This window comes from Pongo abelii, chromosome 8, assembly GCF_028885655.2.
Source record: "Pongo abelii isolate AG06213 chromosome 8, NHGRI_mPonAbe1-v2.0_pri, whole genome shotgun sequence".
Classification (NCBI taxonomy): Eukaryota; Metazoa; Chordata; class Mammalia; order Primates; family Hominidae; genus Pongo; species Pongo abelii.
The window spans coordinates 64,106,896-64,176,899 of NC_071993.2; the positions used below are offsets into that span (position 1 = coordinate 64,106,896).

Sequence of the window (70,004 nt, forward strand, 5' to 3'; positions counted from 1 at the left end):
CTTGCTAGTTTTCAGGAGTACTGGTCATGTATATGGCAAGGGCCTCAATTGATTTGTGATGTTTTTCTCACGATTACAGTGGGATTAGGTGTTCTTGGGAGGAAGACCACAAGCGGTGCATGCAATCAGTATGATTTACCCCTGTCGAGGTCACCTTGACGGCTGCGTGGTTTGTCAGGTTTCTTCACGATAGTCACTGACCGCTCCCTTCCTCACATACAGTGCGTGACCTTCCCCCCTCCACCACCACCGAGTGTTGCTATAAAGGAAATGCGTTTGACCTTTTCAGTGTAACAAGTTTTCTCTACCTTAAAGAGAGTCACTAACCGACGCACACGGGGCTGGAGAGGACTTCGGAAATGCTCACCCCTGCAGGAGGACGAATGCGGCTCTGCGCGGCACTAGGCGCCGCATGGGTTAGGGGCGGCAAAGAGACCTCCGGAGCCCAAGACTTCCTGGAGCAGCTCCGCAGCCGGAAGGCAGCTGCTCCTCACGGGCCCGCCCTGCCCAGTCCTCATCCCGGGGGCGGGGCCGGGGCCGCGCTCAGGCCCCGCCCCTCCCCTGCCGTGCCTCCGGCGCTTGGGGCAGCCGCGCCCGCGGAGTTTTCCCTCCGGCGCTGACGGCTGGGGCGCCCGCGACTCCCCAGTGCCCCGAGTGCCCCGCGTGCCCCGCGAGCGGGAGTGGGACCCAGCCCCAGGCAGAACCCAGGCGCCGCGCCCGAGACGCCCGCGGTGAGAGCCACTCCCGCCCACGTCCCATTTCGCCCCTCGCGTCCCGAGTCCCCGTGGCCAGGTGAGTGAGAGTCCCGGGCCGGCTGGGGGCCTGGGACCAGGCGGCGGCAGTGCACCGCGGCGACGCGGCTGAGGCCCGGGGCTGCCTCGCGCCCAGCCCAGCGCGGCCCTGCGGCTTCCTGGTTGCACTACAGGCGTGGGGGTGGGGGGCAGAGGAGGGCGTCGGCGGGTCGCGGGCGGGCCGTGTCGGCCTGGCAGCCCCCTCGATCAGCCTCCGCGTCTGGGGCTGCTCGCTCCCGTGTGGTCGGGGTGCACTCGCCGGCCCCCCCGGGCGCAGGGGTCAGGATCTCAGTCTGGGCCTGGGTAGGGCCAGGGGCCGTGACCCTGGGCGCAGGAGGCAACGGGTGGCGGGAGGGGTGCCAGAGACCCGGCCCCGCAGCCCTGCGGAGCCCTCCGGGGTGCGCGCGCCCTTCTAGGCGAGGCTTGGGGAGACTAAGCAGAGAAGGCTATCTTCGGGAACTTTCCTCCGAAACTGGGAGCTCGCACATTCCTGGGAGCTGCTACCATTGCAGTTTATTTGTAAGGAACTCTCCCCAGTGTTTGAGAGAATGCGGGAGCCATCCCAGGTGCTGTGCCTGCCTTCGCCCCTTCCCCAACCTTGATCCCCAGTTTCAGGAAGGGATTCCTGGACTTGTAACTCCCATGGGTGCAGGCCAGGCCCTTAAGACTTAGAAAGGTAAAACGGTCTGTTGGTTTAAAGGAGACACGCGAAGTTTGTTACCTAGAGACTTTGGAGGGGAAAAGTTAAGCCAGCTTGCGCTAGCCCAAGCTGGAAACAGTCGGCCCGGGGCATTTCTGTCTCTGCCCTCCAATCCGTGACCTCTCTGTAGAGATTGGGCGTTTGTGGTAGCTCTCCCCTCTGTTCTCTGCGCTGGGCATGGAATGGAACTGTGAGGCCGAGCCCCTGCCCTGCCCTGCCCACGCAACAGGGACTAGGTTTGCAGGGCAGGGCCTGGTATGCTCACCTTTCACTGGCTCTCATTGCTTTCCTCATTCCTTTTATGCGGCAGTCAATTGTTGGGGATTCCAGGAGGATTAACAGGGCCTCTTTCCTCAAGGCATTCTTTGTGCTGCAAGGTGTTCCCTGAGGAGAGGCCAGGTGAGGTGCCGGGGCAGTTTGTTGCCCTGGCATTGGGTGCCCACTACTTCAGGCTCCTGCATACCTTGCTATCTTGTCTCTGACTACTGTCTGTGCTTTGGTTTCCTCATCTGTAAAATGGGGATAATAGTAATCCCTGCCTCACAGGCTTGTTGTGAGATTCAGTGCATTCATTTATTTAATAACAATACAGAGCTCAGGTAGGGACCAGTCAGAACAGGTGGTGACTGCTGCACCACACTTGTGTATCCCAGATGGGTGTCACTCACATTAGCCATAAAGTGTGTGAGGCAGGCCTGGGTCATAAATAATCAGGTGTAAGCGTCAATAAATAGTAGCAGTGGAAGGTTCAGCTAACGTTGAAATGCGCTTCTCCTGAACCATCTTTCTGGCTTAGCTCTTGCTAAGCTCATGCTCTCTGTCTTACTGGAATGCCCTCCCTCCCCCGTCTGGCCTAGCATTCTCCACCCTCCTGGGAGCCATCCGGGTGCCTGCTCCCAGCAGGAGGGACGGGATATACTCTGAGCTCACTCAGCCCTTCTGGCACTGACTCGGTTCTCATCTCTCGCCTTGCATAGTATTTGCGTGGCCGTGTGGCTTATCGCTGCCCTGTCCTCTGACTCTGAAGGGTGCGGGCTGTTTCTGACTTACCTCTTGGTGGCAGCACTTAGGATGGGCCTTGCCTAATGTAGGTGCTCAGAAAATTAGTTGTCGTTAGTTGAACAACAGAGACAGCACAGGGAAGTGGTTTCCCTGTGGTTAAAATATAGGACCTTGAAGGCAGGGTTTGGATAGGCAGAGAAACGTGGGGAGGGTGAGATGGAGATGAATTGGGACTAAGAGGTGGGAGTGGAAGCCCCATCTGATGCCTTTATGCATGATATTATAGAAAGGGCCCACCCTGGGTGGATGTGTCTAGAAGGCCAGGATCGATTAGTGATGCCTAGTTCACGTGCTTGGGGAGGTGATATGTGGCTTGGGATGACAGGAGTGGGAGTTGAGACAGAATAGGTTAGTGTGGGTTCTTCTTGGAAATTGTAGAATAGAGAAAAGAAACTGGTGTGGGCAGGAGCTGAGTGTGGAACCAAAATGCATGCTGAATGCTGGAACGTCAGAGGTCCTGGGACCTTTCTGGTGCACCCCCTCCTTCCTCCTGGATTCACCCCTCTTCTTCGGCTGTCTTTTTTTTTTTTTTTTTTTTTTTTGAGACAGATTTCGCCCTGTCACCCAGGCTGGAGTGCAGTGATGCAATCTTGGCTCACTGCAACCTCTCCGTTCCCTGGGTTTAAATGATTCTCCTCCCTCCGCCTCCCGAGTAGTTGGGATTACAGGCATGCGCCACCATGCCCGGCTAATTTTTGTATTTTTAGTAGAGACGGGGCTTCACCATGTTGGCCAGGCTGATCTTGAACTCCTGACCTCAGGTGATCTGCCCGCCTCAGCCTCCCAAAGTGCTGGGATTACAGGCGTGAGTCACCGTGCCGGGCCTCCTCTCTCTTCTTAGCCACCGTTTTCCCCCATAAGCCTGAAGCAGTTCCTGGCACTTGTTCCCACGGGGAAGCATCTGTGTAAGGGTGTGCTTCACCAGCACTGCCAAGGAAGCTGACTTTTCACGTTCTCTGGATTTTTCTCTGCAACACCCTCTGATCCCATTACCCCCAGAATAGTAGGAATTTTGAGTGATACCTAGATAGGAAAGCTCTTAGGATTGATGAAGAAACTGAGGTTTTCTTGGTGGGAGTTTGTGCTTTTAAAGGGAGTTGTTGCAATTCAATGGAACTCTGTAATAACCACTGAAACTGTTACACATTAGGCTTACTGACCCTATCTCCTATAACCCATGAAATAAAGACCTGATAGTCACATAGTTGTTTGTTATTTGGGAGGATCCTAAAAGTACAGCCTGAACAGTGACCCAAACCACAGCTGGCCTTGCCCATGCTGATGTGAGGAAGGAATGGGTGGGGGCAACCAAGAAATTGGGGGACAGAGTTCTTTGTGCTGGGTATCCTAGGACAAGCCACCCAGCCACACAGAGCCCCCCCCCCCCCCCACAGAACAGTTCTGGATGATGAAATGCCTGCCTGGAATGGAGAATCAGATGAGAAGATGTTTGCAAAGGGGTTTGAGATCAGTTAGGGGGTGGTGATGACAATGTTGATATCGTGGGTGTGTGACTGCCAGGAGCTGTGAAGCAGGGGGTGGAGTATTTGGTGGTCAAAGCCTGGTTCTGCGCGCTCTAGTTTTCCAGGGGCTTAGGCTCCGCCTTAGCAGAAAAGAAGGAAAGGAAATTGAGAAGGAAGTCAGGTGTCCCCTGCCCCTCACACTTGGGAGTGGCTGACTTGGAGGACATGAGATGGGAGAAATCCGAGTGAGGGCAGAGAGGAGAAATGTGGAGGCTGCTCACAGGGAGGCTAGGGAGCATATGGCATATCCAGCCTGGGGAGTGGCACCGCTGGGGGAAAGGGTGCGTGTGTCGGTGGGGAAGGAGTGGTGATAGCAGATGTGAGCTTGCTGTGTCCACTAAAAAGGTCACGGCTATTTTTAGGAAGTAGGTGACAAGGCATGTTCCTCTAGAACTGCTTATTACTGAGAACCCACTGTTGGCCTCGCCCTGTGTGGTGTGCTTAAAAGGAGAGACTGCCCCCACTCACCCTAGAGTCATCCACCTGGTGTCCCTGAGACATGGGACACTGGATGAGGACCAGGTTTGGAGGATGAAGATCATCATGTATTTGGTTTTGGACATGTTGTGTTTGAGGTGTCTTTGAGGTACCAAATAAGCTGGTGGATCTGGGGCTCAGGAGGCATCTTGGCTAGACAGACATTTGTCTAGGTTGTTTTTGTATTTGAAGTCATGGGCACAGCGAGATTGAAGAACTCACCTCAAACAGCTGAATAAAGGAAGATGAGCCTATAAAGGACCCAGAAAAAGAGCGACCTGAGAGGGGCCCAGAAAGCCAGGACAGAGTTGTATCCCAGGAGCCAGGGTGAGTCTGCTTCGTGGGATGGAGTGGTCAGCTTGGCATCGCGGCTGTGGTGAGTGATATGGAGGAGACGTGGCTGCCTTCACTGCTTTGGTGGGATGATGTGAGCAGAAGCGAGTTTGGAATGAATGGGTGAGGAGTAGCAGGACGTGAGGATCTGATGATAGTAAGTTTAGACAGGCTCTGAAATGTTGGCTTTGAAGGCGAGGAGGATGTCGTTGAGGGAGTGTTTGATTCTGTTGTCTCGATTTACCCTCCTGATGCCTTTCCAATCCCAGAAGGGAACATGTGGATGGCCTGCCACTGACATCCCTCCCCACGGCGCTAAGTGCTCAGGCAGACCTAGGTACCTGCAAGGGTTTGCTCCTTTCACAAAGTGGATTCATTCTCATGAATGAATGAATGAGTGAATGAAGCACGTTGCCCAGGTTGGTCTCAAAGCCCTGGCCTCAAGCAATCCCCCCGCCCCACCTCAGCCTCCCAAAGTGCTGAGATTACAGGAGTGAACCACTGCACCTGGCTGGTATTAAATTTTGTTTGTGGCCAACTGCATGATAAATATTAACATGTTTCATGGGCGTGAAAGGAGAAAATAGGTACTCTGCGGGACGCTGACTTTAGATAGATCTCTTAACTTCAATTGCCGTTATATCCCTGCTTGCCTGGCTGTCAGATTCTGAGAGGTATAATAAAAACTCTCACTGTAGTTTTTTAAAGTCCAGCTCTACTTATATTTGTGGGAGTTCTAGCCTTTTGAATTTGGCTTTCATGTTTCATGTATATAGGCTTATCAAGCTGATCTTCCTACCTGTCATTTGCTGGTTATTTAATGCCTTTGGTCTTTGGCCTTAAATTCCATATTGTCTGTGTTTTAGGAGAATACATGGCCAAGGATCTGGGAGAATCTCTTTTCTTTACAGTCTTAAAATTAATAAATAAGTGCATTTTATAGTATAATAAGTGAAAGGCTCAGAAATTTAAATGCAGGCATCAGAGGACATTCAAGCCATGCCCCTTTAGTTTCTGTTCAGGCTCACATGGAGCGGTTAGTAATCAGGTCTCACTGATGACCATGAGCTCCCTGTCCTTGGCTGTCCTGATGGTCCCCATGATAGCCAGATTTTTAGGAGGGGTGGGTGAAATGAGATTTGCGTACAAACTCCTGGGACGTTGCCTGGGAATCTCTTCTCTCACTTTGCAATTCCTGCCCCCTTCCTGTAGGTCCAAGGAGCGGACTGCTCTGCCTCTCATTTACACATTTCCTTCCTCATTCCGGACAGCAAGATGAGCTTTTGACAGAGTAGCCAGTACAAACACTTCCCAGGGCCAGAGGTCAGAAAGACGCGGGCCCCAAGTCATAAGCTCGTCTCTGTGCTTGTGTTTTAAGCCACATAAACTGTCTCAGCGGGCTGGACTAGCCTACGCCTTGTTGTACCCTGAGATCCTAGTGAGTAGTTCTCCAAGTACTATGTTTACAGATAAAGGCAAATGCCAGAGAGAAATGGCTGGAAAAACCCCTTGGCCTGCTGAGGCAGGATTATTGAAAAGTCTTCAATGTATATGTTTTTAAATTTTATATATTTTTTCATTTTTATTTATTTTGAGACCAGACTAATTTTGTATTTTTGGTAGAGATGGGGTTTTGCCATGTTGCCCAGGCTGGTCTCAAACTCCTGGGCTCAAGTAATCTGCCCACCTCAGCTTCCCAAAGTGCTGGGATTACGGACATGAGCCACTGCACCCGGCCAACCACTGTGCCCAGCCTATTTTTAATATTAATATTTCCACCTCTGTTTTTCTTTGCATTTATTTGGTATGTCTTTGCCCAACCCTTAGTTTTAAATATTTCTTTCTCACTTAAAAAAGTTTATCTTGGCTGGGTGCGGTGGCTCACGCCTGTAATCCCAGCACTTTAGGAGGCCAAGGTGGGCAGATCACGAGGTCAGGAGGTAGAGACCATCCTGGCTAACACGGTGAAACCCCGCCTCTACTAAAAATATAAAAAATTAGCCAGGCGTGGTGGCGGGCGCCTACAGTCCCAGCTACTCGGGAGGCCGAGGCAGGAGAATGGCATGAACCCGGGAGGCGGAGCTTGCAGTGGAGCCGAGATCGTGCCACTGCACTCCAGCCTGGACGACAGAGCAAGACTCGGTCTCAAAAAAAAAAAAAAAAAAGGTTTATCTTGAAGATGGAATCTTCGTAAATAAAATTTGTTTCTCTTATAATCAGAACGTGGTTCAGGGTAGTTGGAGGTTGACAGAAGGCAATGATAACAGCAACAAACCTAATTGCATGGTTTCTGTCTTTGGTAGAGGAATTCTGACTGTTGACATACCAGATATACTTGATTTTATTCTTTGCATCTTGCTTATCACTTATTATACTTGCATGTGTTCCTTCCCTGATTTTTGCTGTTTGGGTTAAGTTTCTCATTGTCATCTTCCCCATGCCACCTGTATTATGTTTCAGGTTTGATTGTGAATGAAGAGAGGAGCCCCGTCTCTCTCTCTCTCACTCACTCACTCACTGTCTTACTCTGTCACTCTTTCTTGAAAAATCAGGGTCGAGGTTAAGTGTGTGTTCCATGAGATTGTCTTGGCACCAGGCTCCTTATGGACTGTTGTCCCTAGCATTCTCGAGGGCTGTGGTTTTCAAACTTGAGCATGTATAAGAACAATCTGGAAGGCTTGTTAAAGCATAGATTCTTGGACTGCACCCTGAATCATTCTGATTTAGGAGGTCTGTGATGGGACCTGAGCATTTTAATTGCTTACGGGCTCCCATATTGTATAATGCCGCCGGGCCACATGTTGGGTAGCACCGTCTAGGTGCCTCACTTACCTGCATGGCCCAAGACAGCTCACTTTCTCATCCCCATGGCAGGCCCTCCTAGCTGCTAGGGGTCTGGGAAGCAGTCCTTAGTTGGGGCTGCTGTGTGCCAGGCTATGGTGAGTGTTGTGTTACTAAAACAAGAGAAAACAGATGGTTGAGGAGGACAACCAGAAGTTTCTGGAACACCACCCACTACTCTCCTGAATTTGAAACTACTACTATGCTTATCAGTCTTGCTGTTGGCTAAGCCTGTGTTCCTCAGGTTAGGACGTGGGGATGGTTTCTCATGACAGTGGCAAGCCCGCAGGCAGTGCAAGCAAAGCAGCCTCTGTTCTGTGGGCTGGTGCACAGGCTGGCAAGCTGCTGTGGCTTTGCCGATGCCCTGAGAGTCATCTGCTGCTCCCAGCCGTCAGGTCTGGCATCCACATACTCCATTGCTGCAGCCACCACCAGATCTTCCAGACCATGGGATCGAGGGGCCCCCTCCAAGACCCAGTGGGATAGGGGTTATTTTTTTTTTTGAGACGGAGTCTCGCTCTGTTGCCCAGGCTGGAGTGCAGTGGCATGATCGCAGCTCTCTGCAAGCTCTGCCTCCCGGGTTCACGTCATTCTCCTGCCTCAGCCTCCCAAGTAGCTGGGACTACAGGTGCCCACCACTGCGCTTGGCTAATTTTTTTTGTATTTTTAGTAGAGACGGGGTTTCACCATGTTAGCCAGGATGGTCTCGATCTCCTGACCTTGTGATCCTCCCGCCTCGGCTTCCCAAAATGCTGGGATTACAGGTGTGAGCCACCGCGCCTGGCCAGGGGTTATTTTTTTGTGCTACCTCCTCCCAACTTCCCTTCTTCAACCCCAAATATGACACCTAGGTGACTGTTTCTAGGAGAGTTTGAGGATAGAGGCTATTTGAACCCTGAACTGAGGTGGGGGTGATGTTCGGTCTTTGTGGCTGGTAATATCCTTGAGAGATCAGAGCAGTGGTTGCCAACCCCCATTCTCTGTTGTCATCAACACATAGGGAGGGGATCTGGAGAGAAACAGGGTCATAAGGCTCCTATGGAGTGGCTGGTACTTTTCTGAGTGGCTTGATTATATGGGACATTATTTGGGAGACAGTAGTAACTTTCTTCTCTTTCCGGGGTTTAACCTTTGTATTTCTCAAGTCCATTCTCCAGCCTGAGAAGGTGTGATGGAGCCCAGAAATACGTTGAGTGGTCGGGGACCAGCCTGGTTCATAATGCACTGGCCTGGAAATCCAGAGATGTGGTTCTAGTCATTGTCCTGCCCCCAGCCAGCTCTGAGACCTCAGGCAGAGTCCTTCTGCTCTCTGGGTCTCAGCTCCCACCTCAAATAAAAAGGTTGAATGAAATGATTTCATGAAGGCCCCTTCCAGCTCCAGTATTTTAGGATTCTTATGTAATCCAAATGCTAGTGCACTGGGAATTGACTTTATCTTGAAGAAGTGTCTTTCAGAACCTGCTTGCTCAAGTTCAGCCCCTTGGTGAGGCTCCAGACACTGCCACTCTCCCAGCCTGCCTTGCCTGGAGTTTCTCCAGGCTGAGCTGCCCCAGGTGCCAGCCCTCAGAGGGGAGGGTCTGAGGCACAGCCTGGCTAATGATTAACATAGGCTACAGCTATTTTAGTTCCTGGCATGTGGGTGGGGAGTTGAATGCTTAACAGCACCTGTGTAGGCTTTTTGTTTAGTGCCTGGGAAAATATGGTCAGGGTTGGTGGAGTGCTGCCCTGAGGCTGGCTGGCTGGCTTTGGTGACTTAATGGCACCTGTGACCAGCAAGGGCAGGACGCTGGGGCTCTGGAGTGCCCGCCCAGGGCCCCCACCCCCTTCTCAGTAGAGCTGGAGATGTTCATATGCCCACTCACATCACTTAAGGTCCTGCCTTGGGGTGGGGGAGAGAAGGGAATGTCCTAGATGTGTCCTCCCTGCCCCCAGAATTCCTGGGGCCTACGTAATAGAGGCTACCAAAACAGGTGCCACCCAGAGAGTGGAAGAAATGAGTCAGGGTCCACTGGGGTTCCTGCCAGTATTCAGTATGTGTCAGGGGCCTCACAGTGCCAGCCCTGTGGCAGGTGGTGGTGGGAGACAGGAAGAGAGGCCTGTCCTACAGCCTGTAGCACTGATGCTCTCATGGGGAGGCCTAGAAAAAAAGCGTCTGGCTCTGGCACTTGGGTGTGTGACCTTTCCATGTCAAGAGTCAGCTCAGCTTTCGTTCCCTTGCTTATAAAATCAGGATGATAATACCTATCCAATAGGAGCATTGTGGAGGTTAATGAGGTAATATATAGGGAGGTAATATATGTATCTATCCTGGGAGTTAGAAAAAGGGGAGCTTATTAGAACATTAGAGAACATGGAAAATATTTTAGGACAAGTGCTGTGAGAGTTCCAAGAAGAGCGAACATTGTGGGTAGGAGATCAGGGTGGGCTTCCTGAAAGAGATATGGTATGGTTTGGCTGTGTCCCCACCCAAATCTCGAATTCCCTCGTGTTGTAGAAGGGACTTGGTGGGAGATAACTGAATGGGGCAGGTCTTTCCCGTGCTATTCTCGTGATAGTGAATAAGTCTCACAAGATCTGATGCTTTTATAAAGGGAAATTTCCCTGCACAAACTCTCTTCTCTTGTCTGCTGCCATGTGAGATGTGCCTTTCACCTTTGGCCATGATTGTGAGGCCTCCCCAGCCACGTGAAACTGTGAGTTCATTAAACCTCTTTCTTTTGTAAATTGCCCAGTCTCAGTTATGTCTTTATCAGCAGTGTGAAAATGGACTAATACAAGGTGGAACTTCATCTGGACTCAGGGAAGGCCAGGAGACAGGAGGTCAGACCAGCTAGAGGGACCACCTAAGCAGAGGTGTCCTGAAAAGGGAAAGTGCTGAGCTGGGCTGGGCTAAGGACATGCATTTTTTGTGCTTCTCTCCATCATGCATGTCCCTGAAGTACCTTCTGTTTTCTTGCTGTTCCTCAGTGGCCCAGTGTGAGTGACTCTTGGCTCCAGACTGCTTGACACAGCTTAGGATGCCAGCTGCAGAAGGGTCAGCCCATTCCCAAGTGAAGGTGTTTTGTCCTTCAGAGTGAGCTGCAGGTCCTTGAACTTCCAGTTGCATGCGGCTGACTGGGGACATTGTCACCATCTGAAGAGCAGCCCTTGATAAGGGATATTTGGAAAGGTTTCCTGAGGCTTCTAGGCAGAGTGGGGGTGCTCAGCCATTTGGAGCTGGAATATACACTCTGTTAAGTCTCCCAGGCTTGAAGGGGCTGGGCTTCCAGAGTGGTTTGAACAGGCCCCGAGGACTGGCTGATGGGCATCAGGGCCTTTCCAGGAGATGCCAGGGGACACCCTGCTGCCATCACACTCTTCAGTCTTCTTCGCCTGTCTTCCTCAGCCTGTGGTGAGAGAAGGGTCTGTGCCGGCCATTCATAAGGAGATGAGATGGCTCATCACACACCAACTGGAAGGGCCCTGGTAAACCTCTACTCCTGTAATCACAAATGCAGATTCCTGCAAGGACAGCCCCGGCAGCTGAAGGAGGGAGGGAGGGAGGTGCGCAGCTATTGCCAGCCCTAGCCGAGTGTCACCATGCAGAAATGTGGGGCCCTTGTTGCCAGAGCTCCTGTTTTAATATTTTGAAAGGTTTATGCCAGAGTCTCCCTTTTGCAGCCCTTTCCTCCCTCCAATGAAATAATGCTATTGAGCTCCAAAACCTTCAGGAGCCCCAGGTTCTGGGAGGCAGCATGCAGACCACTGAGGCCCTCCAGGCGCACTCATTGAAAATAGGTGAGGTAGACGAGGCTGGGAGGGCTTAGATTTGCCAAGGCCCCTCAGAGAGAAGCCAGTTTCTCAGATGCCCCTATGCTCCACTGCCAGGGAACACATTTTCTGAATTCTTTGTCTTCCCCCCCCCCCCCCGGCCCCGACTCTTCCTGGGAGTGGCTCTTAAATATTGTAGTGTGTGTTTCCCTGGAAGTGCGCTATTGTGTTTATCTCCCTAGCTAGAGGGAAAGCGTGATGCAGGCCAGGACTTTATTTTTTTCTTCCTTGTCCTTGGGAGTGTAGCCCAGCCCCTGGTGCCTCCATAAACCCAGGTGGGATTGCTGTGAAGCTAATGAAATGGAAGCTTCAGGTCCCCGGACTTGTAGCACCCTAGTGAGGGGCCGTGGGAGGGGCACTAGCAGTGAGTTCATGGAGTCATATGGTTGATAACATTTGCAAAAAACTAAGATGTTTTGTATTCTTTGTCCTGAAGAGGGTTCCTAAAATTATATAAGCTTCAGGCCCCACAAAACCTGGACCTACTGCAGATGCTGGTACCAGTCTCACAGACTGGCTGCTAGTGTTTTAACTTTCCCCTAAAAAATATAAGCCTGTTTTTTCAGAAAGCAGTTGAAGAATATAGTTCACCAGGCTGGTCAACATGGCGAAACCCTATCTCTACTAAAAATACAGAAATTAGCCCGGCGTGGTGGCGCATGCCTATAATCCCAGCTACTTGGGAGGCTGAGGCTGCAGTGAGCCGAGATTGCACCACTGCATTCCAGCCTGGGTGACAGAGCAACAGACTTCTTCAAAAAAATAAAAAAGAAGAAGAATGTAGTAATATTCTCTCTTTTTTTTTTTGAGACAGAGTCTCCCTCTGTTGCCCAAGCTGGAGTGCAGTGGCACGATCTTGGCTCACTGCAGCCCCAGCCTCCCGAGTAGCTGGGAGTATAGGCATGCGCCACCACGCCAGACTAATTTCTGTATTTTTAGTAGAGACGGGGTTTTGACATGTTTGCCAGGCTGATCTCGAACTCCTGGCCTCAAGTGATCTGCCAGCCTCAGCCTCCCAAAGTGCTGGGATTACAGATGTGAGCCACTGCGCCTGGCAGAAGTAATGTTCTCTTTCTAAAGTTAGATGATAAAGGATGCTTATTTTATTATGCTTTATAATTCATATATGTTGTATTTATTGCTATATTGTAAAAATATTTTATAATAATAAATGAAAAAAGCCAAATATGTTGATCCAAAAGGCCTATAATGAAGCCAGCAGTCCCCTGACACATCCTTCCTCTTTCCCTCTTTCTCCAGAGTTAACCATTTTTAACTATTTTTAATTAATAGGCTTATATGACTGTTTCTTAATTTATCAGTTTTGAAATATGTTGACTTCCTGCTTGATAGATTAGGAACCAATACATACATCAATATTTAATGTCTGCATTATTGTGACCATAAATTGTATTGTTCGATGCTGTGCCAGTAATGTGCTGTGGTCACACATTAGGAGTACAATCCTTCCTGTCCCAGTATTCCTCAGGTGGATGCTTTCCCTCCTTGGGGGCCTGATTTTCTGTGTATCTGTTGTTCCAAACTGGTCTAGTTGCTCCGCAGGCCTGCTGCTCAGCTGTTGTCCCGGGACTTCTTTTTACAGTCTTCTGTGTTAGATTCTCCTATTCCTAGATCCTATATATTTTATTTTCTTTATTTTCCTTATTTATGTCTCATTTTGCTGAAATCATCCAGAAGTTCCTAAGAAAAGTGCATGGGAGGTAGATTTTGTTTTGTTTTGTTTTTGTTTTTGAAGCTTGTGTGCCTGCAAATATCTGTCTCCATTCCTCCCTAATGGATAGAAATATCCATTCCAAATATCTCTATCCAGTAGTGGATAATTTAGCTGGCTATAGAATTATAAGCTGCAAATAATTTCCTTTCTGAACACTGAACACATTATTCTGTTATCTTCTAGTTTCCAGTGTGACTGTTGAAGTCCAGTGTCCTTCCAGTTCCCCTGAAAAGGACCCTTGTTCTTTCTTTTATAAAGTTTTAGTATCTTTCTTTTGCCTCTTCTGTTCTCAGATTTCACAGTGATTGCTTTGCTGATCTTTTTGCTTTGTGGATATAATATTTTCTCTTCCGTCTCTGAGGATATTATTGATTGTATTTTTGTCCTCTATTTCTCACCATTGTCTGTTTCTTTGGTTCTCTTCCATCTCTGAGGATATTATTGATTATATTTTTGTCCTCTACTTCTCATCGTTGTCTGTTTCTTTGGTTCCTTTTCTTCTGTTTTGGTCTCTCCCTTTCTTGGTATAGACTTTCTCAGATGTCCTGTGACCCTTTGCTGTCTATATGAAGAGGGAGACCATAAAAATCTGATTAGAGTGCGTAGGTGAAATGTACAGGAGGGGCAGGATTTTATCACATCTCTTCCCCCTTCGGTGTGTTTCCTGGAAGGCAGTCATTCCCCAATATTGCAAAATTAATCTCTCCTCAGCCCTGGTCTTCCCACTCTACCTGCTGTTGCCTCGGGCAGGAAGCAGCAACCCCGGCTTGAACTCCCACGGGCTGCCCCCGTGATGGAACAAAAAGAATCGTCCTAGAGAACTGGGCCTGAGTCTGCCAGCGGCTCTGAGGACAAGAAGCCTCTCTACCCCACCCGCCCTGGGGACGATGAGCTCTAGCCTGGGAGTGGGGGATTTGGCACCAGCCCTCTTAGGGTCTTGCTTGTATCACCTTGGCATGCCACAACCCTCTCTCTGGTTGTCAGTGTAACCGTTTGTGAAATGGGGTGAGGTGGGGTCGGTGGGAGTGAACTGAGTCGTCTCTGAGGTGCTGAGCTGGCCTCTGGCATCCCGGTTGTGAGGTCCTGGCCGATGGGGTGTGATGCCCTGCCTGTGCAAATCCGACTGGGCAAATGCTGACTGGGCATGCGTAGCCTGGCCACACAGAAGCCACCGAGGGCCCAAGTCCCCTGGTGACTCATGTTGACTGGTAATTCAAGTTAGCACACCTGTGCTGAGCCTGTTCCCGACACATGGGAGAGGCGAGCACCTGGTTCCTGCTTCCGCTGTTGGAAAGGGTTTTTTTGTAGTCTTGGTGGTTTAATATTTCCTTTGTTGAAGAAAGCTGGCTGAGTTAGGTAGACGTGTTCACAGAGCTCTTATGCAAAGAGAACAGAGGCCTTTGGAAAGAGAATGCCACAGAAGGATCTGGAAGGAAAGAAAAGGAATGGTCACTGTGTATATTAGTTTTCTTTAAAGTTTTTTTTGTTGTTGTTTGTTTTTGTTTTTTGAGACAGAGTCTCGCTCTGTCACCCAGGCTGGAGTGCAGTGGCACAATCTCGGCTCACTGCAACCTGTGCCTCCTGGGTTTAAGCAATTCCTGAGTAACTGGGACTACAGGCATGTGCCACCATGCCTGGCTAATTTTTGTATTTTAATTTTAATTTTATTTTATTTTGAGACAGAAGTTTGCTCTTTTTGCCCAGGCTGGAGTGCAATGGCATGATCTCGGCTCACTGCAGCCTCCACCTCCCAGGTTCAAGTAATTCTCCTGCCTAAGCCTCCGGAGTAGCTGGGATTGCAGGTGCATGCCACCACACCCAGCTAATTTTGTATTTTTAGTAGAGATGGGGTTTTGCCATGTTGGCCAGGCTGGTGTCGAGCTCCTGACCTCAGGTGATCCGCCTGCCTCAGCCTCCCAAAGTGCTTGGATTACAGGCGTGAGTCACCGTGCCTGGCCAATTTTTGTATTTTTAGTAGAGACAGGGTCTCACTATGTTGCCCAGGCTGGTCTCAAACTCCTGGCCTCATGCAGTCCACCCACCTTGGCCTCCCAAAGTGCTGGGGTTACAGGCGTGAGCCACCATGCCTGGCCAATAGTTTTCTTTAAAAATTTTTTGGCCAGGCGCGGTGGCTCACGCCTGTAACCCCAGCACTTTGGGAGGCTGAGGCGGGCGGATCATGAGGTCAGGAGATCGAGACCATCTTGGCTAACACGGTGAAACTCTGTCTACTAAAAATACAAAAAATTAGCTGGGCGCGGTGGCAGGCGCCTGTGATCCCAGCTAGCTACTCAGGAGGCTGAGGTAGGAGAATGGCATGAACTCGGGAGGCGGAGCTTGCAGTGAGCCAAGATAGAGCTGCTGCAGTCCGGCCTGGGCGAAAGAGCAAGACTCCGTCTCAAAAAAAAAAAAAAAAAAAAAAATTTTATTGTAAATTAACATTTATAATTATGTAAATTTATGGAGTACAAAGTGATGTTATAATCTATGAATACAATGTGAAATTATTAAAGCAAACTAGTTAATATATCCATCACCTCAAATAGTTTTCAATTTGCTGTAACAAATTACCACAAACTTGTGGCTTAAAACCATGGAACTCTTTTTGTGGTAAAAATATACACAACATAAAATTTACCATTTTACCCACTGTTAGGTGTGCAGTTCAGTGGTGTTAAATACATTCACTTTGTTGTGCAACAGTCATTACGATGCATCTCCAGAATGTTCTCATCTTCCCAAACTGACTCTGTACTCATGAAATGTAAACTCCCCATTCCCTCTTACCTGAGCCCTGGCCAACAGCAGTCTACTGTCTGTCCTTAGGAATTTGACTCCTTTGGAGACTTCATATAGGTGGAATCAGAAGTATTTGTTCTTTTGTGCCTGGCTTGTTTCATTTAGCATAATGTGTTGAAGATTTATCCACATTGTAGCATATGTCAGTTTTCTTCTGTTTTGAGGCTGAATGATATTCTCTTTTTATGTGGAGATCTTGTTTTGTTTATCCATTCATCCATCGATGGGCACTTAAGTTGTTTCCACCTTTTGACTACTGTGAATGAGGCTGCTAGGAACATGGGTATACAAATGTCTGTTGGAGTCCCTGCTTTCATTTCCTTTAGGTATATAGGTTGAGTATCCCAAATCTGAAATGTTCCAAAGTCCGAAACTTTTTGAGCTCCAACATGATGCTCAAAGGAAGTGCTCACTGAAGCATTTTGGATTTTGGATTTTTGGATTTTGGATGCACAGTGGTAAGTATGATGCCAGTATTCCAAAATCTGAAATCATCTGGTCTGAAGACCAGAATGTCTGAAACATTGCTGATCCCACACATTTTGAATGAGACGTACTCGGCCTGTATGCCCAGGAGTGAGATTGCTGGATCATACGGTAGTTCTATGTTTAATTTTTTGAGGACTCTCCATACTGTTTTCCACAGTGGCTGCACTATTTTACCACATTTTTTTTTATCTTTACAGTTTTATCTCATGGTCTTTTGGATCTCATGGTGCTAAAATGAAGGTGTTGGCAGAGTTGTGTCTTTGTCTGGTGGCCCTAGAGGTGAATGCTTCCTTGTCCTTCCCAGCTTTAGAGGCCATCTGAGTTCCGTGGCACTTGGCCCCTTTCCTCCGTGGGTGGAATCCCTCTCATGCTTGGACTCTGTCCTGCTTGTTCTTCCTTTTCATCCTTAACCCAGCAACAAAGGCTCTCTGCTTTGAAGGACGCTTCTCACTGGATTGGTCCCACCCAGATAATCTAGGCTAGTCTCCCCATTTCATGGCGGGTAACCCTAATCATGTCAGGACAATCCCTTTTGCCATGTAAAGTAACACATTCACAGGTACCGGGGATGTCTTTGAGGGACCTAATCAGAGAAGCTGATGGTAGCTGAGTTTCAGGCTCTGAAAAGTCCTCCCTCTACCCCTCACCTTACCAGCATTTTCCTGAGGCCCCGGGACCCTAAGGGTTGGCTGGACACTCCCCTTACTGTGTGAGCTGGGCTGGTCCCCTGGCAGGAGCCTGACACCTGACACCTGAGGTTAGTGTGTGTCCAGGATCTGTGACCCTTTTCTCCCTCTCCAAATGTCAGAGCCTGGCCTCTTTGGCCACTAGGCGTGTTGGTCACAGAGTGAGGATAACTGTGTCCTGCTTTACAAAGCGCGTTCCTGTTCTTTTTACTTTTAGTCCTCATAGTAATCCAAGGTAGGTGGGGTACATCAGGTCTTTGCAGATAGAATGGAGGTTCAGAGAGGTTAAGTTGCCCAGGGGGGCCACACAGCAAGCAGTTGCGTTAGGAACCAGACCTTGGCTCCAGGCTAATGCCTCCTAGGGACTAAGTTAAAATTAACTGAGCACCTACTGTATGCTAATACCTGTTGTAGTGCTATATATATATATATATATATATATATATATATATATATATATATAAATGCTACATTCTCACAGCTGTGTAATGAGATGGATGCATTTTTCCTCTTTTCACAGGTGAGGAGAAAGGCTCAGAGTGGTCAATCTATATATCCAGGGTCACACAGCTAACAAGAGGTAGAGCTAGAATGGAATCATTGTCATTGGACTCCAAACCCTGTGTACCATCCCAGTGGCCCAGCAGCAGTGTTAGAAGATGATATCAAAGCTGTGTGGGCTGTGGTAAAACTCATGCAGCAGGATCGAGAAGTCCCTTGTGACTGTCCTGTGATGTTTGGGGCTCTTGATGGGGGAGTGTGGGCTGTGAAAAGATGGGGGAGCTGGTTTAGAGTGTGTGAGAGAGAGTAATTGGGGGTGGTAGAAGGGCCTGCCAAGAATCTAGGGGTAGACATTGTGAAAGCCAATGTCAGTGAGGCTCCGGCCCGGTGTCTTGGAGCTGCTGAGCTTCCCTTTACCTCCTATTGCAAGATGAGGAAGGGGTTTAGAGAAGTTTCTGCTTCCTTCCGGCAGAGCTGCTGGAAGGGTTGTCTTGTAGACAGTAACTGCTGCAGGACTTGGGGTGTGGCACATCCCTGTGGGCCCAGGAGATCTGGGAGAAGCTGGGTTGGACTTTGCAGTGACTGGAGTGACCTGACAGCTAAGAGGGGTGGGATCGACAGGGAAGCCTCAGCCACCCTGGGACTTGTGCCCGATTGACATCAGCTCACTACCATTGTTTTGCTGGTCCCTCCTAGGCGGGCCCTGGCAGAAGCTCCCTCTGCTCAGGTGGTGTAACTGGCGGTGGCTTCCCCTTGCGGAAGTGGGTAAACAAAGACAGAGACCTGTGTCCCCTCCCCGCCCCTGCCACCTGCACTTACAAACACAACCCACTGTTTCCCTTTTTGGGAGTGTGTGAGAGTGTGTGTGTGTGTGTGTGTGTGCGTGCGCGCGCATCCTTAGGTTCTGTCTAAATCTGTTCAAGCTGCTGTAATAAAATATCATAGACCGGGTGGCTTATAAACAACAGAAGTACATTGCTCACAGTTCTGGAGGCTGGAAGTTGAAGATGAAGGTGCCAGCAGACTCAGTGTCTGGTGAGTGACCACTTTCTGGTTCACAAATAGGATAGCACCTTCTCCCTGTGTTTCCACATGGTGGAAAGGGTTGGGCCCTCTGGGATCTCTTTTATAAGGCTGTGAATCCCATTCATGAGGACTCCAACCTCATAACCTTCCAGAGGCCCCACCTCCAAATGTCATCACATTGGGAGTTGGGATTTCAATAAATAAATTTTGGGGAGACAGAAGCATTCAAACTACAGCAGGTCCTGGCCACACTTTGGAGTCAGGACTTGGGTGGGGGGCTTTTTCTGTCACTGCCACTGTGTCTGTTACAAGAACCTCAGCGTCCTCCAGGACCTGAGTGCCCATCACATGCTGGTCTGCAAGGCAGCCAGATATTAACACTGTGTCTCTGTCACCTTCTTCCTCTGCTGCCCACTTTCCACTCCTCAGAAATTCTGAATTGGACTCAGCATTTGACTGAGCATTGGCTCTTATGTGAGCCTGTTTGGTGTGGGCAGGCCTCAGAGGTGACTCTGCCCACAAAGAGGAGTGGCCTGGCTTGCAGGGAAGCCTGCTGTGGAGGAGCGTGACGGAGAGACCTGCGTGTGACGCTGTGTGCTCTCGGCCTGCCTTGTATGGAAAGTGAGTTCCTCCTCACTTGCCCCCATCCCCCTTCTCAGCACCTGGTCTGGAGAGGCAGGCAGGAGGAGAGAAGATGGCCTCATCCGTGCCACACCTCAGTGAAAGTTCTGAGGACAGGCTCTGGTGCCTGCAGGGTTGGAGCTTCATGCAGGCCGAGGCCCCGCCTCTGCGGGTCCCTCTCCCAGGCAGGTTTACTCTCCGAGGGTCTTTCAGATCTCCCTGCCCGGTGGCCTCCCTCCACCATCAGTCTTGCCTTCGCTGCCCCCTCTACTCTTGGAGTGGAGCAGGCCCCCATACACCCAGGCATGTGGAGGGGATGGAAAGAAAACAGTGCCAATTTCCTGTTGGTGCTTTCTCTATTGGGAGGCTGGAAAATCCAACACAGCCATGCCAGTGTGCTCCCCACTCCCATCCTCCACCCGTCACACTGCCCTGACCCTCCCCAGTTCCATGTTTCTCTCCCACCCCCCCCTTCCCCCTTCAGTCCCCACAGTTCTCATCCTGGGCATTATCAAATGGCCCAGGGTCCTCTCTTTCTTATTTTGTTTTGGAGAAACAGGATGTCATAATATGTTACATGATACAATGGGAACAAACTTGGTATTAAACTGTTAATATCCCCATTTTACAGATGGGAAAACTGAGGTGCAGAAAGGTCTCGTAAACTGTCAAGATCGCGTTGCTGGTGGGGAGCAGGACTAGGATGTGAACCTGAGTAGTCTGGCTTCAGAGTCCATGTTCTTCTCACCATCCTCCATTGCCTTTAGTGAAGTACCTGGGATCATACAGTGAAACCGGACTTAGAAGCCAGGTATCCTGATTCCGAATTCCATGCTATTTCATCATACCAGTGTTTCTAAAGCTCTGTTCTTAAAATACTAGTTCCTGGGGCCAGTGGGCTCTGTGAGGAAGTATAGTGTAGTGGTAAAGTCCGGGCTTTGGAAGCGGACTGCCTGGCTCAGCCATTCAATAGCTATAACCTTGAGCAAGTTACACAGCCTCTCTGTCCCTCAGTCTTCATTTCTGATATGAGAAGGATAATTTTAGTATTTGCCTTATAGAGTTGTTATAAAGTTCAGTTCCATGTGAAGCACTTAACAGTGCCTGGCACATAGTAAGCATTCAATAAATGGTAACTATTATTATGGCCTAATTAGTTTGGGAAATTTGAGGATAGAGTTAAGCAGGCACCTTTGTTACAGGATTTATCAGAGCTTTTATTACGCTATTGCAAATTGGCAGTTTCCTGGAAAGGGGATGTGTAGTTATAGTACATAACTATATGTAGTAAACATTTTCTAAACTTTTCGGGCAACTAATCTCTTGCTCTTGTCTGCCTGTCTTGCTCCTTAAACTGTGTGCCTTCTAACTTCACAACTTGCAAGGTATGAAGCTGGTGTCAGGGAACACATTCCAGGCAGCACTGAGCTGCCCATCGTGCTGTCTGCTTCTAAGTGAAGCTGAGCTGGATCTGGGCATCCTGGTTAGATCTGAGCAAGACTTCTGGGGGCAGTAGATGGTAGGTGTTCAGAAGCAAACAGACTTATAGTGAAAATGAACAGACCTGATGCCTGGAGGAATTGTTTGGAGCGTGTATCCTCCGGATACTTGTAGCTATTCAGCTGTCCATCAGTTGACTGTCATGCACCAGGTGGGTTCTGCTCTACAGAAGGCCAAAATGCATATTGTGGGAGTGTGATGTCCTTGCTGAGAGCCTTGGATTTATAAGTGTTTATTATGCTGTTCCTTGCCCTACAGGCCAAATACATCCTATTTGATACTTAAATAATCTCAGGAGCCAATGAAGGAAGAGGTTGTAAAGGAGAAAATTGACTAACGGGCAAAGCAGAGGCCAGTCCCCAGAACTCCATCCATTCTTCACTCAAGCTGCATTTATGGGGTGCACATTCAGCCAGATGCTGGGGTAACAGTGGTGAACAAGGCTGTGGGACTGCATTTTTGACTCTGGAAAACATTTGCAGATGGTTGGCAGCATCACCACTAGGTAGAGCTCAGTGGTCCTGGAAGAGTCCTGGGGAGGTTGGTTTTCTGACCGTCTTGAAGAGTCCTGGGGAGGTTGGTTTTCTGGCTGTCTTGTATTGACAAGTGCCCCCTCAAGCATTCCAAGCTCATACTCTTCCTAAGGTGAATCAGCACCTGAGTCTTTTGCTGGTGTAGAAGCCTGATCTCAACTTAGAGTCCCAGCTGTATTATTGTTATATAAACACACTCTCTGTCTGTCTCTCTCTCTCTCTCTCATATTAGTTATATAAACACACTCTCTGTCTCTCTGTCTCACACACACACACACACACACACACACACACGGTCCCTGACTCAAGATGGTTGAACTTACAGTTTTTCAACTTTATGATGGGGTTACATCACTTTCAGAAGGGGTGTAACCGGCTCCTCCACTTTTGATGGGGTTACAATGAGGCTACGGTTTTTATTGAGTGCATGTCACTCTTGCACCATCATAAAGTTGAAAAATCGTAAGTCGAACCATCATAAGTTGGGGACTGCCGTGTTGCCAGCATTAAGTGCATTTTCAACTCATGATGGGTTTATTTGGATGTAACCCCATCATAAGTCAGGGAGCATCTGTATGTAATAAATACATAGATATAATTTAATATAATTTAAATATATATATTATTTATATATATTACTATATATATACTAATATATATAATATATATACTATATATATACTAATATATATAATATATATACTATATATATACTAATATATATATTACTATAAATTTAAATATAAATTTAAAGTTCCTAACATTTAGAGATATGAACAGTTACAGATGAAATAATATATGATGTCTGGGATTTGCTTCAAAACAATACGGGGGTGTGGGTGGGGTTCGGGATGAATCAAGATGGGCCTTGAGGTGATAATTGTTGAAGCTGAGGGATGATGGTTTATTAAACTGTTCTGTTTTATATATGTGCTCCATAACAAAACGTTGCGAAAAAAGTCGACCATTATTAATCAGCGCCTCTGTGATTAATGGATTAATTAGGATTGTGGCTCACTCCATGGGATTCCACAGCCACAGTTAGGTACGTGGTCCGCTGGGGCCAGCTCCTGCCACTGAAGGGGTGTGTGGGGCAGAGCTTGGGCTCTATCTGCCTTCCCTCGTCTTCATAGTTATGGGGGAAGTATGAGCTGATGCACTGAGGGTTTCTGGAACCTTCTGGCTGTGAGGAATGGCCTTGGCAGACCCTTGTTTAAAGCATGCTTATTGCACTGTCTCCTTTTGCCCTTGGAGGAGGGGTCTTCAAGTAGTTTGCCAAGGGCAGGGCCCACTGGGACCACCAGTGAAGCCAGCCCAGCTTGGACAGAAGTGGCACATGTTTTGCAATGCAGCACTGTGAGGGAATGTCAGGTTTTGTCATCAGCTGCCAGTGGGCCAGGCTGTACCACAGACCCTCTCCGCTACACCCATGTGATGTGAGCAAGCCATGTCCCTGGTGTATTTTAGCTGCAAAACTGAGGAAGTTAGAGCATGATCTCTTCCAATGTGGACATTTTGTGAGTCTGTAAGTCTAGGATTTGGGGTGAAAGCTGAAAGAGGCCCCCTTCAGAAATCCTAAGATCCCAGAGGAAGGAAGGACCTCAAAAAGGGATGCCCCTGGTTTTGCCCATGGGTCAAGCGAGGTCTGGGAGAGGAGGCCTGGTCTCAGGTTGCTGGCTGAGATCCTTTTCTGGCTGAGATCCTTGGAACAGGGCTACCGTAGTAGACGTTTCTGCCTTGTCTTGGACCTTCCATCTTGAGTTCTGGGCTCCAGGCCCTTGTCTGCACCTTGCTCTAACCTGGTGCCTCCCTCTCTCCTGCCCAGTGACCTGGGACGAGTGCCTAGCCACTCACAGGGCACTGTGTGGAGGTCGTGAGCCTCTCACATCAGCTCAGGGCTAACTAAGTCTTCATTTCCCCAGCCCATGCCAGGAGGGGCACCAGGTCAGAATATGAACTAAGAAGGAAAACTCCAAGCAAAACTCTCAACACTTCACCCTGTGACCAGATTTTTTTTTCCCCCACACTGACCAATTCTCTGACTCTAACTGGGTGTCCTATAATGCAGCTCAATTCTGACCCTAACTGGAGTCACTGCAGACCCTATAGGTTAAAGGGCTCAGTCCCACAAGACTGCCAGACACATATTTCTTATATCACATTATCACCTGAGCCATTACTTAACCAGAGCTGAGCCTTCTGCTGGAGTGAAGAGAGTTTGCAGATGCGTCAGTTTCTTTCCTCTTTTAAAAAAAATTATGTACATATATGGGGAATGGGGGGCCAAGGGAGGGAGAGCATTAGGACAAATTCCTAATGCATGCGGGGTTCAAAACCTAGGTAACAGGTTGATAGGTGCAGCAAACCACCGTGGCACATGTATAACTATGTAGCAAACCTGCATGTTCTGCACATGTATCCCAGAACTTAAAGCCAAAACAAAATGTACGTATATCTGAGCATGTATAAACACATATGCATATACATTTATATATTTATGTAAATATATATACACATGTATTATACATTTCTGTCTGTTTTAAACTATACGTTGAAAACTGCTTGGTGGTGACCTTTGTGTACAAGGATAGAGGGAAGAATGCTTGCTTTTCATTTTGTGTGTTTCTGTTCTGTTTGAATTTCCCTACAGTGCGCTTGTATTCCTTTTATTTGTTAAATAAAATTTATTTTTTAGAGTGGTTATAGATTTACAGCAAAATTAAGTGGAAACCACAGAGTTTCCCTGTCCCCCTGCCCCCACACTTGCACCCCCCGCCATTAGCATTCCCACCACAGTGGTATATTGTTACAATCAGGGAAGCAACATTGACACGTCACTACCACCCCAAGTCCATAGTTTACATTAGGGTTCACTCTTGGTGTTGAATATCTCCGGGTTTTGGCTAATGTGTAGTGACGTGTATCCATCATTACAGCACCACACAGAATAGTTTTACTGCCCTACTATTCCTGTGCTCCACCTATTCGTTCTTTCCTCCCCGACCTCTGGCAGCTACTCATCTTTTCGCTGTCACCATAGTTGCTTTCTCTAGAATATCGTGGAGTTAGAATTATACAGCGTGTAACCTTGGGTGCTTCCAAATTGTTGGCCATTATGAATAACACTACTGTGAATGTCCGTGAGCAGGTTTTGTGTACGGCAGAAGTTTTCAGCTCATTTGGGTAAATACCAAGAGCATGATTGCTGGATCATTGGTAAAACTATGTTTAGTTTTGTAAGAAACCACCAAACTGTCTTCCAAAGTGGCTATACCGCTTTACATCCCCACCAGCGATGAATGAAAGTTCCCATTGCTCTGTATCCTCACCAGCATTTGGTGTTATCGGTGTTTTGGATTTTGGCCATTCTAATAGGTGTATAGTAGTATCTTATTGTTTTCATTTGCAATTTATTAATGACATGTTGAGCGTCTTTTCATATGCTTATTTGCCACCTATATATCCTCTTCGGTGAAGTGTCTGTTCAGGTCTTTTGCCTATTTTTTAAATTGTAAGGTTTTCTTGTTGAGATTTAAGAGTTCTTTGTATATTTTGGATAGTAGTCCCTTTATCGGATATGTCTATTGCATTTATTTTCTCCCATTCTATGGCTTGTTTTTTCTTCCTTTCATTTTATTTTATTTATTTATTTTTTATTTTTTTGAGACAGGGTTTCACTTCCATCGCCCAGGCTGGAATGCAATGGCGTGATCTGGGCTCACTGCAACCTCCACCTCCCAGGCTCAAATGATTCTCCTGCCTCAGCCTCCTGAGTAGAGTAGCTGGGACCACAGTCACATGCCATGGTGCTCGGCTAATTTTTTTGTATTTTGTAATGACAGGGTCTCATTATGTTGCCCAGGCTGGTCTCAAACTTCTGAGCTCAAATGATCTGCCTGCGTCAGCCTCCCAAAGTGCTGGGATTATAGGCATGGGCCACTGTGCCTGGTCTCGTCTTTTCATTTTAAAGAATATATCAGCAGGAATTATTGGACCTGCATGGTTTAAACTATTGTCTTAGTTAATTTTGTGCTGCTCTAACAAAATATCACAGACTGAGTAATTTATAAGCAATAGTAGCTTATTTGGCTCACAGTTCTGGAGGCTGAGAAGATCGTGAGGCTGCATCTGGCAAGGGCCTTCTTGCTGCTTCATAACATGGCAGAAGACATCATGTGGGTAAGAGAGAGCATGTTATACTTTTGTAACAAACACACTGGTGGTAAGGAGCCCACTTCCTCTGTTAACACATTAATCCATTCGTGAGGGTAGAGCCTCTTAAAGGTCCCGCCTCTCAGAACAGTTGTATTTAAGTTTGCAGCACATGAACTTTGGGGGATACATTTAAACAATAGCAATGATATATTTAAATTTTATGGATGCAGCCTTATGGGGAAAGTATTTTAAAAAATTGTGTGTGTGTGTGTGTAAAAACAGGTTAAGGATCTAATGTTAAAAAAAAACAAAAAAAACACTAATATACAAATGAATATTCCAGCCACCAGGCTGGGGAAGGCCAATGGAAAATCACTCCACGAAAGCATCCACTCTAGTCCAGGTCTGCTTGGTTTGCTGTTAGGCCCTGAGGGCCAGGGGGTGTCACTGCTGTGTGGCTTCTGGCCCAAGATGATGTTTCTAGGCCCTTGCCTCTCAGCATTAGCCTGATGTAGGCTCTGTTCCCAAATGAGCCCTGTGCTGTCTTTCTGGGGAGGACACTCCAGAGTCCCAGGCATGGCACTAACACCATCCACCCCTCCTTTCCCTTCTGTATCCCTGAAGTCAGGCAGGACACCAGCAAATGTGCATGGCCTAGCCTTGCTGGTGGCTGGAGCCCATATCTCCACCTCCCATTGTTGGGTAGAGACACAGCAAGGCTTCCCTTTTGGTAGGGGGATGACTGAGTCGGGGCAGTGAGGCTCTTTTTGCTCTGGCAGTTGCCTCCTGTCCCAGTGTAGCATTTCTAGATTCCTGTGTTAGGGGACTCCAGCTAGTACCCTTTTAGAGCCTGTGGAATTGAATGGTACACTTACGTACATATAACATGGCTCTAGGGAACAGGCCGTTTTGCAGCCACTGAGAAGCACCCCCAGATAGCCGCTCTATGCTTTTGGCATTCACCGAACGCTTTGAGGCTGGCTTCTGGTGCAGTGCTGTCATGCCAGACTCCTGTCAACTTTAGTAGGAATGGCACCATGTTTGAGAGGCCGAAGAAGAGACCCAGAGCCAACAAACAAGGCATAGGGCTTATTGAGGGGACTTACATATGGGGCGGTCCAGTGGCAGCAGGCTGGATGGGAGGACCACTACTGTTTGTAAAAAGCATGCAGTTTGTATAGCATTTTAATTTAGCATCCTCCTTCCTAACTACCTCCACCTGGCAACCTTCATTTAACGCAGAACAAAGGGCCTTGATCTCCTGTATGGCCTGCATCCCATGGAATGGCTTAGGGGTTCTGATGTTCCTTATAGATAAGGAATGGATCTCCAGGTTGGCCACAATTCCTCAGCTCAGAACTCTGAACACACATTCTTCTTAGACTATAGGGTCGTTCTGGGTATGCTTAAGTGATTGCTGTCAGGTGCATCTGCCATACAACTGTGGGGGTGCTTAGGTCTAGTCCGTGTCCCTAGAGCTTACTATTGTGAAGAAGAGTGTATTCATCCATTCTCACACAACTATAAAGAAATATCTGAAACTGGGTAATTTATAAAGAAAAGAGGTTTAATTGGCTCACAGTTCTGCAGGCTGGGCCTATCCCAGATTGAAGGGCCCAGAATATGGGAGCCAAGGGACCAGCATTTTTAGCGAGCTCTCCAAGTGAGGGAAAGCATGATGTTGGCATCTGCTTGGGGAGGCCTTAGGAAACTTACAATCATGTGGCAGGCAGATCTTAACCTGGCTGGAGCAGGAGGAAGAGAGGTGTGGGGAGGAGGTGCTACACGCTTTTAAAAAACCAGCTCTCACCAGAACCCTATCATGAGAACAGCACCAAAGGGGGAAATCTGCCCCCACGATCCAGTCAACTGCCACCTGGCCCCACCTCCAGTGCTGGGAATTACAATTCGATTGTATTGTAATTACAAATTACAATTTGGACAGGGACACAAATCCAAACCATATCAAAGAGTGAGATCAGATAAGCTAGAGAGTGTCCAATACCTTAAGGGAAAGGGTGTTTCCTAGAGTGTGGACCACAGAACCAGTTACATCAGAATTACTGGGGACTGGGGGGTATGTATGCTTGTTTACACTTCAGATTCCTGGGCCTTTCCCAGGTTAAAAGGCCCAGAATATGGGGGCTAGGGCGCCAGCATGTTTAGCGAGCTCTCCAGGTGATTATCATGCATGATGAAGCAGTGTGGCCTGCAGGCAGGCAGCATCAGCATCACCTGGGAGCCATTGGAAATGCAACTTCTTGGGCTCTGCCCCAGAGACACTGATTCAGAGACTCTGGAGGTGGGGCCCAGCAGTCTGTGTTTTAACAAGCCCTATAGGGGACTGTTTTCCAGAAGCACCGATTTAACTGGAGAGGGCCCCAGCTGGATGAAATTAGGTGCACAGCTGCAGGTGGATGGTCACAGTGAGGAAGGAAGGGCGGTATTTGTGCTGCAGCCTGCCCTGAGAGGCAGGACCAGAGGCCAGAAGGTCCCCAGAGACAGGTTTCTAAGAATTGGACCAATCCCTAAGGAGGCCGGCTGCCTGCTGTGTGCAGGAGGCCCTCTCCAGTGAGTCCCCATGTCAGAGGGCCATGATCAGAAGCAGGCGTAGAACGGGGGACATGCCCCGGCCATCAGAATTGCACCAGCACTGTGAAGCATGTCCCTTGCCCCACACAAGGAAAGAAGGAGGAGAGAGGCATTGGTCAGGGCGAAAGGTATGATTCTCATGGATGCCAGAGAGAGAGAGCAGATCTGCTGGATTATAGCTCACTGTGTTGCCTCTCTCCTGGAGAGTGGGGGCTGGACAGGCTAGGGAGGGGGACATGAGGGCCTTAGAAGTCCTGCCGAGCCCAGATATGGCAGCCCTGGGGTGCCAGGAACAATATCTCCAAGGACAGCCCCTTGCGGTGGCCTCTTTTGAAAAAATGCAGAGGTCACAGTTACCAGAAGACTGGACCATGAGCAGATTTCTTAATTTTCAAAGAAAAGGAGGAGAAGAATGCTGCTTCTGTGAGTCAGAGAGTAGTGTGCTAATCCTGCAGCCTCTAGCCTCCTAGAACATGGATAGCTGGGGGGGGAGATTGGTCAGCGCTGGGAGCCTGTGTCCACCTGAAGGTCACCCCTGGCTATTGGGCTGCATTTACTTTTCTCTTGGGGGGGTAATTAGGCAGATAAACAGACTCTCTTCAGAGTAGATGTGCTAGAACTCTCACTTGGGCATGTGGAGAAATGTGTACTGGGTGGTGGCAGAGTGAGTTGGGGGAGAGCTGGTTAAATGCCTGCACCCACATGATGCCTAGTGTTTGATGTTGAACTGGGGAGTTCTGGGTATGACAGTTCTGTAGTGTCCCTCGTTGGCCCTTTCATCATGGTTACTTGGCAGAACACAAATGCCATGCTTATCGCATCCGTGGATGTAAAACAAAGCTGAGAGAGGGGGAACATGTTTGATGTTGAGCAGAATCCCAGAAGGTCTCAGCAGACTGGAGCAATGGGCAGAACCCAGGGGAGAAATTTCATAGGAGCTCACATAAGGTCTCCGTGGCCTGGAAAACCCACGTGTACCAGTCCGGGGAGGTAGGGAGTAGCATCCACTGGAGGGAGATGAAGGTCCCGCCCTGCACTCTTCAGACCATACCTGGGGCCTTTGGTCCTGAAAAGATCTAAAAGAGAAAGATAAGAGTGGGGTCAGGCCAGGCATGTAATCCCAGAACTTTGGGAGGCCGAGGCGGGTGGATCATCTGAGGTTGGGAGTTTGAGACCAGCTTGGCCAACATAGTGAAACTCTGTCTCTACTAAAAATACAAAAATCAGCCTGGCATGGTGGCAGGTGCCTCAGGTGCCTGTAGTCCCAGCTACTTGGGAAGCTGCGGCAGGACAATTGCTTGAACCGAGGAGGTGGAGGTTGCAGTGAGCCGAGATCGCGCCACTGCACTGCAGCCTGGGTGACACAGTGAGACTCCATCTCAAAAAAAAAAAAAAAAAAATAGTGGGGAGCAGGCTTGAAACTATTTCAGGCAGAGAATGATAGAGGGAAAAATGAGGCTATTCTTTCTAAGAAGGGAGGACTAGAGGTGTATCTTGGGGAGAGGGGAAGACCCAGGGTTGCAGGACCACAGCTCACAGTGGGTTCGTCCTGCCCTGTGGGGCCGTGCAGGGCAGAGCTCCTAGCCAGGAGGCAGATTTTGACTCCTGCTTGGGAACTCCGTTAAAAGCTACCCCAGGAATGAGCTCCACGAGCGCCATCAAGGCTGGCCTGCAGGCCCTCCAGGGTTACCAAGGCTGCCTGGAACTGAATGGACCCTGTGTGTGTTCTTTTAGTCTTGGAAGACCAGCCAGGACTTTGGGGGCCAGAGGGCTAGCCTCAAGTGAGCTCAGAAATCTGCACCTGAATTGGGCCTTTTTAAAAGTTGTTTAATGGCCAATACATACATGTGGCAGAAATGCACAGGGAACAGATCTAAACCGGAAGCCTGATTTTCTAGCCCCAGCTTTCCTCTGGAGAGGCAGCTAGTGTTAGCTAGTTTCTTGTGTGTCATTCCAAGGATGTCCGTGCACGTATACACACAGGAACCACTTAGTTTGTATGTTTCTGGGGTTTTTATTAGCTTAGTACATACACAGTACTGCATCTTGATTAATAATGGTGGTCATTTCATCTTTCCATATACAGAGCTGGCTAATTCCAGAAATAGCTACAGAGTATCCATTGTTGGATCTGTTGTGGTTTATTTAACCAGCCTCATTGGTGGAGGTTTAGGAGTTGTTGCAGATAAGGCTGTAGTAAAATTCATGTCTGTATGACATTTCACACAGGTGTGTGTCTGGGAAAGACACAGAAGTAGAGTTGCTGAGTCAAAGGTGTGTCATTTTAAATTTTGATATCTCTGTATTTTATTTATTTATTTATTTTGGAGATGGAGTCTCGCTTTGTCACCCAGGCTGGAGTGCAGTGGCACAATCTTGGCTCACTACAACCTCTGCCTCCCAGGTTCCAGCCATTCTCCTGCCTCCCGAGTAGCTGGTATTACAGGCACCCACCACCATGCCTGGCTAATTTTTGTATTTTTAGTAGAGACAGGGTTTCACCATGGCCAGGCTGGTCTCGAACTCCTGACCTCAGGTGATTCGCCCACCTCGGCCTCCCAAAGTGCTGGGATTACAGGCGCAAGCCACTGCGCCCAGCCGACATCTGTGTATTTTTAATTGGTGATTTCCTCAGCACATTGGTGAAGGTGAACATCTTCAGCTCCTTTTCTGTAACTGCCAGATCTGGTCACATCATTTGACAGTTTCTCTTGTGGTTATTGATCTTTTTCTTATTATATTAATAAAACTTTTTTCCTAAGTTTTTTTCTCATCTTTATTTTTTTAAATTTGTCTCTTATGCTGAAATTTTATTTTATGCTGTTGGTTCTTGGGGCTACTTCTTTCATTGCATTATTTGGCCTGGCTGGAATTTACTCGGTATAAGGAACAGGGTGGTATCCAGCTTTTGTTTCTTGGGTTTTTTCCCTGGCCTGGCTGTGGATGGAGCTTTTGGCTTCATTTCTCTGAGAGGAGGCCAGGAGTGGAGAGTGTCTTTGGTGCTCAAAGGTCCTGCCTAGTGGTGTCTCCAGAGAGGAAGGTGGCAGAGACACCATCCCGGCTCTTCCTGCTCACCTGTGGGGCAGTTCCTCCTATTAGAAGGTTCCTGGCCCACTGGTCATTTACATCCCCCAGGTTACCGCCTCACCAGTGAAGTCTGAGGGTTTGGCAGAGTCTGGGCAGAAGGGTCAGGCTGGGGCCAGGATGGGGAGGGCTTTGTACTGACAGCCCACCCAGCCTCAGGGACACCCTCTCTGAAGGTGATGCCACCAGGGACCTCATCCACCACGTGCTTAGGGGCTCAGAGAGACCGAAAGCTGTGCAAGGAGTAGGTCCTTGGTCCACACTACAGGGAGCCAATTCCAGCTTTCTCCAAAGCCATAGGGCTTTGCCTGCAGTCACCTCTGGACCTACTGACTCAAACAAATGACTACACCCATAGGGCTGAAAACCAGGCCCACCCTATGGGGACCGGTGGTACCTTAAGGAAGTTCTTTAGCTTCCTTAAAAACAGCATGTAGGCCAGGCACGGTGGCTCATGCCTGTAATCCCAGCACTGTGGGAGGCCGCGGCAGGCAGATCACTTGAGGCCAGGAGTTCAGACCAGCCTGGCCAACATGGTGAAACTCCATCTCTACTAAAAATACAAAAATTAGCCAGGGATGGTTGCGCCCTCCTGTTGGAGGCTGAGGTACAAGAATCCCTTGATCCCAGGAGGTGGAGGTTACAGTGAGCTGAGATTACACCACTGCACTCCAGCCTGGGTGATAGAGTGAGACCCTGTTTAAAAAATAAAAGTAGGCCAGGCGTGGTGGCTCATGTCTGTAATCTTAACACTTTGGGAAGCCAAGGCAGGCAGATCACCTGAGGCCAGGAGTTCGAGACCAGCCTGGCCAACATGGTGAAACCCCGTCTCTACTAAAAATACAAAAATTAGCCAGGCGTGGTGGCGGGCACCTGTAATCCTAGCTACTTGGGAGGCTGAGGCAGGAGAATCACTTGAACCCAGGAGGCAGAGGTTGCAGTGAGCCGAGATCACACCATTGCACTCCAGCCTGAGTTACAGAGTGAGACCCTGTCTCAAAAAAATAAAAATAAATAATAAAAACTTAAAAAGAACAGCATATACCAGCCTGGGCAACATAGTAAGACTCTCAAAAAAAAAAAAAAAAATTAGCTGGGTGTGGTGGCACATGTCTTTAGGAGGCTGAGGCAGGAGGATTACCTGAGCCCAGGAGGTCAAGGCTGCAGTGAGCCATGATTGTGCCAGTGCACTCCAGCCTGGGTGACAGAGTGAGACCCTGTCTCAAACAAAACCCAACAGGTCCAGTTCTTCAAGATAGATATGAAGGGCAGCTAGACTCATAGTTGGATAGCGTGGCCAGAACAGTGGTCTTCAAAGTGGGTTCCCTGGACCGGTAACATCATCTGGGAACTTGTTCAGAATGCAAAAACTGGTTCCACTGTCTCAGAAACTCTTGGTGGTGGAGCCCAGCAATGTGTTTTAACAATCCCATCAGGTGATTCTGATATGCATTTCAGCGTGAGACCCAGTGTGTAAAAAGAGGCCACGTACCCAAGACGAGCAGGTGTGATTGTTGAGGGGGCCTACAGGTTTCCTCACATGCCTGCCTACCATTGGGTGTCTCTGCAAACTGCAGCAGCAGCTGCTATTAGCAAGAGCAGGCAGGTTGCACAATGTGGCTGGTGTCACAGCAGATCTGTGTCCTTCCTCACAATTTAACTGTCAGGGGACATTGCCAAGGGATCCATGTTCAGAGGGACTTTGTGAGAGCAGGTGTCTCACCTGGCACTTGTCCAGGCCTCTCTTCTTCCCTTACTGACAGATCTGCAAATCACTTACTTCTTTTAATCAGCAGCCTCTGCTGCAGAAACAGGGTGGTGCTGCCTCATTTGCCCTGGTTCTTCACCCTGCATCAGATGAACCTCTTGAGGGTCCTTTTTGCTTCTAGGAACGATGATTCCATACCTTACCAAGTCCCCTTGCCTGATGAACCAGAGGTTGGAGAATGAAGAGAGACAGGGGCCTCTGACTTCCCCTGTTGCTGGAGGGATGGCAGTAAGGACACAGGAAGATAAGTAGACAGAACTGGAGTCCTGAGAATGAGGCAGTGCATCTCTACCTCTGAGGTGGGAGAACAGGCCCAGAGGCGCACTGCACCCTTGCCAGCAGAGGCAGGAGCAAAGCTTCAGTGAGAGGGCCTTTCAAGGAAACAGGCTCCTGGGCAGTGAATCCTGTCACTGTGGGTGGGGCCGGGGGTGTGACCCTGGCCCAGAAGTCAGGCAGCATGCTGGTGGGTACTGTTTCTAGCTGGAGGCGCCAGCAGGAGACAGTGAACTGGTCTGCGACAAGCAGGGCAGATGCAGCAGCTTCTCCTGCAGCGTCCCGGTTGTGGTGGTGGCTGCCCTCTGGAGAAGCTGGGTCCCACAGGCCAGCAGGGGCTCCCAGGCAGAGCCTGAATGTGCTTTTGTCTTCTCTTCCAGATCTAACCATGAGCTACCCTGGCTATCCCCCACCCCCAGGTGGCTACCCACCAGCTGCACCAGGTAAGAGGGTCTGGGGTGGGGAGGAGAGTGAATGCTGCCTCTGTACAGTGGCTGGGAGTGGAGAGGGGAGAACAGTAGTTTCCTCACTCCCCTCCTCCCCTCACAGCACGGCCCAGCAGGGGAGGAGAGGACAACAGGAGTAGAGGGACAGCCAGCTGAGGCAGGGGCTGGAGAAGAGCATGACGCTGAGGCCATGGGAGGCCTGGGTTTGAAACTGGCTCCAGAAAGCCCTGGACCAGGACCAGGGCTGGGTCTCTTGCCTTACTCTCTAGTAACAGTGGGCAAATGCTGTCACTTTGAGACTCAGTTTTCTTCTCTGCAAAATTGCTTCAAGGATTTCTCCCTCATTAGGTGGTCCTGGATACTGATGAGATAGGCAGGCAGAGCGACGCGGTGTCCCCCAAAGCATTGCTAGGTGATGGTTGCCCCTTGCCACCTCTCCTACCCTCTGCTCAAGGTGTGTGGGTTTGCAGCAACAAGATCTCCCTTGCCAAGAGAGGAAGTGGAGGCAGATGCTAAGGGTCAAAGGTCACTCACTCCCTGTTTTCTGCAGGAGCAGTGGGTAGTCACATGGAGAAGTCATCTTCTCTGGCCCTGGCCCCTTTTGGTCCTCAAATGAGATTTGGTCCCCACTGTGGGAAAGGAAATATGAGGGCTCATGAGACCAAGGGGAGAAGAGGGCCGTTCCAAGGCTGGTCATCCTGAGGGTGCCTGAGCCGCTGCCCCTCGCCCCAGGGGACTCTAGGCATCATTCATTTCTTTGGAGCTGAGGTCCTGTGGTTTGAGCACCCCTGACCTGCAGGCCATTTACCTTCCCTCCCATTCAGCAGGTGAAGAACAGACTCAGACCGAGAGGCGGCTCAGCTGCTGTCCCAGGGCACATTAGGAGCTGAGCTGGGCCACTGCCCTCTGAACGAGCCCACCCCAGGTTGGCTGGCACTGTTCTCGGTTCCCTCTCTATAGTAGAAATCCTGCCATCCAGATCCTGCCACTGCCACCTTTGCTAGCACAGCTGAGAAGCCTCTGAGCAGCAAGAGAGGAGGAGGCAGGAGATTTAGGAAAGGTTCTTCCTGGAGGGTCTGGAGCCCTGGAGATGAAGAGCCGATCCGAAGCTACCATGTACAGGAAAGCATCTAAGAGGCCAGAGGCCCCATGATGATGTCGAATGCCCATCGGGCACCCAGCTGAGCCCTGCAGGCGTTAACTCAGTCTTCGTCATAGCAGTCTAGGCATACACTCACCATTAGCCCATTTGTCAGCTGAGGAAACAAGCCTAAGGAGGGTGAAAGCCTTGCCCCAGGGCACATACCGGTCCTGCTGGTTTCAGAGCGGGCTTTTCACCTCTGTTTCTTCCTGTCCTCTTGTGGACTGGTATCTGTGTTTACCATGACCCAGCCCCATCTCCCTCCAGCCTCTTATCCTGCTTCTCCCTGCCTTTTACAGACTTGTAATAGCAAACAGCAAACCCCCTCCTGCCAATACCTTCGCATTACTGAAATCTCAGAGCTCCATATGGTCACCTCTGTCATGGGCTCAGCATGGTGTCCCCCAACAGTCTGTCATTGTCTGTCCTCCTGCTCCATGATGGTGAACTTGGGAGGGCAGAGCCTGCCTGGGCTCTCCCAACTTCCTTAATACCTCACAGAGGGTCTTGGGAGTGTTTGGGGAACTCCACCTTCCTCCCTGGGAAGAGGGGAAGGTTTCCCCTCCTCTGCCAGTGGGATAGGGAGAGACTTTCCTCCTGGTGTTTTCATGTGGTCTGTGGCGTCCCGAGGCTTGAGGCTCTACTGGGCCTCCGTTCCTGACCACCTGGGAGCTCCCATCTCTGCCTTTCCCTGTGTGGTGGGGGACTGGCAGGGGGCTAACGGGCTTGGTGTTGCTTTCAGGTGGTGGTCCCTGGGGAGGTGCTGCCTACCCTCCTCCGCCCAGCATGCCCCCCATCGGGCTGGATAACGTGGCCAACTATGCGGGGCAGTTCAACCAGGACTACCTCTCGGGAATGGTGAGTCCAGCCCTCCTGCTGAGGCAGCCCAGGGGCCACACCTGCGTGGCCAGAGGAATCAAAGCTGCTGGCCTCTGGGGCTCCGGAGTTGTCTATGTGTGTGTTGCTGTGGTGTGTAGTGTGTTGAGCCGTACCTTAGAACAGGGTTTTCATCAGGCTTCTGCCACCTGCTCTCTGCCCCTCTCTGGGTCTCACTTTTCCCATCTGTAAAATGAGGGGAAGGGGACCAGATGATCTCACAGGTCCCTTTCAGCCCTGCGGGGTTAGGGTTGGGAAGGTGGCGAGGGTATGTGCATGAGTGTGCATGCATGTGCTATGTATGAGTATCCACATTCATATACCTGCGTGTGCATGTGTGTACATATGGAGGGCTCTTCTGGTTAGGCCTTGGTGGGTGTGTGGCAGGTATCTTGGGCAGACATGCTACTTTTTAAATTTGTTGCTTCACTTTTAAAATAATACATTTTATGATTTGAAAACAAACGTATGCTTAGTTTATGATTTGAAAACAAACGTATGCTTAGAGGAAATGATGCAACCAATACACACCCTAATTTGTGCTAGGCCCAGTTCTAGGCACTGGGGATATGTGAATAAAACAAACAAAAATCTCAGCTGTGCTGCATTTATCATCTATGGGGAAAAGACAGGCAGTAACTTAAGTCAACGATGTGATGTTATTGAAAGTGTAGGTGCCATGGGAACAAGATGACCAGGGTAAAGGGGTCAGGAGTGGGGGTGGGGTGATGTAAGGATAATGATTTTAAGTTAGCGGTAAGGTGGGTCTGGCTGAAAAGAGGATGTGTGAGCAAAGACCTGCATCAGGGGAAGGAAGTGCTGTATGGATGTCTAGGGAATGCCAGTGCCCTGAGGTGCCAAGGGATGTGAGGTGCTCAGGGACAGGGAGGAGAGGCCAGTGTGGCTGAAGTGGAAAGGCGAGGGGGTGAGATGGGAAATGAAGTCTGGTGGTCCAGCTCTTGCAGGGTATAGGAGGCTATCCATCCTAAGGATTTAGGCTTTTATTCCTGGTGAGTGCAGATTCACCTGAACATGCCTGCCAGAGGTGTCTGTGGGTAGCAGGCTGATGTGATGGGGGTGCCCCCAACCCTGCATATGGGACCCACGCGCCTTCTTGGGCAGTGAGCTCTTAACCTTCACCCAGGTGGTCTGGGATGGGAGGAGCAACCATGTGGAGAGGGAAGGCATCTCCCCTGCAGAAGGGGATGAGGATCTCTGGTTTGGATCCAGTTGCACTGTTTACTGGCTGTGTAGCTTTGAGCAAGTAAACTCATTCTGTGGTCTGTGAAATGGGTATAACAATACTTCATATTCCACAAGCAGAGATGCTGTGAGGACTGACTTGGCTTAGGTATGAAAAAGCGTGGAGGGACGGAGTGCAGCGGGGCCCATTGGCCTCAGGCTCTGCTTTGTGTCCTTGCAGGCGGCCAACATGTCTGGGACATTTGGAGGAGCCAACATGCCCAACCTGTTCCCTGGGGCCCCTGGGGCTGGCTACCCACCAGTGCCCCCTGGCGGCTTTGGGCAGCCCCCCTCTGCCCAGCAGACTGTTCCTCCCTATGGGATGTATCCACCCCCAGGAGGAAACCCACCCTCCGGGATGCCCTCATATCCGCCATACCCAGGGGCCCCTGTGCCAGGCCAGCCCATGCCACCCCCCGGACAGCAGCCCCCAGGGGCCTACCCTGGGCAGCCACCAGTGACCTACCCTGGTCAGCCTCCAGTGCCACTCCCTGGGCAGCAGCAGCAGCCAGTGCCGAGCTACCCAGGATACCCGGGGTCTGGGACTGTCACCCCTGCTGTGCCTCCAACCCAGGTGAGTGTCAGCCCACTGCCTCCCTCGGTCCAGGCCTGGGCCCCAAAGGCTGGAGACACATGGCCCAGTAGATGGGGAGACGGGGAAAGGCGCAGGCCTCCAGCTGCAACTCCTTGTTTTAACAAACAGTGTCGGCCAGGTGCAGTGGCTCATGCCTGTAATCCCAGCACTTTGGGAAGCTGAGGTGGGCAGATCGCTTGAGCCCAGGAGTTCAAGACCAACCTGGGCAAAATGGTGAAACCCTGTCTCTACTAAAAATAGAAAAAAAATTAGCTGGGCATGGTGGTGCATACCTGTAGGCCCAGCTACTCTGGAGGCTGAGGTGGGAGGATCACCTCAGCCCAGGAGGCAGAGGTTGCAGTGAGCCGGGATCATGCCGCTGCACTCACTCCAGCCTAGGCGACAGAGTAAGACACTGTCTTTAAAAAAAAACAAAAACAAAAACAAAAACAAAACAGAAAAACAAAGAGCGTCACCTTCTTGCAGACTCCCCACCTCTGGGTTGTGTTGCTTAAGGCCCAAGGGAGCTGTCCTGTTTCTCCTAGTGTGATGAGACGCTCCACATGCGAGCTGGGTCAGAACACCCCTGGCGAGTACTCCTTATTCCTCTGTGTCACTTACTGCCTGGGCTGTGTGTTTTGTAAGAACTGCCCAGGCCACCTGTCTCAAGGCTTTGTGCCCAACAGCTGTCTTCGGTCCCCTTGATATGCACCCCCCCACAGACAGGTTTTGGAGGATTCTTAAAATTCCCTTTGGGTAGGGAGAATGTTGGCAGTTCCTTCAGGGTTGATCTTGGCTCATTTTGGAGAACAGTTCGTGTTTGCAGAGCCTAGAATTCGTTGTCATGGTTCTGTGGTCCAACCAGCCAGCACAGGGGTAGTGGTATGTGCTCAATGACTATTTTTAGACAGAGGGTCTCCTTTCCTCCTTCCCTTCCATACCCACACGTTCCCCCACCCTGTGCCATCCTCCAGCCTCCCTCCCTTTTCTTTTCCCTGAGCTGCCCCCTTAATTGTGTTATAACCATTTTGTACCAGCCCCTAGGAAGACAATCCACTGGGAGACAGTTTAGCCTGGAAAGTTCCAGTTTGCCGGGTTTTGCAGCTGTCAGGGTCTGGAGGAAGTCCAGCAGATGCTAGTCTAGAGAATAGTGCGAGGGAACCAGTGCTAGATCAAGAGGTCATCAGGCTGCCATGCACAGTGGTGGAGGCTCAATACCTGCATCCACTGGAGGGGACACGTGGGCTAGCCAGCTCTGTTAGGAGTACCCATGTGTGCTCACATGTGCTGTGGAGGCCAGGCATCGATGAGAGAGGCCACAGCCCCTGCTCCCGAGACCTGCCCTTCATCAGGAGCCTGAGCCCCAGCCCTGGAGGACTTGGGCACTGGGCAGATTTTCAGCATCAGGACTCAGCTATAGGTGGGCTCCCAGCCAATGGAGCCAGGAAAAAGCTTCAGTATAGAACACAAGGCCAGATAACAGTCAAGTTAGGTAGACTCGGCGTAAAGTCCTCTGCATTGTTGACTGTGGACTCCTTTAGATACTCCAACTCTTAGAGAAAGGGCTGTTGCCAGAGTCTAGGGGTGGAGCAGCCTCAAATGTGGGGAAGGCGGCATGCACGTCATCTTACCTGAGACTGTTTGTCCGAGTAGTTTGGAAGCCGAGGCACCATCACTGATGCTCCCGGCTTTGACCCGCTGCGAGATGCGGAGGTCCTGCGGAAGGCCATGAAAGGCTTCGGTAAGAGACCCTGGGCGGCTCAAATCCTACCCCCTGACCCCTATTTCCCAGGCACTTTCACTGTGGCTCTGTGGGCTGGGGTAGCTGGGGGACGCAGACCTGGCCCCAGTGGTGATAGAAGGTGGATGTGGGGGTGTGGCTGGCATGCCCAGAACAGTTGAGGGGCCCAGGCCAGGGAAGTCTCAGCTGCAGAGCATCTCATGACCCCTACCCGACCCACCCCTGCTGCCTCTTCCTCCAGGGACGGATGAGCAGGCCATCATCGACTGCCTGGGGAGTCGCTCCAACAAGCAGCGGCAGCAGATCCTACTTTCCTTCAAGACGGCTTACGGCAAGGCGAGCTGCGGGGTGGGGGCGTGGGACAGCAAGGCGGGACAGCAAGGCGTGTCCTGGGCTCAGCACAGCCCTGCTCACCCCTGCTTTTCCTTGGGTGGGCCCGGATGTCCTGGATGGACAGTAAGGAGCAGGAGGGCATTTCCTTCTGCCCATCCAGCCGGTGGCATCGTTGGGAGGTGAAGGATGCCACAGGGTGCCAAGGTTTGCTGAGAGGCTCCAGACATCTAGCCCTGGGTTCTAGCCCTTCCTCTGCCACATCTCACTGAGGTTGTGGCAACGTCATTTTCCTTCCCCTGCCCTCTTCATTTCCACCTTGGGGGGTTTAGCTGATACAAGGGCTTTCCAGGGAAAGCCTGTGAGTGCTGCCCAAGTACGAGGGGCGTGTATGAGCATATTTTGAACTTCTGGGGTTTTGAATCTTAGAAAGGTAAAAATTCGGTAAATATTGATTAGATTCGTGTTCTAGCCCAGTGCTTCTCACACTTCAATGTGTCACCGATCCCCTGGGCATCTTGGTAAAATGTGGTCTCTGATTCGGGAGGTTTGGGGCAGGGCTGAGAGCAGGCTTTTCTCTCAGGCCCCTTGGGGGTATCCATGCTGCTGCTCCTCAAATCTGGGATATGGCTCTTATTAGTCACCTCTTGTGGATTTTTAAAATAGACTTGTTTGTTTGTTTGTTTGTTTGTTTGAATATCCAATCAGGATTTGATCAAAGATCTGAAATCTGAACTGTCAGGAAACTTTGAGAAGACAATCTTGGCTCTGATGAAGACCCCAGTCCTCTTTGACATTTATGAGATAAAGGAAGCCATCAAGGTGTGTATGTGTGTATGTGTGTGTGTGCATGTGTGTGTGTGTGTGTGCATGCGTGTGGACACACAGCCCAGAAGGAGATGTGGACGGTGTGCTGTGTTCTAGCCCACTCATCAGCTGATGTTGTCAGTATGGCTCCCAGGCCTTCCTGGGTTGGAGTCCACATGCTGTAGAAAAGGGAACTCCCTGCGATTTCCCCAAGAGGCAAATGACGCACCCATCATCATCAGGGAGGCTTAAGTCTCTCTCCATCTTAAAGAAATGGTGGAGCTAGGGTTTGAAGGTTGCGATTCTATGGTAAGAAGAGGGGTAGGAGGCCATGGTTGGTATCGTTCTCATTCTTTAGGACTCTGTTACTAGCAAATGACAGAGACACACTTCGGTTTAAGAAGAACAAAAGTGGAGAATCAGTTATGTGGGTAAAGCCAAGCTGCCTGGCGTGGAGAGGGCCAGGCCAGACGTCTCTTTGGTCTCTGTCTCTCCTGAGCACCTGCTTTTCTGTCAGTTTCTGTGCTTCTCCTGCCGTGGCTGCTTCATGTGGGGTGGGAGGGGGGGGCCTGTCGACCACTCTCCGCATACCTATGAGACCCAGCTCCAGAAGAGACCAGCAGGGTCTCCAAACAGGGGCAGGTTCTGACGGGCCCGGCTTGGGCTCACTGTTCCCTCCAGTCCTGTGGGTTTTGACCGAGGGGTGGATCCTGTCCATTCTGTGCAGTCCCGCAGCTCTGTGTGCACCCTGCGGGCGAGGGCAGGCAGCCTATTCCCGCAGCTCTGTGTGCACCCTGTGGGCGGGGGCAGGCAGCCTATTCCCGCAGCTCTGTGTGCACCCTGTGGGCGGGGGCAGGCAGCTCCCTTGGAAGGGGAATCCCATGAGTCAGGCTAGAGCCCAGAAGGAGCCTGTCACTCAGAGGCCTGATAAGCACAGTGAACGTTCCCTCCTTCAGGAGAAGCAGAGACTTCAGTATGGTGGCCTGGAAAGGAGAGGGGTCTCCGCTGAAACACATCTACATGTGTTATTCTAGGGAGGGGGTCAGGAGGCCATCAGGCAGGGCGATGGCCCGGGGCCCCAGGGAGTGGACCCAGACATCTCCCTGGCCCCTGTCTTCAGCCGGAGTCATGAGCTGGTGGTTGTGGAGTGTTAGAAACCACACAGGTTTGGGGCAGCTGTCACTCACCAGCTGTGTGTCCTTGAGCACCTGTGAAATGGGGACAGTGGATGCTGTTTCAGGACATGCTGGGAATACTGGGTGAGGGGCTAACGTGTAGTAACCCAATAGTAGCTGTAGCAGGAAACAGCTGACACAATGTCGCACGTCCTGCCTGACAGGCCCTAAGTGCTCTACATACATTAACTCACTTAATCCTCATGACTTTCCTGTGAGGTAGGTCCTGGTATCACTCCCATCTTACAGAAATGGAACTGGAAGCACAGAGAGGTTAAGTAATGTGCCCGAGGTCGCACAGCTGGTAAGCTGCAGAGCCAGGATTCAAACCAACATACAAGCCAGGCTGCCTAGCCTGTCCTCTACCGTCTCACTGTCCCTGGCGTGGTTGTCCCATTCATCCTCGTTGTTCCTACCTTTTCCTAGTTGTTTTCAGACATTCCACCATCACCTCTAGGACCAGGGTTTCGTATGTCCACTTGGATCTCTCTTGCTTTTTACCCGTTTTTTCAGTTGTTGTCATCTCACTTCTGGCTGAACTCTGAATAAAGCAGACCTCGGTCCACATTTTAACCCAACCATTTACTGTGTGGCCTCGGACCAGCCAGTACCCCTCTCTGATGCTCAGTTTTCTGATCTATGGGGATGCCCCTTTGTGTGAGCCCTAGCTCAGTTTTCTGATCCATGGGGATGCCCGTTTGTGTGAGCCCTACTCATCACCACTGCCACTGTCATTGTGCTTGCCCAGACTATGGAGAAGAGCTGACTCCCTCTAGCCTGGGAGTGGCCAGAGGCTGTGTCTCTGTGTCAGGGGCCTCTGTTGCTGGGGTCAGGGCAGCAGCATGGCCCCCACTCTTCTTCCCGGGTGCTGGTGAGGCTGCTGGAACAAGCGCATGGTTGGTTGTATTCTCTGCCCCTGCAGGGGGTTGGCACTGATGAAGCCTGCCTGATTGAGATCCTCGCTTCCCGCAGCAATGAGCACGTCCGAGAATTAAACAAAGCCTACAAAGCAGGTGAGGCCGCTCCCTCTGCCCTTTGCTCTCTGCAGATCCCTGTGCTCTCGGGGCTGTGGCCTCACTCTCTCCTAGGGCCTCTTACTCCTTCCTGGCCTCCTTATCAACCCATCTTCTGCCACCCCCAGTACTTTGGGCTTTGACCCAAGACCCAGCCCTTCGTTCTGTTTATACATGGTGCAAATGACTAAAGTAAGGGAGAGCCAGGGAAAACCTGGATGTGGTTTGGGCCAAGGCTGACTAGAGGCCAGGTCAGCCTGGAGATCACAGGCTTGTATATCCCTGGAGGGCCATATGGGTTATTTGTTCTCTTGAGCCCGAGCCAAGACCTCCAGCCTTTTTCTCCCCAGTACCCACTGTTGATAGTGTTTTGCAATGGGCAGCTCCATAAAGAGAGCTACAGGATGGACCTTCCTTGCTTCTCCCTTTCAGAATTCAAAAAGACCCTGGAAGAGGCCATTCGAAGCGACACATCAGGGCACTTCCAGCGGCTTCTCATCTCTCTCTCTCAGGTACTTTTCCCACGACAGGGCTTGGGGCTCCAAAGCCATGGAAGTCAAAGAGATGGGATCCCTGCAATGAGGAAAGGGAAAAGAAATGGGGAAGGAGTGGGCTTGACCATACACCTGCTTCCTTTCAGGGAAACCGTGATGAAAGCACAAACGTGGACATGTCCCTCGCCCAGAGAGATGCCCAGGTGAGTGTGATGGCCAAGCCCCTGGACTTCCTAAAGCAGGGATGCACCCCGCTTTCTTGCTTCTTGAGAGAGGTACCCTAGGGTGGAAAGAACAATAGATAAGCAGTGGGTTGCAGATGCTGCGAGTTTCAGATGCGCTGAACTGTTCAACTGTATGACCTAGAACAGGTCATCTGACCTCCTGGGCTTCAGCTTCCCCACCTATAGGAGGGAACATGTGAGATAATTAGTATTTCAATAGTTGATAGATCACGGTTTTGGACGTGGGATTTTGTGTGACAGCGTACTTTCACCATGTTTAGTTGCACATAGCATTATGTTTGCAAAAGGGCAGAATTTGCACTTGCCTATTAAGTTTTTGAGGGTTTGAGCCTAGAAACCAGCTGCCACATGAGTTGAGTACCCTTAGAATTCTGTTGTTGTCCCCTTGTGAGTTGCAGACAAAAGGGGAAAAATCCAAGCAAAGTCCAGGCATCTGAGCTACTCTCTCGAAAAGTTTGGGTGTCCCACTAATGAATTTCAACCGTAGTATTATGGCAGGGCAGAGCCATGACTTCCTGGTGGGGTGGAGTTGGCCATACCTCTCTGTCTCCCTTCACTGCTCTTGTCATCCACGGCAGGGCATTCACCAGGAGCTGCCAGTGGTCTAAATTATCTCTACCATCTGCGGGATTGGAATGAGACCTCAAGGAATGCCCCCTTGTTAGGGCTGGAGGAGATCTACTCCTCTGGTCTGGTCCTTTTGCTTTCCGGATGAGGAAACTGAGGCTCAAAAAGGTTGAGCACTGTTCCCAACTGAAAGCTAGAAGCAGAGCCCAGACAAGGGCCTATACCCCTAGCTCGGTCCTCTGTGCCCAGTTAGCACCTGCCTCTGCCCTGGTCTCAGACCTGCTGCTCCTGCAGGGTCTGCCTTATTCAGTGTCTCTCTGGCTGGTAACATTGATTCCCATTCTGGGAGTCAGGGCTGGACACCCCTGGGGCTCAGGGCTCTGGCTTTTGCTCCAGCGAGAGTTTTGCATGCCACTTTTAGCGGGGCAAAAATTGTCCCATGCTCTGCCTTCTCAGTCCAGACCTGCTTTGGCCTCATCTTGACCTGTGGGATCTCAGCCCCTGATTGCTGCTTTCTGCTCTTTTTCAGGGCTGCTACCTGAGGCCTAGCAGGCACTTTAGAGGCCATCTAGTTCAGAGGTTGCAAATTGGCAAATACTTTAGGCTCAAACCTTCAGAAGTTTACCAGGCTCTCCTGGGTGACCTGGGCCTGGGGTCTGGGTGTGGCCTGTGCTGCATGTGCATCTTCCTCTCTCTCCAGGAGCTGTATGCGGCCGGGGAGAACCGCCTGGGAACAGATGAGTCCAAGTTCAATGCGGTTCTGTGCTCCCGGAGCCGGGCCCACCTGGTAGCAGGTAAGGCAGGCCGGGGTCCCTCTGAGGCCAGTTAGATGAGGGCAGTCGGGATTGTGCGGAAACAAAGCTATGAGAACACTTGGTGGTTCCTCCCTGCGTGGGGCTTTCGCCTCCTCAAAAGAGCCCCCTGGTGGGGATTTAAAGACACTGTCAGAGGGTTTCCTGAGTTCTGGCAAACATCCAGTTCTGGAGGTTCCACCAGTGTAGAAACCTGGTGTCTTCGTACGTGGGAATGTGGAACGTCAGAGTTGGGAGAGTCCTTCGGGAGCACCCGATCCAGTGTTTTCCAAAGCCTGGCATAAGAAACAGTCATAGCAATAATACTGGATGCCATTCATTTACTCATTCATTCAACAGATGTAAATCACTCTCCCCCATGGGTCAGTCTGTCAGGTGGTGGAGCAGGTGTGGGGCCACGGTGCGGGGGAGGGCACTGCAGAGTCTGTGTTCCGTGGGCTGCACCATCTCATTTGGGGAGACAGACAGTAAACAACAATGAAATAAAATCTGTATCAGATGGGAAGTTCTGTAGAGGAAAATCAAGCTGGAAACAGGTAGGGAGTGATGGTAGGGTCCACCGGGAGGTGCTTGGGCCATGACTGAGGTCATGACATTTGATTTAAAAACCTAAAGGAGATGCAGGGGCAGAGGCCTGCCTGGGGCTCCCAGCACGACTGAGAACAGTGAAGGGGGACCATGTGGAACAGGTGGAGTGAGTGAGAGGAGTGGGAGGTGAGGGCAGAGAGGGGAGAGGGCCCTGCTGATGACTTCCCGAGGTTGGGTATTTATCCTGAGCAAAAGAGGAAGCCAGTGGAGGGCCCTGAGCAGAGGAGGCTGTGCAGAATCCCTGGCCGTGGTGCCGAGAATGGAGTGAAGGGTGCAAGGCTAAGCAGCGAAGCCTGTCAGGAGGCTGCTGCAGGGACCTGGGGAGGAATGGTGGTAGTAGGGGCTTGTGGTGAGGAGGTGTCAGGTTCCGGCCATGTTTGCTGATGAATTGGACGTGTGGTGTGTGGGAGAGAGGGGGTCGAGGATTACACAGGGCTTCTTTAGGCCAAGCAGTGGGAGAATGACCCTCAACTGAGACAGGGGAACTATAGGTGGAGCTGGCTTTAGCTGCGTGTAGGGTGGAGCTGCAGGGAGGCTGCTGGGTTGCTGAGTGTGGAGGTCAGGAGAGGTCTGGCCTGGACGTGGAAGGTAAGGGAGCTATGGGTAGTCGAAGATATCTGAGGCTCTGGGACTGCAGGAGGTCCCCTCAGGAGGGAGACTGTGGGGAGCCCACCAGTGTGAGGAGACTAAGAAGGAGCAGCTAGGGAGGTAGGAGGACCCAGAGGAAGGGGGTCCTGGAGGCCAGTGTGAGGTGGCAGGCAAGGCCTGAGGGTGGTGACCACACTGAGCAACTGGTGGGCTGTGGCCAGGGCTGCTCCAGTGGGCAGTGAGGGTGAAAACTCAGCGACTGCTCTGTGCTGCACACAGAGACAGGTGCTGGGATTTGAACCCAGGCCACCCGACCCCAGAGCACACTTTTTAACCTCTGCAGTATCCTGTAATGGAGCCTGAGTGAATGCATTTTCATTTTAATCATTATTTCTTTTAATGAGTACAGAACATGTAAGTGGTGCATCAAGCCCATGGCTTCACAAACATTATTACTTAGGGGAAAAGAGTAGCTGATTTGAAGAAGATATTAATTGAGACAGATACACACAGAGCAGAAATCACAACTTTAATATGCAAATGGAAGCTGAGACTTAGGCTGGGGAAGGAGAGTTTTATGTCCTGGGTCAGAGCTGGAGTCAGGACCGAGGTCTCCATCATGCCGCCTGTCTCTCTAGGAGCCAGCCATCCACTCCTGTGGGAGCTTAGCGTGTCCTAGGTCGAGGTGGGCAGCAAAAAGCCAGGCAGGCTGGGGCAGGCTGGGCCTCAGCTCACAGGCAGGCTGAGGAAGGCAGATGGATACATGAATAAAGCCAAGGAATGGCAGAGACTGGAGGTGCAGGGGATTTGAGAAGAGGGGACACTGTCTTGGGGTACGTGGGAGTGGGCCCTGGAGGGGTATTAAGGTGCGATTTGGTTAAGCAGATTGGCAGTCCTGAGAAAGGGACCACGCAGGGAGGGACATCAGGCGGTGCATGTGACTTGTGACGAAGACTCTGGCTTCCTTGAGAGCTAGCAGGTCTGGGGACGTGCAGGGTGTGGGAGCAGAGTGGGAGGCGGGGGGTTTTGGGGCAGAGGCCACCTCATGTGAGTCCTCTGTTAGTCTGCTCATGCTGCCATGACAAAATACCACAGACTGGGTGGCTTAAGCAACAGATACTCATTTTGTTACAGTTTCGAAGGCCGGATGTCCAAGAGTGGGGTGCCGGTTTCTCCCGTGGCCTCTTCGTGGCAATCGCTGTGCTCACATGGTCTTTCCTCTGCATGTGCACATCCCTGGGGTCTCTGTGTGTGTCCTAATCTCCTCTTCTTCTAAGGAGACCAGGCGGATTGGATTAGGGTACACCCTAGCAGCATGTTTTCACTTAATTACCTCTTTAAAGATCTTATCTCCAAACACGGTTATATTCTGAAGTCCTAGGAGTTGGGACTTCCACATATGAACTTTGGGGAGACACATTTCAGTTCATAATATAAGCCTCTGTTGTCCCCATAGTTTTCAATGAGTACCAGAGAATGACAGGCCGGGACATTGAGAAGAGCATCTGCCGGGAGATGTCTGGGGACCTGGAGCAGGGCATGCTGGCCGTGGGTAAGTGTCTCGGGTTTGCCTGCCCACCTGCCAGGGGCTAACGTGTATCGTGAGTGTTCAGGCTGCTTGCCTGTCCTCCAGCTGATGGGTGACACCGTGAAAGGACCACAGGATCCAAGATCGCTCAGCCCAGAGTGTCCAGATGCTGGGAAGTCATGCCGCTTCCTGGTTCCCTGTGCAGTTGAACCCGTAGCTGTCCTGGAGGTGTCTTCTGTGTGTTTGCGGTGCAGCTCTGGAGAAGGGAACTGCAGTGTGGGTATTAGTGGGAGGGCATCCAACTGTGCTCCCGGAGGAGTATGACTCATATCCTGCCAAGTTTCCTCTAAAAATACATCCCTGCAGGCAGTTGTCAGATGTTTGTGATGGAAACACGTGGAAAGATTTTTACTTGCAACAGCGAAACAGGCCCATGCTGAGGAAAGCTGGCTTGGCTCCAGGATGGTAGTGTGCCTCTTACATTGCCCATGTCCTCTAGCAGGGCCCGGTGGGCTCCAGGTCCCTCCCACTGTGCAGAGTTGGGTCCCTGCCCTGAGGCCCTCACAACCCCTCTTTCTACTCACTTGGGAAAATCAGTCTGCCCCTTTTTTCATTATGCTTTTTTTGGAGCTTTCTGGATGGGAGAGATGGAAAATCCTCATTTCCCTGCCTGCCCCCCACAGTAGGTCTCGTGGCCTGGGAAGCCTAGGGAGATGCACATTCCACTCGGCCATGGTTTCTCCATGAGGGTCATGGCCTCTCCAGTCTGCCCCTCCTGCCTGAGCAGCAGCACAGTTCCTCATCACCATCCACATTGCTTCCCTGTGCAGCTCCTAGCCCCACTAAGACCCCTGCCCCTCTGACTCTTGGTCCTTTCACCACAGTGGTTGCCAGGAAAGAGGGTGGGTTGGTGTCCAGGCTCTGTGTGTTTCTCTTCCAAAGAGCTGGAGCCAAGATCATGGGATAGTTGAGCCTGGAACAGAAGGAGGAGGAGAAAAGATGGATGCAGTGATGGGTTTGACATCTGGGCCTCTAAGGGGACACTTGTAGACTCCATGCCCCGCTTGGGCTGAGAATTTTCTGCAGATCTGGTTATGCCGAGTTTCTCTCTTCTAGTGAAATGTCTCAAGAATACCCCAGCCTTCTTTGCAGAGAGGCTCAACAAGGCCATGAGGGTATGTAACTTCCATGTGCTGGTCGCGATGCCTTAGCCTCGCCTGTGCCTGGGACCAAGGGCTGAGGGTAGAAGGCCTGGGGAGAGCTAAATCTCAGCCGAGAGTTCCGAGGACCTGGGTAGGGAGGGGACTGGAGGGCCCAGGGCGGGTGGGAAGGTGAGGAGGCCTGGTGCTCATGCTCTTGGGTGGACTCTCTTTAGGGGGCAGGAACAAAGGACCGGACCCTGATTCGCATCATGGTGTCTCGCAGCGAGACCGACCTCCTGGACATCAGATCGGAGTATAAGCGGATGTACGGCAAGTCGCTGTACCACGACATCTCGGTACGAGCCTGCTGCAGGCCGACTGGGCTCCCTTTTGGCATCCCAGTCACCTGTGGAACCTCCCTCCTTGGAGTGGCCATATGCTTGGCCTCTGTGCTGTGTGTGGGCATCTTGATTATGGACCTCAGACTTGCTCATCCCGTTGCCCTTAAACAGATTATAAACTTCTGAGGGCAGGTGGGTCATGACCTTGCTGTCGCCCCCACCTTGCATCCTCCAGCAGCATCAGAGAACACTCGGGACCTCCCCAACCTTGACTGTGACCTTCAGCGTCCCGACCACCCTGTGATTCCTTGATCTGTCAGTGAGAACTCACGTCCCAAAGGCTCTGTGGAGCTCTGCTGTCACTCCCTGACAAAGCACTTCCTGCACTCAGCTTTATGGCATAGGCCACATAGTAAGACCGTTCAGAGCGAGGGCCCTGGGGGTCACGCCACTTGGAGTCCAGCTTTTCTAACTGTGTGACCTTGAACGGCTTCCTTAAACCTCCCTGAACCACAGCTCCATTGTCTTTAAGATGAGAAAATAATCATTCCTTCCCGGGAATGTTGTGAGTATTGAGTGAGGCAGTGCAGGTCAAGTGTCTATTAAACACTAGCCACAGTTGTATCACTGTGTGGCAGAGCCAGTCTGACAAAATACATTCTCAGCTGCATGGTCTAACGCTCAAATTCTGAACTCACATGAGCCTTGAAATTGTGCCATGGGGACCACGTCCTCCCAGCTTAGACTCAGTAGCATTTAATGATGGTGGGCATGTCATCACAGGAAACTCACTTTGTTTCCTTGGCTGTATGAATGAAGCTGTTGCTAGAGAATTAGTAATTCTAGGCTGGGCACAGTGGCTCATGCCTGTAATCCCAGCACTTTGGGAGGCTGAGGCAGGTGGATCACTTGAGGTCAGGAGTTCGAGACCAGCCTGGCCAACATGGTAAAACCCTGTCTCTACTAAAAATACAAAATTAGCTGGGCGTGCCTGTAATCCCAGCTACTCGGTAGGCTGCGGCAGGAGAATTGCTTGAACCCGGGAGGCGGAGGTTGCAGTGAGCTGGGTTCACACCATTCCACTCCAGTCTTGGCGACAGAGTGAGACTTCGTCTCAAAAAAAAAAAGAGTTAATAATTCTTTACAGAGTATCTCCTGCATGCCAGCGGGCTGTGGACATCTGGAAGAAGCCACATGCCTTGCCTCCAAGTTGCTTAGGGTGGAAGGAAATGATTAGAAATGAGCCAAGCCGAGCCTGCACTCGTAGAGTAAGTGTAGTGGCCTCAGACAGAGGAGAGATCCCTGGGACCTAGGAGGTCCGAGCCTTCCACTGGACAATTTGTGAGGAGATTGCGTTTCCTGAACAGGACACTGTGTTGCATTACATTGGTAACCCCAATTTAAGGCAGCATAAATGCGCTGGGAAAAGAGCGGTATTGGTTAGCCTTGGAAGTGGTTTTTAGGATGATTATAATTTTTTTTTGTGGATATTCATTTGATGTGGATAGTTGGGGTGAGTGCTGCTTTCCGTCTTCTAATGGGGGCCTGGGGAAGGCTAAATTGCATTTTTTAAGGTCTGTGACGCCTGCTGCAGGACCTGCAGTGGGGGAAAATTCCCCAGGATGGGGCTTCCTCCCTATAAGGTGCTCAGGGCTGAAAATCAGGAGCCAGAAGGCTGAAAGTGACCGTGCCTCCCTTAATGGATGTCTTCCTTGTTTCTATGGCCAGGGAGATACTTCAGGGGATTACCGGAAGATTCTGCTGAAGATCTGTGGTGGCAATGACTGAACAGTGACTGGTGGCTCACTTCTGCCCACCTGCCGGCAACACCAGTGCCAGGAAAAGGCCAAAAGAATGTCTGTTTCTAACAAATCCACAAATAGCCCCGAGATGCACCGTCCTAGAGCCTAGGCCTGTCCTCCACCCCTCCTGACCCGTATAGTGTGCCACAGGACCTGGGTCGGTCTAGAACTCTCTCAGGATGCCTTTTCTACCCCATCCCTCACAGCCTCTTGCTGCTAAAGTAGATGTTTCATTTTTCTGACTCATGCAATCATTCCCCTTTGCCTGTGGCTAAGACTTGGCTTCATTTCGTCGTGTAATTGTATATTTTTATTTGGTGGCATATTTCCTTTTCTTACAGTCATTGCCAGACAGATGCATACAAGTCTGTTTGCTGCGTACACATTTCTGGTGAGGGCGACTGGGCGGGTGAAGCGCCGTGTCCTCGCTGAGGAGAGAAAGGGAGGCGTGCCTGGGAGGGTAGCCTGTGCCTCTGGTGAGTGTGTCACGAGCTTTGTTACTGCCAAACTCACTCCTTTTTAGAAAAACACAAAAAAAGGGCCAGAAAGTCATTCCTTTCATCTTCCTTGCAGAAACCACGAGAACAAAGCCAGTTCTCTGTCAGTGACAGGGCTTCTTGTAATTTGTGGAATGTGCCTTAAACCTGAATGTCTGTAGCCAAAACTTGTTTCCACATTAAAAGTCAGCCAGCTCTGGAATGTTCTGGAAATGTCTTCCTGGTACCAACTTGTTTTCTTCTGCTTGATTCTGCCCTGTGGCTCAGAGTTCTGGCCTTATCAGCCAGTGAAAATTCATGTAACTTTACGTAGAGATTTGTGTGCAGGAAACCCTGAGCATACACTAGTTTGCGGGGACTCGTTCTAAGGACATTGGAAGGGAAGTTCCCGAAATCCAGGCAGGAGGCGCAGACACCTGAAAGGCAAAGGGATCTTGGTTGGTTGCAGGTGCAGTGAAGTCCACTGAAGGTGTGGTGGGAAGAATGTAGTGCTTCCCCCAGGTCCCAGGCAGGAAGAAGGGTGTGTGCTAATTCCTGGTGCCCCTTGGCGGGGGCCAGAGAGAAGGATGGGGACAACCCAGAGTCACAAGACCAGCGCCTCCCCTCAGGGTGCCTCCAGGCTGAAAGGGGCTCCTGGCTCTGGTCTCTGGGGACCCTGTGCCCCTTGGTTGGTGGTGTGAGGGGAGAGAATCCATAAGAGAGTTTCTGAGAATTATGGTGTCACGTCCAGAAGCTAGAGCTTACCTTGCATCAGGGGTCTCCACTCACTCCTTTTCCAACCTCCTGTGTTGAGGTTTAGAAAAGAAAGAATCGACTAGGCACTATGGCTCATGCCTGTAATCCAAGGACTTTGGGAAGCTGAGGTGAGAGGATCACTTGAGCTCAGGAGTTCAAGACTAGCCTGGCCAACATAGCGAGACCTCTGTCTCTACTAAAAAATTTGGCCAGGTGTGGTGGCTCACGGCTGTAATCCCAGCACTTTGGGAGGTGAGGTGGGCAGATCCTGAGGTCAGGAGTTCGAGACCCAGCCTGGCCAACGTGGTGAAACCCCATCTCTACTAAAAATATAAAAATTAGCCAGTCATGGTGGCACATGCCTGTAATCCCAGCTACTCAGGAGGCTGAGGCAGGAGAATCACTTGAACCTAGGAGACAGAGGTTGTAGTGAGCTGAGATCACACCACTGCACTTCAATCTGGGTGGACAGAGTGAGACTCTGTCTCAAAAAAAAAAAAAAAAAAAATTTTACCTGGCATTGTAGTGCATTCCCTGTTAGTCAGCTACTCTGGAGGCTGAGGCAGGAAGATCCTTAGAGCCCAAGAAATTGAGGCTGTAGTAAGCTGTGATTACACCACTGCACTCCAGCCTGGACAACAGAGCGAGACCTTGTCTCAAATGAGAAAAAACAAAGAAATGGGAGAATCCAGAGAGACTAAGCTAGATCAAGCCTGCTGGGTCCTGGCAGGAGCCCCAGGGAGTAGCTCATCTGCAGACGTTTGCTTGAGGACTGCCTCCTAAACATAGAGGAAGAATGACATCCAAAGGGTGTGGAGCAGCCATGAGCTGAGAACTAGCTTGGTCTACCTGAGACTGATGGCAGGTCCTGGTCAACACGTCAGCTCTGCATCAGAGTCTATGCCTCAAGCCCAAGCTGAAGCCCCATCCCTGCTGCTCTCCCAAGAATTCCTCTGCTAGGGCAGGCCCCTTGCCCTTGGGTGCCAGGTGGGACCTGCCTGATGGGATGGGGTGCGTGGCATATACAACTTGCCATGAACTCAAGGTGACCCTGGGGGTCTCCTGAGTTGTGATGCAGCCTAGAACCAATGTGCTCTGATGTGACCATATTCTGTGACATTGCCTTGCCCTGTTTACTCCAAAGTTCCCAGCCTGGTGCCCAGCAGGCAATATTGCACCTACAGACACATTTACTTTGGTTTCCAAAGTGTTTTTAGACATATGAATTTGTTGCCAACATTTAAACGTTGAGAGATTACATATTTTTAAAAATCTGGAATTCTGGCTTCTCTTGAAAACTCAGAAATTCTGGCACCATGGGGCTTGCATTCCTGCATGGCTGGAGCTGAGTTGCAGCTGCCCCTTTAGGCCTGTACTCCTTATTTGCTATAGGCTCCCTCTTGTATTACACTGAGCCTATGCCACCCATTTGGCTCCTGCAGGCCTTTGGGTTTGAGACCCTGGTCTACACACTTGGGGACCACCTGTTGTAAAGTACATGGATGTGCTTTGGTCAAGGAATAGACCAAGGTGGATATCCAGGCCAGAGTGACTCAGCGAGTTTAGGTCACAGGCGTATACTCCACTCGTTATATAACCTGTTTGTGTAAGTTCATACTTGGCTCAAAGCCACTATTGTTTGGAAAAGGTATAACTGCCCTGCTGATGCTATACAGACGTTCTTGGGCTTGGATGGGCATGGCTCCACGTGGCGTGCACTGGCACCCAGAGAGAGAGCGAAGCTACTGACCCCTGTAAGGGAGAGTGACCATCTGGCAGATAGACAGAGGGGAACCAGGACATGGCGCGGCTTGTGCCCAGAGGGAGAGTTAAGCCGCTGACCCTGTAGCTGGCCTTGCAGCCAGGGAGTGCACCTGCAAGCATGGGAGTGGCAGGAGCCACAGAGCTGGCTGCTGAGAGGAGCTGCAGATCTGGAGAAGACAGCCGAGGTAAAGGTGGACAGTGTGAGAGCTGCTGATGAGATAGCTGCTGAATAAAACTACATTTTACCTGTCTATGGCCCGCCAAGTTTTCTTTCAGCTGTCGCCCATCCACCCAGTCCCCTCAAACCTCAGCATGGGCTGGAACCTGACCCTGGGCATGACATTTGGCATAGTCGTGGACCTGACACCTGTGTTTGTCCTAGTCCTGGTTCTCCCTGCCTTCCTGTTCCCCTCGCTGCCCTCATGGTCACTCCCAAGGGATCCAACCCATGTTAAATACGGGCTGGAGGACTGCATGAATGCCTCATGATCTTCCCAGAGGCAAAGGCACCTACTGCCTTCCAAGGTCAGTGGGAGGTTGGGATCAACACTGTTTATTATGTTTAGGACAAAAAAGATAGGGAGAAAGACGTGTAACCTTACAGGTCATCTTTCTGGGATAGAACACAATGGGTCTTTTCCTGCCTCCTGGATATGTTAGTCAAGGCCAGTCCATGCTACACATCTAATCTGATTTCTAAAATAGCAAGTAGAGGACGAAGCACCAGATGAATTCAGCCCTGAGAGAATTTTCAGCAGCTGTGGGGGTGCTGGAGAAAACACTATTAAATAGTTTTGCACCTGAGACAAATGACCTCACTCGCCTCACCCTAATCCTGGTGGCATTTGTCTCAGGTGCAAAATTTAAGAAAGAAACCTTGGAGTGCTCACCCTGTGGCTGGGTAGATGGTCCTGAAGTGGTGGTTTTCAAGCCTGAGTGTGTATCAGGATCATCAGGGGAGCTTGCTAAAGAGCAGTTCCTGGGGTCAGACCCTCATGCATTTTGAGCAGGTGTGGGGGCTGGGAAACTGCATCTGTAACCTGCTGTAATCTTATGCTTATCTAAATACTACTGTGCTCACACAGAGAACTCCCCAAAAGTAGAGGTGTTCCTCCAGAGGGCAGGTGAGCAGATGGCACAGTCTGCTTGGAATTCAGTCAGGTGATGAGAGATGAGATGAGTCACTCCTAGCTTTGGGAAGAGGGAGCTGAAAGACGAACCTTTGCAGGTGCCCACGGTCAAAGTGGTGGTTTAATGCCATGCCATGCCCATCTTCTGTTGGCCTTGGCAGGGAGTTACAGCCCTAGCTTAGGACCTGGCCTCTTATTTCTGCTGTAGGCTCTTTCCTGCCCTGTCTGAGATGGAGTGGAATGAGACCTAGAAACAGATCAAGCTAAATACATGTCCTCAGAAAGATAAAGGTTTACATTTTCACTCCCATCAAATCTGAAAGCTCTCTGCCTGTGTTTTTCTAAGGGACAGGGACATCATTACTCAGTCCACAACCTGGACTCATATAGGGTCCCCTGTCAGTAAAGGAGTCAGTCAAGCCCACCAGGTATACCAAGGACTCTTACCCTTAGCCCCTACTCCTTGGAAAGCTGCCCCTTGGCCTAATATTGGTGTTTAGCTTGAGCCTGACTCCTTCTCAACACTAAGAGATGATGAAGTCCTGAAGCAGAAAAGAGTTCTGACCTGAGAGTCAAACATCCTTATTCTGATCTCAGCTCAGCCCCTAATTTGTTGTGTGACCCTGGATATGTCACTTCCCATCTTTTTGACTTTATAAAATGAAGGGTAGACTAGAGGAGAGCCTCTAAAACTAGTGTGGTCAATGAAATGGAATAGGAAATTTCACAAGTGTGTCCTTCCACAAAAGCAGCAAATAAGGTGGCAAAAACTCGAACAAATTTATGGGAACTCTGGAAACTAATTGAAAGTTTACAGCAATCAGGTGAATACCTAAGAAAAGCTGGATTTAGTAAGAGCTTTGTTGTGTTTTAGCTTACCCTGGCCCCATCTCCCACTCCCCAGCATGGCAGCAGCATCAAAAACAATATCCCTCATTCCCTGTATAGGTCCCTGTCACTGGAGGTAGCAGATTAGACCTTATTTTCAAGAAGTATGTTTATTTTGATCTGCCAGGTTGCTCCCTGAAGGACGGTTCAAATGCCTTGCTTTTATTTTGCCTAATTTGGAGCTCTCCTAAAGTGAAGATGGCAGCCTGGAAAGACATTTCAAGGTCAATGTATTAGTGGCTCATGCCTAGGGGAAGGAATAACATTTGGAGCAAACAGGAGACAAATGGAAAAGCTTCAGGAGGAAAGGCTAGGAAATAAGATTCTTTGGGCGAGAATAAGGACTTTAAAGAGCTTCCACATATTCCTGGGAATCTGGAAGGCCATACACATGCCTAGGGCTGAGCATGTGCTTTAAAAGACTTGAGAGGGCCCTATGCTCTCACCTCTGCCTGACCTTCAGGCTCTGTGCAAGCAGGAAGTGAAGGCTAAGGCATAGTTATAAACTGCAGCAGGGTGAAGGTTGAAATGTGTGTCCCAACGCAGAACACATCTGCAAATGCTACAAGGCTTTTTGTTCCAAGTGTTCAAAGAAATCTTTTGAATCACTAGCTGACCACTAAGCTAACCAGAGAGTTAGTGGCCACACCTGACAAAGAATACAAACTAAAAAACTAAAAATGTAGTTCAAGAAAATAACAGGCTGGGCACAGTGGCTCACATTGATAATCCCAGCACTTTGGGAGGCTGAGGCAGGTGGATCACTTGAACCCAGGACTTCGAGACCAGCCTGGGCAACATGGCAAAACCCTATCTCTGCAAAAAATACTAAAAATTTGCAGGGCCTGGTGGCACACACTTATAGTCCCAGCTGCCCAGGAGGCTGAGGTGGGAGGATCACCTGACCCTGGGAGGTCCAGGCTGTAGTGAGCCATAATCCTGCCATTGCATTCCAGCCTAGGTGACACAGTGGAGGAATAATTTTATTTCCAGACTTGCCACATTATAAATAATATTCAGAATGTTCAGTTTTCAACAAAAACTATGAGGTGTACAAAGAAACAAAGTATGGCTCATACATAGAAAAAAAATCTGTTAATAGAAACTGAGGAAAGCTCAGACATTGGACTTAACAGACAAGACTTTAAGTCAGTTATTTTCAAAAGGGTCAAAGAACTAAAGGAAACCAGGAGAATGATGTCTCACCAATATTGATAAAGAGACTGGAATTATAAAAAGAAACCAAATAGAAGTTCTGGAATTGAGAAGTACACAAATAAAAAATTCATTGGAAGGGTTCCAGAGCAGACTTAAAAAGGCAGAAGACAAAAATCAGCAAACTTCAAGATAGGTCAATTGAGATTACCCATTCTGAGGTGCACAAAGAAAACGAACAACAACAACAACAACAAAAAAGCTAACTGAGCCTAAGACTCCTGCAGGACACCATGAAGTGTACCAACGTATGCCTAATAAGAATCAAGAGAAGAGTGAATGTAGAAATTTTTAAAGAAACAATGGCTGAAAACATAATGAAAGACATTAATCTACACATACAAAAAGGTCAATGAATTGTAAGTAGGTTCAACTCAAAGAGACACTCAGTGTGACATTGAGACACATAATCATACTGTCCAAAGACAAAGCAAATCCTGAAAGCAGAAAGAGCTACTGGACACATACAAGAAATCTTCAATGAGATTAATAGCCAATTTCTCATCCAACATCATGGAAGTGAGAAGGCAATGAGATGACATATTCAGTGTGCTGAAAGGAAAATCTTGGGTGGTCTTGATACTTGTAGATGTTTGTCTGTGTCTGAGCATTGAAGAGTTAGGTATTTATCAGAGTCTTCACAGTCTGTGCTTGTTTGTACCTGTCCTTCTTGGGAAGGCTTTCCAGATATTTGAATGGCTTGGGTGTTGTGCTCTAAGCTGTATCTGCTTAAGGATTCACCCCAAGCCCAATAACACTTTGGTTTTTTTTTTTTTTTTTTTTTAGCCTCATAGAGGTACTGCCTTGATGGTCTTGGACAAGATTCAGGATTCTCTGGATTACCATACAGAGACTCTTGTTCATTCCTTTACTGTCTCCCAAACAAAGAGAGTCCCTCTCTCTGTTCTAAGCCACCTGAAGCTGGGAGTGAAAGGACACAAGCACCCCTGTGGCCACCACCACTAGGACTGCACTGGGTCAGACCTGAAAGCCAGCACAGCACTGGCTCTCACCCAAGGCCTGCTGTTACCACTCCCTGGCTACTGCCTATGTCTGCTCAAGGCCCTGGGGCTCTACAATCGGCTGGTGGCAGAGCCAGCCAGGCTTGTGTCCTTCTGTTTGGAACAGCAAGGTCCTCCAGGCCCCAGCTGGGCCCAGAGGTGCCATCTGGGAGCCAGCAACTAGGGTAAAAAATCTTAGAAGTCTACCTGGTGTTCTATTATACTGCAGGTGAGCTGGCACTGAATCCACAAGATGCAGTCCTTCCCTCTCTTGCTTCCCCTTTCCCAAGGCAGAGGTGCCTCACTCCATGGCCACCACCACCACAGGCCCACAGGGAGTACTGCCAGACTACTGCTGATGTTCCCTTAAGGCCCAGGGAATCTTCAGCCAGCTTGCGGTGAATGCTGCCTGGCATGGGACTCACCCTCCAGGGCAGTGGGCTCCCCTCTGGCCCAGGGTAGGTCCATAAATGCCATCCAAGAGACAAGTCGTGGAATTGGCATTCCCAAGAACCATTTGGTGCTTTACTCTCCTGTGGTTGAGCTGGTACCTAAGGTGTAAGACAAAGCCCACTTTACTTTTCCTTCCACTTTTCTCTAGCAGGAATCTTGCCTTGTAACCACCACAGCTGGGAATGTGCTGGCTGAATCTGAACCTGAAACTGACAAGACTCAGAGTCTCACCCAAGATCCTCAGCATAGTACCCAGGTATCTCTGCTGGTTATTCAGGGACCAAGGGCTTTTCAGTTAACAGGCAATGAATGCAGCCAAGACTGGGTCCTTTCCTTCAAGGCAATGGGTTCCCTTCCAGCCCAGGGTGTGTCTAGAAATGCGGCCCAGGAACAAAAATCCTGAACAACATGCTAGCAGATTAAATCCGGCAGCATATAAAAGCATTATACACCATGACCAAGTGAAATTTATTCCAGGACTGCAAGGGTCATTTAATATATGAAAATCAGGTCGAGCACAGTGGCTCACTCATGCCTGTAATCCCAGCACTTTGGGAGGCTGAGGCAGGTGGATCACCTGAGGTCAGAAGTTCAAGACCAGCCTGGCCAACATGGCGAAACCCGGTCTCTACTAAAAATACAAAAATTAGCCGGGTATGGTGGTGGGTGCCTGTAATCCCAGCTACTCGGGAGGCTAAGGCAGGAGAATTGCTTGAACCTGGGAGGCAGAGGTTGCAGTGAGCTGAGATCGCACCACTGCACTCCAGCCTGAGCAACAGAGTGAGACTCTGTCTTAAAAAAAATTGATGTAATGCATGTAATTAATAAAATGAAAGGGGAAAATCACATGATCATCTCAATTGATGCAGAAAAAGCATTTGAAAAAACCCAACATCCTTTCATGATTAAAAAAACAACAAACTAAGACTAGAAGGAAAATGTCTCAACCTGCTAGAGGGCATCTATGAATAAGCCACAGCTAATATTGCAGGTGGGAATGTAAAATAGTACAGCTGCAATACAAAAGAGTTTAGTGGTTCTTCAAAAAGTTAAACATAAGAGTTAGCATGTGACTCAGCAACTTCATTCCTACATATAGACCCAAAACAAATTAAAAAACAAATACACAAAAACTCATATACGGATGTTCATAGCAACATTATTCATGATAGCCAAAAAATGCAAACAACCCAAATGTCCCTCAATTGACGAATAAATGAATAAAATGTGGGCCGGGTGTGGTGGCTCACGCCTGTAATCCCAGCACTTTGGGAGGCTGAGGCGGGTGGATCAAGAAGTCAGGAGTTCAAGACCAGCCTGACCAACGTGGTGAAACCCTGTCTCTACTAAAAATACAAAAATTAGCTGGGCGTGGTGGTGTGCACCCATAATTCCAGCTACCCAGGAGACTGAGGCAGGAGAATTGCTTGAACCCAGGAGGCACAGGTTGCAGTGAGCTGAGATCATGCCACTGCACTACAGCATGGGTGACAGAGCGAGACTCTGTCTAAAAAAATAAAGAATAAAATGTGGTATATTCATACAATGAAACATTATTCATCCATGAGAAGGAATTAAGTACTGATACATGCTACAATACAGATGGCTCTTGAAAACATTATGCTCAGAGAAGGAAGCCAGATACAGCTAGACTACGTATTGTATGATTCTACTTACAGTACTACCCCTTTATCTTCAGGGGATAAATTTCAATACCCCTAGCAGACGCCTGAAACCACAATAGCATCTAATCCTATTATACTATGTTTTTTCCTATGCATGCATACCTATGAAGTTTAATTTATAAATTAGGCACCATAAGAGATTAGCAACAATAGCTAAGAATAAAATAGAACAATATGCCAGCTTCTGTGAAGGGAGAGTTGTATGAAAAACAATAACCATATGCCAGCAGCACTGCTCTTGCACTTTGGGTCTTGATTAAGAGAAAGAAGTGTTGCTGGAACACAAGCACTGTGATACTCTGGCCGTTGATCTGGTAACTGAGAAGGCTGCTAAGTGACTAACAGGCAGGAAGTATAGACAGCGTGGACCATGCTGGACAAAGGGAGCATTCACATCCGGGGCGGGATGAAGTGGGATGGCGAGAGATTTCATCACGCCACTTAGAATGATGTGCAATTGAAAACTCATATATTGTTTATTTCTGGAGTTTAATATTTTAGGACTGTGGTTGACTGCAGGTAACTGAAACCATGGAAGGTGAAACCACAGATAAAGCAGGACTACTGTATTTAAAGTGTCCAGAATAGGCAAGTTCATGAAGACAGAGATCAGTGGTTTCCAGTGGGGTGGGGGGAGCGGGAATGGGATGTGACTGCTTAATATACAGTTTCTTTCTAGAGGGAGAACAATGTTCTGGAACTGGTGATGACTGCACAATTTCTGAATGTACTGGAAGCCACTGCATTTGTACAATTTTTTTTTCTTTTTCTTTCTTTCTTTTTTTCTTTTTTTTTTTTTCTGAGACAAGGTCTCACTCTGTCACCCAGGCTGGAGTGCAGTGGCATGATCATGGCTCACCGCAGCCTTGACTTCCAGGGCTCAGGTGATCCTCCCACCCCAGCCTCCTGAGTAGCTGGGACTACAGGCACGTACCACTATGCTCGGCTAATTTTTGTATTTTTTTGTAGGGGTGGGGTTTCACCATGTTGCCCAGGCTGGTCTCAAACTTCTGGGCTCAAGTGATCCTCCTAACTTGGCCTCCCAAAGGGCTAGGATTATAGGTGTAAGCCGCCGCCCCCAGCCTTGTACAATTTAAAATGATTAAAATGATGAATTTTACATTGAATTTCACTTCATAGGAAATTTTTTTAAAAAGAAAAACCATTTTAATGGACACATAAATTCCCTGGGGGTCTCATTGCAATGCAGATTTGGATTAAACAGTCTGGGTGGGTCCTGAGACCCTGATCCCCTTGCTTCTCACCTATTGAGAAGCACATTTTGAGAAGCAAGGCCACTCAAAGGGCCCCCATCTGTGTGAATCAACCCCTGCTCCATCTGCCCCTATAAATGACAGGAGTGGGGGTGTCCCCAGGTCTGAGCCTGGAGGGGGTTGCAGGCCTCCTCCAGGCATGGAAGTGGAGTGAGAGGAGGCTGTAGTTAAACGGGTTACTCTGTCAGCAGACACAGAGGAGACCAGAAGAATAGCTTTTATTTCACATGAAGCTAAGGAAGGAAGGTGAGAGGACAGGGCTGGTTCTGTGGGCGCTGCCTGGCAGGTGCACCACCTCCAGCTGCTGGGCTCCAGCTCCGGGGCTCAGAAGCCATCTGAAAGAAAGCAGAGGCCCCCAGTGAGCAAGCTGGGGTGCCGCAGAGTACCTGCCCTCGTGGTGCCCAGCAGTTCCTTCCCTTCCCTCCCCGGCCCCCAGGAACTACTGCGTGCCGGACACAAGGATCAAGGAGAGAGCAGAGTGCAACCCCATCCCTGCCTGATCAGTGGGGATGCCCGTCTTCCCCGCGAGGGTTTTGGGGTGGAAGAGGAGTGGCTGCTCAAGAGGAAATTAAAGGAGCTGAGGAGCTCCAGTTGTGAGAAGGCCAGTGAAGGAGGCAGTTTCTCCGCGCAGGGGTTGTGCTGAGATGGCATCTAGGGCCGGCTCTTCCAGAACCTCATTTGATACTGGGCGGCAGCGACCGGGTGTGGCAGGTGGGGCGGGGAGCAGGGATGATGCCATCCCCCTTCCATCCCCAGGGAGCGCTGGGGCCCTCCCTGCCAGCCAGGCTACACCTGTGCGGTGGAGCAGCCGTCCCTGTCTCGCCTGCCCAGCCCCAGATGACAGCAGCCCAGAGGCTGTCCTCTGCCACCTGCACTGCTCACCTTCTCCGAGAAGGTCGGGAGCGGGGCTGAAGGGTCCCGGGGGCAGGTTCCAGGCCAGCTCCTCCAGCAGGTCCAGCAGGCCTTTCACCTCAGTCCCCAGGTGATCCACGGTCTTCTCTACCATCTAGAGTGGGAAGTGGGGTAAAGTCGAGGACAGAAGTGGTTCCACGTTCTGCATCATCAGCCAGGTCCTAAGAGAGCAGCCGGCGGTCCAGTGCGGTGCAGTGGGAAAGGACTGGGCGCTGAGTGACCTGGGTTTTCCTCACTCAGGCTCTGCCCCTACCTGCCTCAGTTTCCCCAGATGACAATATCCTAGGGGGCTCGCTCTCTATGGCTCCTTCTTTTTTGGCCACTTAGTCACAGATTTGGATGAAGCGCCTGTAGAATACCTTCTCCCTTTTGGACTTTGCAGCCTGGAGCTCACATTCCTTTTGTTGTTCCGCCCCCTGGTGGTGTCTCTGCCAAATGACAGGTTTGGGATTCTGAAATTTACTGAGTTCTTAATGGTTTTTCCCTGTGTATGCCATGGACCCCATTGGCAGTGTGGTGAAGCCTACAGACCTCTTTTCAGAATAATGCCTTAAATGCAAAAAATAAAACATATAGAATTACTAAGGGCACCAATTGCATTAAAATATTATTCAAGTATTAGGCCGGGCGTGGTGGCTCACACCAGTAATCCCAGCACTTTGGGAGGCCAAAGGGGGCAGATCACCGGAGGTCAGGAGTTCAAGATCAGCCTACCCAATGTGGCGAAACCCTGTCTCTACTAAAAATACAAAAAGAAGCCGGGCATGGTGGTGCGCGTCTGTAGTCTCAGCTACTCGGGAGGCTGAGGCAAGAGAATCACTTGAACCGGGAGGTGGAGGTTGCAGTGAGCTCACACCATTGCACTCCAGCCTGGGTGACAGAGTGAGACTCTGCCTCAAAAAAAAAAATTCAAGTATTTAAAATTAAACTTTTTGGCCCAGCATGGTGGCTCACGCCTGTAATCCCAGCACTTTGGGAGGTTGAAGTGAGATCACTTGAGGTCAGGAGTTTGAGACTAGCCTGGCCAACATGGTGAAACCCCATCTCTACCAAAAGTACAAAAAATTAGCCGGGCATGGTAAGTATAAAAAAATTAGCTGGGCATGGTGGTGCATGCCTATAGTCCCAGCTACTCAGGAGGTTGAGGCACGAGAATCACTGGAACCTGGGAGGCAGAGGTTGCAGCGAGCCAAGATTGTACCATGCGCTCCAGCCTGGGTGACAGAGCAAGACTCTGTCAAAAAAAAATTTAATTTTTTGACGTAATATATGTATTGGCCGGGCACAGTGGCTCATGCCTGTAATCCCAGCACCTTGGGAGGCCGAGGTGGGCAGATGGCTTGAGCTCAGGAGTTCGAGACCAGCCTGGGCAACACAGCAAAACCTCACCTCTACAAAAAAATACAGAAATTAGCCAGGCATGGTGGCACATGTGTCTGTAGTCTCAGCTACTTGGGAGACTGAGGTGGGAGGATTGCTTGAGCCTGGGAGGTGGAAGTTGCAGTGAGCCGAGACTGCACCATGGCACTCCAGCCGGGTAGACAGAGAGAGACCCTGCCTCAAAAAAAATAAAATGTATTTATTAACTCACTAAATCACATGATTTAACATCAGGCCTAATAACAACTGAAATTTTGACATAAGGAAGGATAAAAATTGTATGTTGAGATATTCATAACTAGAAGATGAAATTATCTGGATTTCTATTGATGACAAAGTTATAGTGCTGTTAATAACATGGCTTGCTGTTTGTATTTCTGATGAATGAGAATGCTCAATTTCAGTTAAAGGCTTGTGACAATAAAGATGTAAACTTTTCCCCACACAAGTTAGGAATCATGGCTATATAACAAAACAGTGACTGAATTTCCACCTTCCCATCCAGTAATGATGTTGAAATATCCGGGTGGGGGTAAGCAAGGCCTTAGGGGAGGCAGGGTCCACTGGGGGCTGGGCAGCCTGGCAGCCTAGATGGGAGGGTGATGTTGGACAAGGTGGCCACAGGGCAGGGTCGGCCCAGATGTCCTCACATTCCAAAGCAAGCTCGCATCTGCCCATAAAAACACCATCCTAGAAGGTGGTCCTGAACTCGCATGTCCTTCCAAACCACCCTGTTACCTCCTCCATGACATCTAGACGGCGTTGCACAGCCATGTGTCGGTCACACGCTGTGCTCTGAGCTGAGTCTCCTCGCGGAGGGCTGAAGGGTTCTGCAGCTGTGGGAAAACAAGTCTTGTCACTGTGGGACCCTTAGTTTTCCATAATGCCAGAGACTCCTGTAAACACTGGGCTCAAATGAGGTCAGTCCTCAAAGCAAACTCAGGAGCAAGCAGAGGAAGGCCCAGGTGGGGGTCAGTGTGCGAGTGTCAGCCATCTCAATCCCACCAGTCTCTACAGCCACAGTCACCTACAGACCCAGATGAACTTCCTCAAGGAGGTGAAGCCCAGGGAGGAAGGGAGGATGGGCCTCAGCCAGGGAGAATGGCACCTGCAATGATGGAGAGGTCTGAAAGAGCAGGGCTCACTGTGCAAACCCTGCAGGTAGCCTGCAGTGGCTGGAGATACAGGGTGGGCGGGAGAGAGAGACTGGAGAGGGAAGTCCTGGAAATGAAGCCAAGGGGGCAGAGCTTTAACCCAGGGGCTTTAATAAACCAGTTCTGATGCTTGTTTGTTGTTTTTGTGTGTTTGTTTGTTTGTTTTGAGATGGAGTCTCGCTCTGTCGCCCAGGCTGGAGTGCAATGGTGCGATCTCGGCTCACTCCAACCTCCGCCTCCTGGGTTCAAGTGATTCTCCTACCTCAGCCTCCTGAGTAGCTGGGATTACAAGCACCTGCCACCACGCCCTGCTAATTTTTATATTTTTAATAGAGACAGGGTTTCACCATGTTGGTCAGGCTGGTCTCAAACTCCTGACCTCAGGTGATCCGCCCGCCTCAGCCTTCCAAAATGCTGAGATTACAGGTGTAAGCCACCAAGCCAGGCCAAGGGGGGTTATTTTAACAGAAAAGTCACAGAGTCAAACATGAATTTTTAAAATATAGGGAATAGATTGGAGGGAGATGCCTTTGAAGGCAGGAGGTTACTGCAGCAATCAGGGTAAGAGGGGTGAAGGAGAAGTGATGAGCAGAGGCAGGAGCTGTAGGAATAGTGAGGAAGAAAATGAGAGGAGATATTTCAGTAGCAGCATTGACACTGGGAACCCGTTAGTAACAGCTGGCATGTGATGAGTGCTTACCATGCACCATGTAGGGTGCTAACTTAACCTCTCCAACATCCCGTTGTTATGCCCAATCTACACGTAGGAAAACTGATGCACAGAAGGGTGAAAGGATGTGTCCAAAGTCACTACTCATAAGCAGAGGACTCATGAGGCCAAGAAGAGGGCCAATAAATTGGGAGAAATGGGGGCTGAAGAGACTGGAGGTCTTAGGAATCACAGGAGGAACAAGAGGTAAAGAACATTGCAATTTTAGCCAGGCACGGTGGCTCATGCCTGTAATCCCAGCACTTTGGGAGGCTGAGGTGGGCGCACGAGGTCAGGAGATCGAGACCATCCTGGCTAACATGGTGAAACCCCGCTCAACTCTTGATTCACCATTGTTCTCCTTGAGTTAGCTCTTCCAGGCACCATCAACGCTCACAGCAGAAGTCTGAGAGCCCTGATGCCAAGCTTGGGTTTCAGAATTGGTAACCCTGAGATGCCTGTGGAGCATCAGGGTTGGCTGGAACGTTGGAGAACGCTGACATTCAGGAAGGAGGGTGCTGCCCCCAGAAGTCAAGAGAAGCCAAGAGCTTCACAGATTCTACAGAGGATGAAAAGGGTCAGCAGGGCCGAAAGCAGCGGAGAGGTCTAGCAAGATAAGGACTGGAAAGAGAGCACAGAAAGGCCCTGCTAAATTTCACCCCAGCACTTTTAGGAGTGGTGGAAAAGCAGAGTTTGGATTACCATGAGATGAGAAGGGAAGGTGAGGTTGGGGGTGGAAATTTGGATTCTGGAAAATTTCACGAAGCTTGGCTGTGAAGGAAGGGAGATTGGTGTCACAAGGTCTAGAGAGGTATTTATAGTTGTCACTTTTTTTTAAAGCATTGGAAAACACAATCGTGCTTACAGCCTGAGGAACAGGAGGAAGACAGGAGAACCCAAGGATGTACTTCCTGAACTGATGGGAGGCCCTGGATCCAGAGGGGGTGGGACCACATCTCGAAGGAAGACAGAGGAAATGCAGCAAAAATGGGCAAAGGCAAACCATCTAACTAGAGGGCCAAAAAGTGGAGTGAGCTCCCACCTGATGGCCTCTATTTACTCTGTGCAGTAAGATGGAGAATCACGTAGGGAGGAGAGCTAGATGTTAAAATTACAAGAATTCTACGAGTAGGTTGCTAAACACAGACATTAAAATAGTGACCATGGTGTCTGGAAATGGTAGCTCGTGCCTGTAATCCTAGCGCTTTGGGAGGCCAAGTGGGAGGGTCGCTTGAGGCCAGGAGTTCGAGACCAGCCTGATCAACATAGTGAGACCCCCATCTCTAAAAAGAAAAAATTTTTTAAGTTAAAAAAAAATGGTGGCCATGATGAGAACATTTACACTACGGAAATCAACAACCCCCCCTCCCCACTTTTTTTTTTTGAGAGCCAGTCCATCAGTGCACCACTAGGTAAGGGACTTGAATAAAGAGAGGGCTTCAAAAGGGGATGTGCAGAATGAGGCATGCAGTGTAGGAGGACCATGCAGATTAAGCCGGCATCAACAAGGAACCCTGGAAGCACGAGTCCACCCCCAGCAGTGCTCCACAGTCTGGGCGCAGAGCAGCAAAGACAGATGGCTGGATGGAGCTGAAACCTAGGAGGCTGCAGGATGGATGTGGTGGAGGCAAGGGGCCAAGGAACTGAAATTTGGCCAGAGGTTTAGGAGAGGAGGCCTGGAATCCAGCTGGGATAAGGAAGGAAATGAGGCCAAGAAGAGGGTCAATAAATTGGGAGAAATGGGGGCTGAAGAGACTGGAGGTCTTAGGAATCACAGGAGGAACAAGAAGTAAAGAATATTGCAATTTTAGCCAGGCACGGTGGCTCACGCCTGTAATCCCAGCACTTTGGGAGGCCGAGGCGGGCAGATCATGAGGTCAGGAGATCGAGACCATCCTGACTAACACGGTGAAACCCCGTCTCTACTAAAAGTACAAAAAAATTAGCCGGGCGTGGTGGCAGGCACCTGTAGTCCCAGCTACTCAGGAGGCTGAGGCAGAAGAATGGTGTGAACCTGGGAGGCGGAGCTTGCAGTGAGTGGAGATCGCACCACTGCACTCCAGCCTGGGCGACAGAGCTAGACTCCTTCTCAAAAAAAAAAAAAAAAAAAGAAGAAGAATATTGCAATTTTAGCTTTTAGAGGTAGAGCAGCTTCAGATAGTGACAATATTAAGGCTGTGGCCATGGATGTGGGCATCCAAAGCTCAATAGGGGGAGTTATGGAACTTGATCTCTCTACGTGCAATGCTTGTAGCTGTAAGGCTTTGGTATTGGATGGGTTGGCCAAGGGGCCATCTGCAGTTGTCTAGAAGTGGGGCAGGTCTTGAGGTAGGACAGAGCTGATGATGGATGTGTAACTCTGAGAGGCTGAGTGATTTCCCCAAGGTCACACCATCTGCAAATGCCTGGACCTCAGGCACCCTGACCTCCTGGCCTCATCTCAGCAAGGTGGGGCTCCCTTGCCCTGTGATGTTCTGATTCCAACTCTATCTAGCTCTCAGCTTTTCCACTCAGGGATGAGAACAAGACCAGAGACAAAATGTCTTCCACTCTGAGCATCTTTTGTGGAGAACAATCTGTTTTCCAAATTATCCTTTTCATTATTTCCCTCCACTGAACTTAGAAAAGACTCTTCAAAAGATAATGGTGTTATTGCTGAATCTGGGGAGGGAGGAGGACATTATAATGGCCCTTTGGTTATTTTTTTAAGGCAAGTCTTTTAAAGACCTATACTGCAATATTTACAGATGAAAGGCTGTGCTGTCTTGGATTTACTTCCAAAGTAAATAATCCAGGCTTCGGTGGGGATGGTGGAGAGGCATGCGTGGATGTTTAGAGCAAACAGGATGGGCTGAGAGTTGCTGATTGTTGAAGCTGGGTGATGAGCACATGGGGGTGCATTCAGCGATTCTGTCTACTGTTGTGTGCACGGTTTGAAATGTTCCATAACAAAAGCTGGCTGTCTGACGAGGTTGTCAGCAGAAAGCAGCAGCCATCGTGGACTGCAGGCATCCATGTAAAATATTCAGAGAGAGAGAGGCCCCTGGGGGCTATGCTCCATCCTGGCCCCACATCCTGAGAAGGCCCTTGAGAGGCAGGAGCAGGTCTAGAGGAGGCTATGGGAAAGGACTCCTCTTTTTTTTTTTTTTTTTAGACAGGGTCTCACTCTGTCACCCAGGCTGAAGTGTGGTGGCACGATCATGGCTCACTGCAACCTCTTCTTCCCGGGTTCAAGCAATTCTCCCACCTCAGCCTCCAGAGTAGCTGGGACTACAGGCACACACTACCATGCCTGGGTACGTTTTGTATTTTTTGTAGAGATGGGATTTCACTATGTTGCCCAGGCTAAGCTCAAACCCCTGGGCTTAAGTGATCTGCCTGTCTCGGCCTCCCAAAGTGCTGGGATTATAGGCGTGAACCACCGCACCCAGTCTGGGACTCCAAATTTTAACTCAATTTTCTCAGCTGAAACTGGGCTGCTCAGCTTGGAGAGGAAAAGCTCTGAGGGGGCCTCTGTTCTCACCCACAGAGTGGCTGTCCTAGGGGAGGGCCTGTTGTCATGAGTCTGTGGATACACACACGCCCCTGCTGGCTCTGTCCAGAGGCCTTTGGCCAAGCCTTTTCCCTGAGGCTCACCTGCCCTCTCCCAGACCCTAGCCACTCTCCCCTTACACACTTCCCCCAGGCTCAGGCCAGGGGGATGCAGGGTGACCCTCCAGCCAGATGGGAGTCTGGCTGCTTTGGAAGTCAGAACAACCAGAGCCTGCTCCTCTCCACTGGCCTAAACCACCCTGTTCTCTACGTGTCTGTGATGAGGTCTAACTTGGCTCCAAAACCCCTCCAGGGAAAAGGCTGGGCTGAGGTCGCTCCCAAGATGGCTCAGCACTAATCCTTCACATCTGGACAAAACTGTGCTCTGTGCACCCTGGAGCAACCGTCCATGAGCTCATCGGGGCCTCCACGGAGTGCATCTGAGAGAGCAAGCTTGGAGCAGGGCCTGACATTGTATTGCCAGCGTCCTCACCACAGCGCTGACTTGAACGCATCATGGTAGAAAACATGCTGGAGACCACTGTTCTCAGCCTGGTTCAGCCACTAATGATTGTGGGATTGTGAGAAAGTTTCTTCTGCTCCCTGAGCCTCTGCTGCCTCTTCCATAAAATGGGGTAGGGTAGGCCTGAGGCCCTGACTCCCCCGTGTAGCGCATCCTTAATTCTTCTGTCTTTTGGAGGCTGCAGAGAGGCCTCAAGAATTAGCTAGAAGAGCTGGGCTCAGTGGTTCACACCTGTAATCCCAGAGCTTTAGGAGGCTCAGGCAGGAGGATCGCTTGAAGCCAGAAGTTTGAGGTCACTCTGGGCAACATAGTGAGACTCTCTCTCTACAAAAATAAATTAAAAAAAAAAAATTAGGCAGAATTGATGGCATATACTTGTAGTCTCAGGTATTTGGAAAGCTG

The 70,004-nt window shown here is 49.9% G+C and overlaps 2 protein-coding genes across 5 annotated transcripts in view; one reads left to right on the forward strand and one right to left on the reverse strand.

Moving 5' to 3' along the window:
- The first annotated feature begins 563 nt into the window (after positions 1-563).
- ANXA11 (annexin A11) lies at positions 564-51,461 on the forward strand. 2 transcript variants are annotated; one of them, XM_024253285.3, is made up of 15 exons: positions 568-792; positions 33,680-33,742; positions 35,629-35,744; positions 37,186-37,578; positions 39,232-39,319; positions 39,561-39,655; positions 40,358-40,471; positions 42,554-42,644; positions 43,077-43,156; positions 43,285-43,341; positions 44,651-44,744; positions 47,395-47,490; positions 48,583-48,641; positions 48,842-48,964; positions 50,678-51,461. In XM_024253285.3, the coding sequence occupies exons 2-15, from the start codon at positions 33,688-33,690 to the stop codon at positions 50,735-50,737; spliced, it is 1,521 nt and encodes a 506-aa protein (XP_024109053.3). In that variant the 5' UTR covers positions 568-792; positions 33,680-33,687; the 3' UTR covers positions 50,738-51,461. The 2 variants fall into 2 exon arrangements, with proteins under 2 accessions (XP_063583664.1, XP_024109053.3); XM_063727594.1 differs by having other exon boundaries at positions 564-792; positions 48,842-51,461.
- Positions 51,462-61,594: 10,133 nt separating this feature from the next.
- PLAC9 (placenta associated 9) overlaps positions 61,595-70,004 on the reverse strand; it is a 12,484-nt gene continuing 4,074 nt past the window's right edge. The window contains exons 2-4 of one of the 3 annotated variants that reach the window (XM_024253836.3): positions 64,424-64,521; positions 62,276-62,399; positions 61,595-61,728 (exon numbers count right to left, since the gene is read on the reverse strand). In XM_024253836.3, coding sequence (XP_024109604.1) covers positions 61,718-61,728; positions 62,276-62,399; positions 64,424-64,521 — 233 coding nt within the window. In that variant the 3' untranslated portion in view covers positions 61,595-61,717. Of the gene's footprint in view, positions 61,729-62,275; positions 62,400-62,478; positions 62,734-64,423; positions 64,522-70,004 lie in introns of those variants that run through there. The other 2 variants (XM_024253838.3, XM_024253837.3) reach the window with 2 other exon arrangements.

Coding starts and splice junctions, on each gene's coding strand:
- ANXA11 (XM_063727594.1), top strand. CDS start 33,688: ATGAGCTACCCTGGCTATCCCCCACCCCCAGGTGGCTACCCACCAGCT. Junction 43,157..43,284: donor TTCTCATCTCTCTCTCTCAG/GTACTTTTCCCA, acceptor GCTTCCTTTCAG/GGAAACCGTGATGAAAGCAC. Junction 48,642..48,841: donor GGCTCAACAAGGCCATGAGG/GTATGTAACTTC, acceptor GACTCTCTTTAG/GGGGCAGGAACAAAGGACCG.